This window comes from Suricata suricatta, chromosome 8 (genome assembly GCF_006229205.1).
Source record: "Suricata suricatta isolate VVHF042 chromosome 8, meerkat_22Aug2017_6uvM2_HiC, whole genome shotgun sequence".
Taxonomy (NCBI): Eukaryota; Metazoa; Chordata; class Mammalia; order Carnivora; family Herpestidae; genus Suricata; species Suricata suricatta.
This window is the reverse complement of record NC_043707.1, coordinates 86,854,401-86,926,489: the sequence shown is the minus strand read 5'-3', so window position 1 is coordinate 86,926,489 and position 72,089 is coordinate 86,854,401. Positions and strand designations below refer to the sequence as shown.

The 72,089-nt window shown below is 36.9% G+C and overlaps 2 protein-coding genes across 3 annotated transcripts in view; both read right to left on the bottom strand.

Moving 5' to 3' along the window:
* Positions 1-20,889, bottom strand: part of RPE65 (retinoid isomerohydrolase RPE65) — a 21,619-nt gene extending 730 nt beyond the window's left edge. Inside the window, exons 1-14 of the mRNA XM_029948249.1 lie at positions 20,878-20,889; positions 19,704-19,786; positions 17,948-18,098; positions 16,303-16,410; positions 16,058-16,199; positions 13,192-13,339; positions 11,917-11,998; positions 11,546-11,678; positions 11,299-11,438; positions 10,452-10,581; positions 2,748-2,862; positions 2,573-2,667; positions 2,354-2,465; positions 1-945 (exon numbers count right to left, since the gene is read on the bottom strand). The exon at positions 1-945 is cut by the window's left edge and continues 730 nt beyond it. Of these exons, the coding sequence (XP_029804109.1) occupies positions 794-945; positions 2,354-2,465; positions 2,573-2,667; positions 2,748-2,862; positions 10,452-10,581; positions 11,299-11,438; positions 11,546-11,678; positions 11,917-11,998; positions 13,192-13,339; positions 16,058-16,199; positions 16,303-16,410; positions 17,948-18,098; positions 19,704-19,786; positions 20,878-20,888 (1,602 nt within the window). The 5' untranslated portion in view covers position 20,889 and the 3' untranslated portion in view covers positions 1-793. The remainder of the gene's footprint in view (positions 946-2,353; positions 2,466-2,572; positions 2,668-2,747; positions 2,863-10,451; positions 10,582-11,298; positions 11,439-11,545; positions 11,679-11,916; positions 11,999-13,191; positions 13,340-16,057; positions 16,200-16,302; positions 16,411-17,947; positions 18,099-19,703; positions 19,787-20,877) is intronic.
* Positions 20,890-48,017: 27,128 nt separating this feature from the next.
* On the bottom strand, positions 48,018-66,765 carry DEPDC1 (DEP domain containing 1). Of its 2 annotated transcripts, XM_029948791.1 has the most exons (12): positions 66,677-66,765; positions 64,410-64,675; positions 60,462-60,618; positions 59,892-60,010; positions 59,326-59,456; positions 57,969-58,016; positions 55,776-55,913; positions 53,631-54,482; positions 52,995-53,167; positions 50,428-50,604; positions 48,887-49,072; positions 48,018-48,203 (listed from the first exon to the last, which is right to left on the bottom strand). In XM_029948791.1, exons 1-12 carry the CDS (start codon positions 66,722-66,724, stop codon positions 48,063-48,065), a joined length of 2,436 nt encoding a protein of 811 aa, XP_029804651.1. In that variant the 5' UTR covers positions 66,725-66,765; the 3' UTR covers positions 48,018-48,062. The 2 variants fall into 2 exon arrangements, with proteins under 2 accessions (XP_029804651.1, XP_029804652.1); XM_029948792.1 differs by lacking the exon at positions 53,631-54,482.
* Positions 66,766-72,089: the final 5,324 nt, after the last annotated feature.

Genomic DNA, 72,089 nt, shown 5'->3' with positions numbered 1-72,089 from the left:
CAACATAATATAACCCCTTGACATTATCCTAATCTCTTATTTTAAGTAGAAATTATTTTTGTAAGTATTTAAAAAAATTATAGTAACTGTTATATATAATTGCTTTGGTGTTATATAAGTTTTTAATAGGTAACTTCTGTGTGGTGTTATTTGGTTAGAGCCCTCAGTATATTGGAGAGAGGCTTTCTCATTTTAAAATCAGAAATAATCAGTAATTGCCTATATGAAATGCCTTTCATAAATCTTGAGAATCTTGGAGCAGTAATATATACATGTACATGTGCATGTGTATGTATACACAATTACTAGGGTTACTCTTAGATGCTAGTTCCTAGTTGGTGAAAAAGTTTGGTCTGAGATTTAGGAATTAAGCCTTTTTGCATGATCCTGCTTTGCCTCAGCAAAACCACATATAAATCTGGTATAAAGAACTTTGGCTTTTAAATGTTAAAAAATAATTGGAGCAGATGGGTACCTAAAATACACTTTTATAATAGGAACAAAAAAGTTTAATAAATCCACATTCATTTTCTATTTGATTACTAAATATATAGAGTTTTTAGTTATGGCCTGTCTGTCTCAGAGAAAGCATGGTTGTCTAAGTATGTGTATGTGTGTGTGTATATTTATATATATGAATTGCTCAACTTTGTTCTTTCTGTAAAATACTGCAAGATTGTGTGCATCTGCAAGTTAAAACCATATAATACAGCAGGCTAAATTTGAACAGAATTTGATTGCAGACCTGTTTTTCTTAGTTCTGTCAATAGAAATATAATTTGCTAGAATGCGCTCAGGATTTTTTGAACAGCCCATGAAAGGTAACAGGGATGTTAATCTCCACTTCAGCCCTGGCAACTTCACTCAAGTCCTTGGCATTCAGAATCAGAAGATAAGCGGGCTTTTGTCCTGCCCCAGGGCTTACCACCACACTCAGAACTACACCTGTTAATCAAAAGTAAGGAAGGCAATGTTAAATTAAAAGAAGAAGAAGAAAAAAAAGCCAAGGACCATAGATTAAATGTCACTGAAATCATGTAGGAGGTATTACATTGACAAATGAAGAAAACAATATTACTTGATATTTTGTTCTGGCTCTTCCACCATCTGCTGTATGACCACCCTAAAGAGATCTTTCAAACTCTTTATATTCCCTAGACTATAAGCTTTAGGAAGGGAGTGACCATATCTGTCTTGTCTCTGGGATTGTAATTGGGATACTTGCTGTATCCCAGTAGCATACTACAATTACTAAGACATAGTAGCTATTCATTAAAATCTTATTGACTGCATGGATCTGTGCTCTTATTAGTAACATAAGATTTAACATAACTTACTGCAAAAAAAAAGTGTTGCGACAATCAGATGAAAAATATATATTAAAAGACTTTGGGGGCGCCTGGGTGGCTCAGTCGGTTGGGTGTCTGGCTTCAACTCAGGTCATGATCTCACAGTTCGTGGGTTCGAGCCCCACCTCAGGCTCTGGGCTGACAGCTAGCTCAGAGCCTGGAGCCTGCTTCGGATTCTGTGTCTCCCTGTCTCTCTGACCCTCCCCTACTCGCGCTATCTCCCTCTGTCTCTCAAAAATAAATTAAAAAATATTTTAAAAATTTAAAAAAAAAGACTTTGAAAACAGTAAGGGATATTATTTCTATAGTCTCCAAGACCTAGATAGAAGCTTACTTTCTTCAAACAAAGTGGGAGCAAATGTTTTGCAGTTTTGTCTTTTGGGTTCTATATGTAAAATCGTTCAGCATTAAATGGCTCTATAATTCTTTATTTTATTCATTTATCTGTGATTTTCCATATTTTAATCCTAGAGAGTATAACCTACCTTCCTGTCTCAGCTAATCAATAGTTAATAAAGATGGATGCTTTGTAATTGAGTTGCTGTGTTATAAGCTGTAGCTCTGGCTTTACTAAAAGAACAAACCCAAAGCAGAAGCACAAAGCCTCATTCTCATTCTCTTTGATCTGTTAGAATACTCAACTTCTCTCCTTAGAACTCTACCCTTTTTCCAGAAATTTATCTAAATCAGAAAAGGCAAGCACTTAGAATTCATGCTGTTCTCTCTTCATCTTCCCTCCAGCTAGAGTAGACATCGATGTTCCATGATGACACAGATGGTGCTTTAACATTTTTTCATGAGTAATCAATGAGATTGGCCACAGGTGAAACTTAGTTTCAAATAAGTTTAAATTCTTTAGTGCTTCCTATTCAGTAGTATTAAGGATAAAGTCAGATGTTAATCTGAATATTAGGGAGTAATCACTGTGGCTCCTCTCCTAATGCACTAACATATAGAATTTCAACAAAAAGAAAGTGTTCAGCCACATCCATTGCTTTCATTACCATCATCTTCCTCCAAGGCCTCTGGGTGAGAAACAAAGATGGGTTCTGATGGGTATGAATCAGGCTCTTGCCATACCCAAGTTTCTTTAGTTTTAACATTCAGCTTACAGAGCTGCTTGTAAGAAAGAAAAATCAGTCAATTAATCAGTCAATGTGCTTTACTTGACTAGTATAGGACATAAACTACTTTTCTAGCATTAGGTGAGAGGGATTAATTACCCTGTCTGGAACAAAGTGATTCAGGCCAAGTCCATATGCATATGTGTAAGGTTTCCCACCATACTTCTGGTAATTGATTTGAGGAAACTCAAATGCTACAAAATAGAGGACATGCTTAGGAAATCTCAGTTAATTTCTGAATGGAATAGTTTGTTCCCTTGCTAGATCATCTCACCTTGGCGAGGCCCTGAAAAGAGAACCTCAGGTTCCAGCCAGATAGTCTCGTCACTGCACAGAATTGCAGTGGCAGTTGTGTTGGGGAGTGTGACTAAATTCTTGCCTGTGTCAGCCTAAGGAAAGAGGATAACAGAAACCTCAGTGAGAAGGAAGGAAAAATCAAGCAGCCATAAATGTAGTCTTTCTGAATTTTGTCTCCTGAGTTCTTTGTCTCTTAAGTGGCCGCGTAGGGAGGAGCAGTGCAGACAACCACAGGCAGGTAAGCCCAAGCACGCCACTGGGAAAGCTGTCTCTCCCCGGGTCAGTCTCTTTCCTTGGGAAAGTGGTCGAACCTCTGGGCCCTTGATCGTCACCTCTGTACAACGCAGTTCTCCTCAAGGAAAATTTAGGGCTGTAAGGGAGAGCCTCTAAGGGGAAAAAAAGTTTTTCTGTAGAACTACAAAAGACTTCAAACACTAGGGATTCATTTACAGTGTTTATGTCCTTTATAGTTAGAGATAGATTTTGATTTTGCTTGAAAAAAATCATATAGTTACATTGTCAAAAGGAAAAAGAATATGTAGAAAAACTCCTGGACCAGATGTTGTCTAAGGAATTCTGTCACCCCTTTACACCACTCTGTGATTTTCAGATTCTTTTATGGAAGGATACCATGAGCTATTTCTAAGAACATATTTATTTATTATCCATGTATCAAATGCCAGAGTGCATGTTTGTGCTAGATTCTGTTTCAGACATTTGGGATATTTCAGAGAATGGAACCCCTCTTCTCATGAAGCTTGCATTCTAGTTGGGGAACATAAACAATACATATACTTAAAAAGTATATAGTGTTTTGTGAATATAGGGAGGAAAAGATACAGCAGAGTTAGGAAGATCAAAAGAGTGAACGGTAGGTGAGTTACAATTTTAATTGGTGGTGAGGGTGGGCCTCATCGAAAAGGTGACATTTGGGACAAAACCCTCAGGGAGTGAAGAAGTCAATAGCGCAGGAAGAACATTTAAACAAAGAGAATAAACAGTGCAAAGGCCTAAGGTAGGAGGATGCTAAGTATGCCTGAAGAACATTAAAGAGACCAGTGTGGCTGCAACTAATTGAGCCTGGGGAAGAAGAGCACGAGAGGAGGGTAGAGCTCTCTTGTGTACAGGTTTATAGGTCATTGTGAGGACTTGGTCTTTTACTCTGAGTGAGTGATGAGAAGCCATGGAATGATTTTGGGCAGATGATTGACATGCTATGAAATTTAAAAGAATCACTCTGGCTGCTCTGTCAAGCCTACCCTTGGGAGTAGGGGGCATGCAAGGGTGCAAACTAGTCTGTCATGTAGTGGTCTAGTAAAAAGAAACAGTAGGTCAGGCTAGGCTGGAACACTGGAGTCCGTGAGAGCGGAAGGTAGAGTCATGAGGTCTCCCTGATAGACAGGCTATGGGGGTGGGGAAGAGGCAAGAAATTAAGAGAGGAGTCAAGGATGACTCCAATGTGTTTGGCCTGAACAGTTGGGGTTGGAGCTGTCACAACACAGATGGAGACTACTACAGGTAGGATACATGTTTTGGTAGAGGAAGAGGAGAAATTTAGATTTTGTCTTACTAAACTTGAGCCGTCTATTGGACATCCAAAAGGGGACATGGAGTTGGTAGTAGCATATATGAAACCTGAATTGAAAGGAAGTTGAAAATGTAAAAATAGGCTGCTTTCAAGTATGAGTCTTTACAAAAGGAGTGAATGTACAATAAGAAGATGAAAAGAAGGGCTGAGTTCTAATGTTCTCCAACATTAAGAGGTAGATCTAAGAAGAGGAATGAGGATAGCTGATGGGGCCAAGAAGAGTCAAGAGGAGGATTTTGTAAGAGAGCAAGATAATAGCAGGATATGAGTGATCCAATGAGAAAGGAGAGTGATGGTACAGGAAAGGGGGAGAACTGCTTGGGTGATGTCCTTGAGTGGGTAAGGAAGAGAAAATGGGAAGGACTAGTTCTGGGTGGGATGACAGATAATTCAATACAAGTACAGATGCTGGTGGGTGGGTAGATGTGGTGGCAGGAGTATAACGTTCTTTTTTGATTTCTTTCATTTGTTTCAATAAAATAGGAAGCAGAGCCATCAGCTGAGTATGAGTGTGGAGGTGGGAGGTGTTAGAAGTTTGAGGAGAGGAGGGTGTGAAATACTTAACTAGCCAAGTGGGAGAGTAAATGAAGTTGAGAAATGTAGCAGTGAGGGTTGTGGTCATGTATTTAAAAATGAACCAATTAACATGATTGTGTGTTTCAGCACCTACTTTCAGCTTTGGAGGTAAAAGTGTAGAGTAGGTGGAGAGTTGGATTTAAATAGGATTATGGTTTTGACAAATGAGTTCAGTAAAGTAGGAAAGGTAATAGAAATGAAGACCTATATAAGATCATAATTGTTGACAATGGAATTTTAGTTAAGTAATGAGGAAAGGTAAGTTCTCAGTGGGGTGAGGTATAGTAAGAAGGTAGGTAGTAGGTTCAGTAAATTGGAGATTCCTGGCAAGAATCACAGTAGGACAAGTGATCTTAAAAGATAGGAGGTGATAGTCAGGGTATGTCATGCACAAAACTAAGATTTTGGAAAGAGCACAGTCAGAGGTAAGTGCTATGAGGTCAAGTCTGTGACTGTGAGGAGTGAGTGACTGAGATAGAATGGAAACCATGATCAGTGGAAGAGGTCAAGGAACTCAGAGGCCAAGTTGTTGGAAGAATCACCTATGATGTGTATATGGAAATGACCGAGAGTCAGGAGTAGATCTGGGGAGTGTGACCTTGAGCCAGAGGGGGAAGTGAATGGGTGGTAGTTCATAGATGACAACAATAATGAAGGAATGAGAGTTGTATATACTGACTATATAATTAGCTGAAGTGAGATTAAAAATTAGAGTATTTAAAGAGTAGATGAAAGGAACAGTGAATCTCGATGCAGAAAAATGGGACAAAGACAACCCCTACCCTTACCTCAGGCCAAGTGGTATAAAGGCTATAGAAGACTGGAGATTGCTGCTGGAGAGATCAGTGTCCTCAGAAGAGAGACAGGTTTTGATTAAAAAAAAAAGTAAGAGGAACATTCTGAGAGGAGGAAGAGGGGATTTTTTCTGGTGGTGTATTATGCATTAAAAGGAAATAGGAGAAGATTCTTAGCATAAGGAAGGATGGGCGATAAGGAGCAAATAGAGAAATGGAGAGAGTTTTATAAGAGTTTATGAAATGGAGGTTTAAGGCATTTGGTGGTGTTTTGGGGTAGAAGAGATCAAATGCTTATGTCAGACATTATTTATGAACTCGTAAGTTTAAATTGATTATCTTACTTTATTCTATCTTATTTTTTCTATTGGTATATAAAGTTTTTTAATGTTAGAAGTCTGTAACGTTACTTTTGCTTTCCCCAACAAACTAGCTTCTCATTTTCAACACCCCCACCCTGCTACTTTTTTAAATAGATACAATTATTCTTTAACCCTGAAATCTTACTTCTGAGGATCTATCCTGTTCATACATCTGTGCATGTATGAAATAACACATATACAAAGTTATTCCTTATAACATTATCTGTAACAGCCAAAGATTGGAAACAATTCTGTTGCTCAGCAGTGTGGGACTTGTGTGTGTTCACAAACAGGATACTGTGAAGTTGAAAACAGCAAGACTTTCTGCATAGATTGTTAAATGAAAAAAAGCAGGGCACAAAACAGTGGATACAGAAAGTTACTTTTTGTGTATGAGAATGGGAAATAATAATTATTTGTGTATATCTATCTATCTATCATCTGTCTTATATCTGCATAAACAAACCAAAGAAAAGGAAAGACATGAAAAGCTACACATAGAAAGTGAGTGGGGATGGTATGGACTGGATGCAGATAGAAGTTGGAGTGAGATTTCCCAGGGTGTACTTTTCATATCATTTTGATTTTTGACCATTTAAATATACTGCCTATTCAAAAAAATAAAGATATATTTTAAAGTTTAATCAGTAAAGTGGAAACTTCACTCATCTTGTACTCTTTCCTCTCCTTAGCCCTTCCCTCAGTATCTTTCTTATCTCTCCTTCTTCTAATTTATGACTGATATTTTACTTTATTGCCAGTCTTTTCAATGTGGACTATAGTAAGGGCTCCCACATCCTACCAGTTGCTCATCTTCAATGCCTTGAATCCTGATTTCTGCTTCTCCCTCCCTCCTCCCTAGGAGCTCACCAAATCTAGTGTGTGGTTTTAAGTCTTCATCTTGCCCATAGCAGTGGGCACTGATGAAATCCTCTTGCCCTATTCAGAGAGGCCTTGCCCTCTCTTAGCTCTAGCTAGGGCTCTTTAAATACTTTCTCTCCCCCTCCCTTGCTGGCTTCCCCCCCCCCCTTTGTTTTTATACCACCTTCTTGTATATGACACTGTCCCAAACTTCCATGCCTGGCCATCTTTTCTTCTCTCAGCATTTTCTGGACTATCAAATTCTTCATTTTTAAAATAAGCAAATGGGTAAGTTGAAGTGAGATTTATTTTTTCCTGCTAGCAGTCTCATCTATGTGTTCTCATATATTTGATCATCATTTCAGTATCAGTAACTATCAACCCTAATTGATCTCCCAAGTCCCTGCAATGACATATTAAAGTCCATGAAGCATCTTTCATGAAGATGTTTTGATACTGATTTTGTTGATGATGATGATGATAATGAATATTTATTTACATTTGCTTTGTGTCAAGGGTTCTGTTTAATAACTGACATATATCAACTCATTTATCAGACACAACAACCCAGTAAGATGGTTATAAATAAAGAAAAGGAAATTTAAGAAGGTTAAATGTTTCCCTTTACAGACAGAGAGAAAGAAATTTAAGGTTAAATCACCCAGCTAGTAAATGGCAGAGTGGAAACTCAAGCCTGGCTCAGTTTGACGTGAAATCAACCTCCTTACTCATTATCCTCTCCCTTTCTCATAGTTTTGCAATTCATATTTGTCCCCACACCTGCTCTGCCTGTTATACTCCCTATTTCCAAAGGTATCACTATTCCAGACACGTAGGCTTACGGGATCTCTATGATATTTTGCATATCAAAGATTTAATTCATTTCTCCATCCAATCAAATGCAAGACTTTTTTAATTCCACCTATAGGAGCTCTTATTTTTGTCTGTGTTTGCCTGTTCCTAGTACTACTACATTTTCCGTCGCCTGAGTGATTTTAACTGTCTCCTTTCCCAGGTTTCTATCTCTGTCCTTTTACACTTCTAGTATTACTTATTCACAAATTTATTTTAGAAAGTCAAGTTATTAAAGCTGGAAATGACCCTAGTTATTATTTAGTCCACTTTAGTTAGATTTCAGAGCAGGCAACTGTACTTAAATTGATTGAGTGACTTGCTTAGGGGAGGCAGACATTTAGTAGTAAAGATAACCATGAAAATAAGTACAGTTGGTACCCAGTCCACCAGCTCTGCATATGGTTTCTTTCTGCTCGGAAGCTTTCACTGTCTCCCATCACCTGCCAAATAAAGTACCACCTCTTAGCCTGGCCTTAAAGCTTTCAAAAAGGGGCGCTAGCGTGGCTCAGTCTGTGGATGCTCTGACTCTTGGTTTCAGCTCAGATCATGATCTCACAGTTCCTGAGATCAAGTTCCACATAGGGCTCTGTGCTGTCAGCTTAGGATTCTCTTTCTCCCTTTCTCTCTGCCCCTCCCCTGCTTGTGCTCTCTCTCTCTCTCTCTCTCTCTCTCTCTCTCTCTCTCTCAAATAAGTAAACTTAAAAAGATGCTTTCAAAGATTAGCAGCCTGCTTTATTTTTAAGTTTATTTATTTATTTTAAGAGAGAGAGAGAGAGTGAGTGTGAGTGGGGAAGGGAGAGGAGAGAGGGAGAAAAGAATCCCAAGCAGGCTCTGCATTCACAGGGCAGGGCTCAAAATGGGGCTCCGTTCCACAAACCATGAGATCATGACCTGAGCCAAAATCAAGAGCCAGATATTAACCAACTGAGCCACCCAGGTGCCCTGGCCTGCTTTTTAAGCTTTTTTTTTTTTTTTTTTTTTTTTACTGCCCTCCCCTCCATGTGTTCTACTACTTATGCATATGTTCTAACTAGTTGGGTTGCAGTTAGTTCATTTGCTTTTCTGCCCCTCCCCACTTCTCTGCTTTTTCCTCAAACTATTATTCCTGTCTTAAGTTGATCTTCAATTTCATCCTTTCTGCCAGAATATTGCAAATGACTGTGTTCCATGAATCTCTCCAAACAAGTGTGACTGCTCCATCCTCTGAATAGCCAAAGCAATTTATGCCTCCCTCACACTACTGGCCTCATGCTGACATGTGTTATCGTTACTGAATCACCTTCCTCCTCCTTACCACACTAGGTGATGAGTTCCAGGAGAACAGGAGCATATCCTATTGATGTACTCACTGAAATAATTAGTACAATGCTCTGCTACAGTGGGTAATTAATAACTATTGGAAGAAAGTGAAGGCAGGGTCTCAGGTGACATTAGCCATTTTTCATCGTCACTGAATTTCCCTATTTTACAATTGGGTGGTCTTTCTTCAGACAGTGATGACTATACATTTAGGAAAATCTTTCCTTTTTCCTCTTTTTGAATGTGAAGACACTGAGATAAGGAATATTTAAGTTAAACTATCTTATTTTATTTCTTTAATTTAAAGATAATGGTGATTTTTACCATTATTAGTAAAATAAGAGATTACTAAAAGCAATGGACTTCTTCATTTGGTATTTTATGGGCACTCAGCTACATATACCAGAGATGTGCTTCCTAAGGGCAAAGTTAGAAGTGCTTTAAGTCCCATACAGTGTAATACCAATCTATCTTTCCAGGCCCTCTGCCCCATGCCCATCCCCCCGTGCTCCTAATGTATCAACTCCACCAACTTCTTTATATTTCTATATCAAGTTTTGCATTTTTTAACCCCTCCCTGCCTTTGTAGAAGCTCATTTACCCCACCCTAACCTCCTTTTCCTTTCTCATTCTTCATTGAGTTTACAAGCTTGCTTAAGAGCAATAGTGTGGGTTTACTTTCCAGTACATCTGATCTAAGCTTTGAGGACAGTGTCTTACATTCCATGTAGTTGCCTTACCCATTTTTATGTATATATTTTATATATACATAAATTACAGTGTATGTTCTTATATCTATTGTAAAGATTATATTTTTCTTCATTTTCATTGATAGGTATTCTAGCACACTAAAATTCCTTGATGTTAATCTAATATCTAAAAAGAGAGCCACTGAATGCAAGGAAGAAAAAGCAGAGATGAAAAGATGACTGCCGAAGGCTATTACTGGTGTTTATCTTATAGTGATATATTCAAGTGGTTTGCAGAAAACCAAAATAATGGGCTGAACTCCCTACAGGGGTACTTTTTAATGCTTCATTTCTTTAGAATTTCAAATTATTTGAATTAAATTATTTATACTATTGACAAAGGATCCTAGGCATCAGTGGTCTGCACTATTCACTATTCATGGCTCTGCTGCTTTTGGCTTTTGCTAAGTCAGGTCACTCTTCAGAGCTTCCATTTCCTCATTTGTTAAATGAGGGGAGTTGAATTAGTATATTTTTAAAGTTCCTTCCAGCTCTGAAATTTCAAGAGTTTATGTATAAACATAAGGCAGGAAAACAAATCCTGAGAGAGATGGAACATTCTGGTTGTATCTGAATTTCTGTGTAGATGGTGGTTACCTTGTCAATATTCAGGGGAAGTACATATCTCCTAACTTCAGGCTGGGGAGCCTTTCTGGCATTTTTTTTCACTTCTTCCCAGTTCTCACGTAAATTGGCTAAATATAAGTAATTATAAACAAATTCAAATCTGCAAAAGTAAGAAGTCAGACATGAGCACAGACAATTGCCAATGATTTCAGAGAGATGATCCATCTTTTAAATGAACAAGCACTTGCCTGTCCTTTGTTATCTAACTCAGAAACTGCTAATGACCCGGGTATATTAGAGCTATATCCTCTTGCCCGTGCTCATGCTGCATGAAAGGTAAGCAAGCAAACCAACCAACCAACCTGCCTAACGGATATGTGTAAATAACAGCAGCCTTATATGATACTTTCTTTCTGTTCTACTTCTCCATCATCATCTGCCTGTGTCTTTAGAGGCTACTGTCTTTTTAGTGACTTGGTATTCTGAAGAAAGCAGGCCTTTTTCTTTCAAATCCAGAGTGAGTGGAGTTCAAGCTCCACCCCCCCTTCCCTGCCCAAAGGGATCTTGTCAAGATGCTGTGACATTAAGTGTTAAGTTTAAATTTACTTATGAGGTCATAACATTTTTTAATTTCGTGATATGTTCATAGACCTGATCAGTTTTCAATCATTAATTATGGTTTTGATGTTCAGTTTGTGAGTGCTTCTGATTATCTAGACTTCCTACTGCTTTTTCAATTATATTCTATGACTAAAGCATACTTCTTTTTTTGTTGTTGTTGTAATTAGGATTATATATTGAGAGCAGCATCTCTGAAAAAGGTCCCTAATTTCTAGGAGTGGCTGGAAATATAACATTATCCAATGTCCTTCCTTACCCTTTCCAGCAACAGAGATCCACAATCAGAAACTCACTGTCTTCATAAGTATTGATGTGATGGAAGAGATTAAAGGAAGAAGTCCTGTATTTATTATTGAGATACTTTCTTCTTTTCTTGTCAGCAATATGAAGCCAAACCTTGAAAAGTGAGGAAAATGTTTTGATGGGTTTAAAAAGGAAAACAGTATACATGATGAAACACCTTTTTCAGAATCATAAATCTGGCAAATAAATGGAAGGCTTACCCCCATGGTTTCATTGGACTCAAAACAATCCATGTAGTTGGCTCCCCAAAGACTCCATGAAGAAAGGAACTTGAACAGGTTAATTTTGACTGGTGTCTCCACAAAAACAATATAGTTGGGAGTCAAACCAAAACTGTTTAGAAACACAAATAAACTTGTGAATGGGAAGGGCCGATTTTCAAACCACAAAGAAATACGTGCACATGAGGTATGCTCAGTTACATGAATCAACAGTGCCTACGTGAAATTAATTACATTTAAATTTAGGTTTCTGCAAGAAAATGTCATGATCAGGATTGGTATCAAAGGTAGGCAAAGCAGATCTTTAAACTTGAGTTTTCCTGAAGATTCATAGCAGGCCTTCAAGTTACCTATGGACGTAAGATGGCTTGAATCGGTCACTGCAGGGGAATTGTACAACGACCTCTGACTTGCTTATTGGATCTTCCTTGTCTGAAATAAAGCGGTTTTAAAAGGCTTTGGAAAAAGCCTCTCTTTTCTCTTAATACAAAGCATTTAGAACAGCTCATGCAAGTACAGAAATACATTTTCAGGTCTTGATTTTTTTAGAGCTTATTTTCATTTTCTCAGTCATTGGCGTTTCTTAGGGAAATTTCATGTGAAGCTGCAGTCACCCAGGAAAATCCAAATAGCAGCAGATTTGGAAAAAGTGCACTCATAAAGTGTTGTGGCAGGCAGAGTACAGTGGAGTCACATCTTACGACTGGAGGTGGTAGGTGCTAAGTCAGGGAGTAAGGGAAAACTTCCGTATGGTCAAAATGCCTTTTATAATCTCCTGTTTCCTACAAAGTATAGTATATATATGTGTAGTATATGGTATTAGCTCTGTACAGTAATTCTTAAGCACATTAAAGTTTGTTTACTTCTAGTCAGTGGTCTTTAAACCTTAGTGTGCATCAGAATGACATAAAGAACTTCTTAAAATACTAACTGTGGGCCCACACCCAGAATTCCTCGTTTAGTCAACTCTAGGTGGGGCTCTGATTTCTAGTAGTTTCCCAAATAATGCTGATGAGTCAGGGACTACACCTTGAGAACCATGCTATGCAATAGTAACAAAAATCCATTTTTATTCAAATAGTCTGTCACCAAGGTGGTTATCAAATTTCTGGCAATGATTGGAGGATGAATGGATAACTCTAGGCTACTCTCTTTCCTGCTTCAATATTCTTTCTGTATAATATTGATAGGAATTAATATATTTGTTTGGAGTTTTGGGAATTAAACACACAAAATACTTAGTACTCTCATATATGTGTACATGCAATGATGTATACACATACGTTTAAATTTTAATTTTTCCTGGCACATGAATAAGTGCTTAATAAATGTTTTCTGATTTTGAATTTAACTCTTATATGTTCAAGTACACATATACACAATATTTTTGAAACACTGTAGAATACAACTTGGCCACTCACTATCCATATTTTCAAGTTGTCATTTTCTGCTATGGTGCCCTTGGCCATAGGTCCCTGGTAGATAGGGGCAAGGGCAATCTGAGAATAATTTAACCATGCATGTATAGTGCTATCCTGGTATTCTGATCTTGTATTTTGTATTTTAGGTTAACTTTCTCATAATATAGATACTTGTTTTAGGAAGAATCAAATTGGTAAACTGACCTGCTTGTAGTGGAGGGATCTTTACAATATTGTAGGCAATCGAAAAATTTTTCCCAAAGCAATTACCAATGTTGTAAACAGTTCCGTCACTTTCAATATGGGGGTGAGCAGTGGCTCCGTTGACAGAGACATAGTTGCAGAGATCAACCTATGGAAGGAGAGCAGAAGTCATCCATGTAAAAAGAAAGATTGTATTACCCCTTCGATCCTTAGGTCTGTCCTCACTGCTACCACTTGCCCCTTCATCCTAAGTGCATTTTCTCTTTCTTTGCATCTTTCTGGGATCTACCATCTTTCAAGTCTACCTGCATTCCTGTTTTCAGTGCAGAGCTCTCCTCTGACTCCCATGCTGACTCCCGCACACCTCTGAAATCTTGGAGAGGTCCCTGGCTGTGCTCTTCAGTGTATACCAGACACTGCTGTAGTTAGTTACTTTCCTTTTGCCCATACAAGTTGTCCTCAAAGTGGTAGTTTGAATCTTGGGATTTCTTTGTATCCCCCTTATTGTATTAGTGAATTTGTGTGAAATTGCTTATATGCAATAATTTTATTTTACAAAAATGGCAATTTTGTGTAGTATAACCTAAATACCAAACCCATTGTCTTGCAGAGAGTATAAATTTGGAACTGAAAGAAACCACAGGGTTCTATTTAGTATAGAGTCATAACCTAAATAGACTTCAGGAGAACCATGAATCTCCTGGAATTAAATGCAAATGTTTTCGGAGAGAAGATTTAGCTCTTTAATTCAATTTGGAGTCTTATAAGAAATTCAGAATCACAAATCTAGCATAAACCCCTCTGTTTATAGAAAGAGTAATTGAGGTCCCAGACAGGTCAAGTGACTTTTTCAAGGATACAGAGCCACATCCTGACAAAATCAGCACTAGAATTTCTACCTGGAACTAGCTCAGTACAGATTTATTGAATGAATAATTGATGAGGTATATATTTCTTTAACCACAATTCTTTCTATTTGATTAGGGGAATGTGGTTTAAAGGTAGTTTTTTGCATTCTTATTTAAATAATAGGCAATAATTCATTCATTCATCAAGTACTCATTGAGCCAATATTACTGTGCCAGGGTCTAGGAAAACAGAGATGGTTTTTGCTTTCAAGAACTTCAGTCTAGACTTGTGCTGTCCAATATGGTAGTCACATGTGGTAATTAAAATGCAGATTAATTATGACTAGATAAAACTTTAAATTCAGTTCCTCAGTCATATTTGCCACATTTCAAATGCTCAATAGCACTTGGACAATGGTATATAGAATACTGCCATCATTGTAGAAAGTTCTATTTGATAGCACTGTGTATAAAATATAGTGCATTGCTGGTAAATGCAAAATGGCATCGGTAGAGAAGTGCATTCAACACAGACTGAGAGATTAGGTAGGGTTTTTTATGGGCAATGACTCCAACTAATGCTTGAAAGACAAGTAAAAGTTAATCAAGTGGAGAAGGATGACAGTGTTCTGGGGAGTGGGAACAATAACGTATAGGCATTGAGTTGTGAAATAGCAGGTGCTGTTTGGGGATTACTGGTCATTGAACATAGCTGCTGTGAAAGACACGCATGCAGGAGGAGAAATAAGAATCAAGTGGTCACAAAGCCCTGTCTGGACTTTATTTTAGAAACTGTGGGTGCCTCAGATACAGCACCACATTTATACTGCATTTTAGAAAAATTGCTTCTACTGAATTAAAGAAGTTGTATTTAAGTGAATCAGGCTAGAGACAAAGGCACTGGTTAGGAAGCTATTTTAGCCATAGTAATTAGAAGTTTCAAGTTTTTAAAACTATATTTTTATATAAAGTGAGGTTACAGTGCTGTTGACAGTGGAACCTGACTCCTAATAAAGGCTACTTTAAAACCATACATGAACATTATATTTGCAGTTATATTACCATAGCAATTTGAGTACAGGTTCACTTATCAGAGTTAAATGAATGGTTCAGACCTCAGCTCCGTGGTGCCTGGTGGTTTAGTCAGTTAAGCAGCTGACTCTTGATTTTGGCCCAGGTCTTGATCTCACGGCTTGCAAGCTGGAGCCCTCTGACCCACTACGGGCTCTGAGCTGACAGCAGGGAGTTTGCCTGGGATTCTCAATCTCTCTCTCTGCCCCTCCCCTGTTTGCATTCATGTGCTTTCTCTCCTAAATAAATAAACTTTACAAAAAACAAACAAAAGAACTCAACTTCAGTTCTCCTCTAAATGATCTTATATGATTACAAACGTACATGAAAACCAAGATGAGCTATTGAGAGTATATGTTAAGCCTTAGTAAACCAATCAGCTAGTGATACAGAGACTTAGTATTGAGACTATTCTTCCTTTCTATTTATACTATACTGAATTTCTAGTTTTGGTCTTAAATTCCCCCTAACTGGCCTCCTAACCATCCCTTATCTCTTCTTTCTTCCCACACAGCTTCTAGATTAAATATCCTAAAGCACAGCTTTGCTTACACCACTTTTCTGGGCAAAAATTTTCAGTAGCTTTCCATGAGCTCAACAATTTATTCCAAATTTTTGTCTTATCCATGTTATCTTACCTATTGATGTATCCTTTGCATCTAGTATAAATTTTGGTACATAGAAGGGACTCAATAAATATTCATGTCACAAATGAATGAATATATTAGGCATTTTAAGGTTTTTCTCCAACCCACTTTATAAGTGTTTACAATTTCATAGATGAAGAAACGAAGTTTGCCCTATGTCACATAGCTAGTAGTTGATGACAAAGCAAGGAGGTGAAACAATCTATCTGACTCTCATGTTCTTTCCCCCAAACTGCACAATTAATGCTAGGGTGCAAATTCTAAATTCTTGAGCAATGTTGCCTGAGCACTGTGTCCTACCTGCTTAATTGTCTCCAAGGTCTCAGGATTAATCTTTGTAATGAAGTTGGTCTCTGTGCAGGCATAGTAATCTTCCCCTACTGGGTAGATGTTAACAAGGGCATTGTCAGTGACCTCCACGCCTCGAAAGTAAGAAAAAAACCTGAAGAAACAAATGGACTTTTCAGCCCAGTTAACGTTCAAGCCACGAGAGAAAAGGGATAATGTAAAACATCTTTAATAACATGCAGTTCAGTTTCAGTAACCTGGAAAATATATTCTTGCATGGATCTGGGAAAGCACACGTGCCAAATTCCGTTATGACGATCCTTTTCTCAGTCATTGCCCGTACGTAAGCATCAGTGCGGATGAACCTGAAGGACACAGAGACATGGCAAAGCTATGGGTCATAGGCAGGCGGGTCAGTGTGTCTATGTGGAACCAAGAATGATCATTCTGTGTGTTCTTATCAAGTTGGAATCGTAAATCCACAGCATGAAAAAGAAAGAGCATTGTCGGGTCACTTTCTCAGGGTGACTAAGAAAGAAAGAGACAATCCTATGAGCTTGAATTTATGTCTTATAAACCTCCCAGTGACAGATGAGGAAATTGAGGCTCATGGCTTTAACTTGCTGTGTCCAAGCAGGGAAATTAAGCAGTTGGCATATGTAATGGAGCTAGGTTAGAACTCAAGTCGACCCGAGCCCGGAAACATGCATTTCTCCATATCACACTGCACAGTGAGTAGTTAACATAGGACCTCTGACTTCCTATAGCCTATAAACCATGAACCTACACTGAGTGTAGAAATATAGAACATGGTGTGCTGAATTATAATCTTTTCAATCTCTCTTATGTCACTCTTGTTTTTCTCTTCAATTTTAAAATTTATTTTGCTAGTTTTAAAAGTAGGGCATTCTTGAATCCAATATCTTGCACAGGCAGAACTCCCAAAACATATCCCATACATTGCCTAGGATTTCTCACGTGGAAAATCAATTAAAATCTGATTTTGTACTTCCTTCAATCTGTATAATAAGTGTTTTAGATTTCATCGATGAAGAAACAGTCATGGAGAGGAAAAAGTACCAAGGTCTTTAGGGAGCATATGAAAGCTTTCTCTGACTTCTTAGCTAAATTTTTGCTTGACCTGATCTATTTCTCTTCTATTACTGTCTGAATTATCCTGACTACTTCAAGCCTCCATTTGCTCTTCAGATTTCCTGATACCTGTGGTGATCAACAAAGCGTCTAACAGGTCTGAATATTAAAGCACAAGACTAACTATTTATTATGGTGTTAATAGGTACTTCCTGGAGAGATGGCTTAAGCCTTCAAGCCTTTTAGCAACAATCCCCTGTTTTTAGAAAACTTCTCTTTTTTGTTTCATTATGACATAATTTGGTCCTTTCTTCTTTGTGCTACTACCCCCTCCTTCCCAGGGGCCTTTCTGATTATTAAAAAAGAAAAGGAGGCAGGAAAGCCAATGGTCTAATAACTGTAACAGTAACTATAATAATAACAATGACTTATTATTATTGAATGGTTGCCAGATGCTTCATTTAATCCTTGTAATGAATCCCGAAGTAGACTCTATTATTTCTCATTTTAAAGATGACAAAACCAAGAATTTGAGATTAACATCTTGCCGAACATTGCCCACCTAGACAAGTAGTGTCTGGTAGATATAGAATTTGAAGCAGGGCATGGTGGACCCCAAAGCCCTAGTTCTTAAGTTCTTCTTTATCATAGCACAGGTCCCAGCTGCTGATGCAAATGCACTGGCCCAGTGGATTCTGAGAGTAAGCAAAGATATAGGCACCCTCTTGGGTTCAAGAGGTTCAGAGCACATAGGAGGAGGAGCTGAGCTAGGTCTCACCCCTAGGAGGAGTAGGACCTAGCATTCTTTACCTTCTATGATATGTGACGTGTCCTTCTTTAAAGTCAAACTTGTGCAGGAGGGCTTGTCCATCAAACAGGTGGTAAAATGGTTCAGATCCAACTTCAAAGAGTCCTGGCCCACATCGAAGGAGACTGCCAGTGAGCCAGAGGGGGATCCTGCCTACGATGAAGGCGAGACACAGAACATTCCTTCTTACTCCTGCCGTTTGCTAGGCTCATCCCTGGCAAGGTGCAGTGTTTATATTAGCAGCTCAATTGGGCAGCCTCTTTGTAAGGCTGGCAGTGATTTTCATTCCCAGCTCTCATGGTGGGCAGCCCTGACAAAATGCCTGCTGACTTGACTCTCCTTTCACTCGGAGACCAAGTGATGGGAAATGTCGCAATGCCTGAGTTTGGATAAAGGGTTGGAAGGAGACAAGGAAAAGGACCTTGAGGAAAATGGATTTTCCACCTAACAGATTCCCCCAGATACCAACACATTTTTCTTTTAAGAAAAAAATTTAAATTTCTTGATATATTTTAATGGAGGGAGGAATAGGAGGGGTAGATTAGGAGACGGAGTCAAAACACTATAAAAAGGTATTTCTATAGAAGAGGACATTTAAATAAAGCAACAAGAATACCAGCTTTTTGAAATCTAGAGCAGTATTCCATTGAGGGTACGGGCTACTATCCAGATTAAGGTTAACCTGCTGCAGCAGAAAGTGCACAGGGCTGGGTGTCAGGGACCTGAATTCTAGTTCAGGATTTGCCATGCGATATCTTGGGGGCACAGTGTTCTCATCTGCAAAATTAAGGGTATGCAACAAAGGCCTAAGGCTTTTAGTTTAAGCAGTAAGCTTTGTGCCCTTTTATCCATTGAAAAGTGCAATGTTTACTTAATCCTTACCAACTTTTTTAAAACAAATGGATTATTCCCTACAGTTATACTTGAGCAGCCTGCTTCATAAGAATTTATATCTCTGATACAAACTTTAAGAAAGCATGACTTAACTAAAGGCATAACATTAATTTCATTGTTAGAGCCTAAATTGTTAGCATGAGATTCTAGCTGAGAAAGAGCATTTGGCTCATCTCTTCTATTTTATAGAAGAGGAAATGGGGGGAAAGAGACTTGCCATATCCAAGCAAGGATGCTGTATGGATCATATGATGTCTTTGAATGATGCTAATATTAGTAATAATAACCACTTATTGATTGCTTTGTGTTGGATATAAGGTGAACCTTCCAATTAGCCTTATTCAATCTTCACAACTTCCTTAAAAGAGGATTTTTCATAGCTAAGGGAATTGAGCTTAGAAAGCTTAAGTAACTTGTGAGATTCACAGCTAGTAAAATAATGGAGATGCAGTTAGCACCTACATCTGTCTCCAGAAGCAATATACCAGGCATGAAGCCTAGCACCCTTTATTGTAGTATATCCATATGCCTGTCACCAGGTCTTCATTCATCCAGACACTGATGGAACAGACATGTATAGGAAATTTTCTATGTGCCAGGCACTGAGTGGGGGACAGTTTGAAGATGACAGAGGTGTAGTCTCAGTCCTCAAGGAATTCCAGTCAGGCAACATTTTTCTATATCAGGGAAATAAAAGGTCAATGAGAGGAAATGGGTTTCCTATATAAAAAGGTCATACCTCCAGATTTCCCTCTCTGTAGCCCACAGTGTGAGCCACTACTGAGAGATGCAATGAATAAAAAGCAGGAGAAGAGGGATTTCAACCACAAAGAGAAGATGGTTTTCAAGACTGGTGAGACCAACCTGTAACATGAGCCGTGAGCGGTGAGGACAGTTCCTCCACAGTTTCGAACAGTTTCTTGTAACCACCAGCAGGATGTTCAACTCTGAAAAGGTGGAATAATGGGGAAGAAGCCCATGTTGATACTCAAAGAAGTCCACTGAAACAGAGGCACAGCTTCAGGAGAGAAGGCAGTCTCTGGATCAATGACAGTGCACCACTGCCAGGCTAGCCTTTGCTGGGAGCACATGGTATTTGGGGCATTGAAAAAATCCTCAGGTTTGCAAAGTGGGGCCCCTGGGTAGGTCCTCCACGTTTGATGTGAGAAGAAATGACCTCCTGTTTAATGTCACAGTGGACTTAATTCTGCCTTCTGCAGTTTCCCCATATTTCTGAAGACAAATCAATTCATCCTTTTGCTATCACTTCTCTTCCTGACAGAGTCCTTCCCACAGAATTACCTTGTCCAGTTGCTATTCTCAGCACACTGCGTTGTTGATTCTCTTGCCTCATAAAGAATCTCCAAGAGGTGGGAGATGACAGTTTTTTGGCTTAGTAACTCGTTCTTTGTTATTCACCTATATTATACCATCATCTGTTCCTATTATCCCATTTCTTCACCAGTCTTCAAGAGCTACAGTACTCTTTAAAAATAGTTTGAGTAGGAGATTCAGGTCATATCTTTGCTTATTTTCTGCCTCCTCACTTTGGCTCCATTTTAGAACTTCTTAGAGTGGGAACTCTGATCAGACACCCTAATTCTGATAACTATCTTTTATTAAGCACTTACTATGTGCCACACACCATAAAAAATAACTTTGTATGCTATTAGCTCATTTAAATGTCACAACACCACAATGGGGTAAATACTTTTCTTATGCTCATTCTATATATGGGATAGCATACACTATAAAAAGTTAAGTAATCACACTGCTAGGAAATGGCTGGAACCTAGACCTGCCTCATTACAATCTTCATGCTCACAACTGCTTTCAAGGCCCATTCACAAAAATCCCCCAGTAATTTAGACCAAATGCTACATATTTGCTTCAATATATAAATAGGGGAAGAAATTCCCCCTGTCAAGGCTGGGGGCCTCCCATAAACAGGCCATCAATCCTCTTCAGGACCTCTTAAAATAGCCCATTTATTATCGACCCACTAAGGCATTTAAAAACATCTCCCAGAGATACTTACTGGATAGACATTTTCTCTCAGTGGAGGATTGAGAGTTCTGGCACGAAGTGCAGAATGAGGAAGCAAGTCCTCAACCAGGGGCCTTTATATGCCTTCTAAGTCTCTCTAAAAGGAGTTAGGGCTTTCCAAACCCTTTCCCACCCCCTCAGCTGAGAGAAGGGGAACAGAAGTGGCTTTCAGCACTTAGATCCTCCTGATGCTTGAGCATTATTTGGGCTTGCCGTTCCCATAACAGTTTTTTGGCTGTTTTCCAGAGACCTCAATCCTTCCCAAGGAGAATGACAAGTGGATTGGAAAGAAAGAAGCTGTGTGGGAGTGGCTAGCATCAGGCCTGAGCTGATCCAGGTCACCCCACTGGAAACTGGCACCATTCTCTGGCACTCACCTCCCTCTACCACCTCTGTGCCCTCATCTTCACCCTCATTTATTCATTCCCTTACATATTTCTTGAAACATCTATTACATATCATCTATGGGCCAGAAAGGGGTGGGGCATCGTCCCCATCAACACAGATGTAATTCTGCAAGGAAAGCACAAAACTAACAAGCTAGTGAACAAAATGCTTTAAGTGCTATGATTTGAAGAAGTATGGAGTGTTATGGAAGCATATTGTAGTACCCCCAATCCTCTCTGGTTGCTTTATTGGCCCCATTCAGCACCCTAGTTACAATGAGGCTGAGGACTTTATGTCCTTCTGATTTGCTAAGGATGAGCCTTTTTCATGTCCTTGCCTGTCGCTAATGCTCGCTTGCTCTCCACCTCACCTTCCGGTTCATTGGTACGTGGGTTGCCCTCAGAGAGTAGATGGTATTATTTCCTTCATATTTCCATAAGCCTCAGTTTGCCAGAACAGACATGGTACTGCCTACTGTAAATTGACAAAATGTACACTATACCAGCTGATGTCTTTAACATTTTTTGAGAAACTCATCATCCATTTTGAAGTTAAGAAGTGGTTATAGCTATTCACCCTAGAGCTCTTCAACTAAATAATTAACCTGAGCATTCCCAAGACAGAAGATAAGAGCTTACTTTTCCAGCCTGCTTTACAGTGAGGGTACAGACTTGTGATGGACTCCACCAATCAGAGGAAAGGGCAGAGGTGCTCATGGTAGTGCCAAGTGCCCAGCACCAGCTGTGTCTCTGCCCATTCAGGGCAGTCATAGTGCCTCTACGGAGCCATTCTGCATTGGGGCCTGGAGTATTATCACTGGCCTACTATTATCCAAGCCCCATCCATCAGCCATCTCAGGGATTCTATTAGGTACCTAATATTTAGAATATTTGTGTGCTGTTTGAGTAACTGAAGTTGGTTTCAGTGTTTAGAACTAAGAGCTCTGTATCTGTAAAATGATGATAATGTAGGATACTGTAGTATCACATAGGATGAACATCTGTATCCTATCCCAGAGGATTTTTGAGGAAGTCTCTAAGCTGAGATAAGAAGAATATGTACAAGTTAGCCAGTCAAAGGGCAGGGAGAAGAGTGTTCAGGCATAGCTGGTAGCATTTACAAAAGTCTAGGAGTGTGATTTGGGGAAATGGTGAAAGAAAAAGCTAGATTAGAGATCACCATAGGCCAGATTTTGGAGAGCTTTGTAAATTATTTAAAGAAATTGAGACCCATATCTTGAGAACAGAGGGACTCACCAAAATGTGTTGTTCAGTAGGGTGACACAATCTGATGTGCATTTTATTGAGACATCTTTAGTTACATTGTATTTGTAGAATGGGAGACTTGGGTAAGATAAATTAGAGACCAAAGAAGTGAAGGTAACTTATGTCAGGGGATGCACTGGGGTTGGATATGAATGATTAGATTCAAGAGATATTTAAGAGATGGACTGATCAAATTTTGTGATTGGTAAATCCATTGGGGAAATAAAAGGTAGAAAAATGATGACCACTAGATTTCTGGATTGAAATATGGCACAAGTACTTGAGGAAGTACATAGTGTGTGTGTGTGTGTGTGTGTGTGCGCACGCGTGTGCGTGCGTGTCAGTGAGAGAGAGAGATGTTTTAGTAATGCAGAAAGAATAAATTCTGATTTTTTATATATTTATTAAAGAAATATCACTGGGGAGTGTAATAGTTTGAAGGCTTCATAGGGAAGTAGAGTGAGTTGGAATCTAAATGACAGGCAAGGTGTGGACACAGAGAAGATGGAAAGAATATCTGGTAAAGGGAGCAGAGTGAGAGAAGGCAGAGTAGGCAGTTTAGGAAGCAATGTTAAAAGGAATTTCTATCTCTTGCACCTTTTCTGTTGTTTTTTATTTTCTCGGAAGTGTCTCTTTTTGAACAGAACAATGGGCCATGTTGTGATACCTGTCCACTGTCAGTCCACTGAAGAGAAATTCCGGGAATACCATAACCCAGCTACTTTTCTTCATTTTACCTCCCAGTGCAAGGGGCCAAAGCAGAAGGCTTTGTGACAGCTAGGTGCTAGACAACCTGTACCAGCTAAAGGATGAAGCACTGACAAACTGCATTTTCTATTGAAGAGCATTTTCCGGGAGATAAAAACCAATCTGACGAGGGCCCAGGACTGTACCAAATGCTTTTCATAGGTATCCCTGTGTTGCGGTTGGGATTCTGGGGCCATAGCCACCTTGTTTAAGAACGGAATTGATTTGGTGAATTTTGAGTTTAGTTTTGCATCTTTGGTAGCCTTTATTTCTCAACTTGTTTCAATCCTAGAAATCAGTGACTCGAGGGCCATTTTAAAAATATAAATCAAAGCAGTTTATTCCTGGAAGAATTATAGACTCATGAATCATGTGAGTAATCAAGTTAGCATGCTTGATTAAGGTCAGAATGAAAACTAATTACTGTGCACTGAACCTCATGGAACCTGGAGTTCTTCACGTATAAAATAAGGGAAGTATGCAAAAGCATTTTGTAGCTCAAGGTACTCTATACAAATATGAAGCAATATTCACTGATACTCATTCTTAGGGAGTTTGAGTTCATGTCTAATCTTCCAGTTAATACTAAGCCTCAGGGAGAACCCATTTCTCCATATTCTCTCTTGGTGTGAAGTCAGAGAATAGCTAGGTTCTGTCCTTTCCAAAGCATTGTTTTGACCTCTTGGCTTCTAAATCCCCAAATGTGGATCTCTTTTTCATCTAACCATATCCTTCTGTTGTTTCAGTGTTAAACACTGGATCACCAATGTGTTGTTACTTTTTCTTTCTTCCTCTCCTTTTATTCTCCACCTTAATTTTTTAATGTTTTAAAAAATCAAATCTTCAGTTTCTGTGTCTGCCAAAGAAACTGTTTCATTTTGATGTATTTTGGTACATTTACCAAAATAATATTCTTTTCTTCATCCAGAGATTTCTTAATAGGAACTGAAGAAACCATTTTTGAGAGAATAATCCCAGCCATGTGGCCGAGCATGCAGGGCTTAGAGGTCATGGTGAGGAACGTGGATTAGATTGTATTCTGAAGCAATGAGAAGAAATTAACGCATTTTGAACAGTGGAATCTGTTCTGATCTGATTTATTTCACTCTCCTGGTTATTTGAAGAACAGATTGCAAGCATCTGGAGTGGAAGCAGAGAAAGCAATAGTAGTAGTTCAGATGAGATGGTAACGGTTTTTAGTCTATAGTGGAGCAATGCAGATGGATTTGAGATGTTTTGTAGATAGAAGTTTAGGACTTTGTGTAATGTAATTGATATGCCTGGGATATAAGAAAATGGGGTGATGGATCTATCATCTCTCTATTGTTGCATAAAAATTAATCAACAAACCTGAATGTCCTACAGCAGTAGGTGCCCAGGGTGGTTGGCTAGGTAGATCTGCTGATATTGGTGGGACTTGCTATCATAATTGGATTTGCCTGGCTGTTGGTTAGTCTCTAGGTCAGATGGGATGAGTGGGGTAAATTGGCTTTACCATACATGTTTGTCCAGCAGGGTAACGTGGGCATATTCTGCCTATGGCAGAAATGAAAGTGAGCAAGTAGAAATACAAAAAGCCACTTAAGGTCTAGGCTCAGAACTGATAACACTGTCACCTCCACTACTTTCTGTTAACCAAAACAAGACATGGGATCAGCCCATACCTCAAGGGGTATGAAAATAGCCTCTGCCTTTAGTGAGAACTACAGTGTCACATTGCAAGGTCACAGATACAGGGAGAGATGAAAACTTAGGGCCATTTTGTAGTCAGATGCATGGAGAACTAAATAAGATTTTTAGCAACTGAATGCCATACTGTTCTTTAAGACTAGAGGAGGAATAGTTGAGTGGAAATGGATGTATCAAGAGTTTCTGATGAATTTGAGATTCTGTAAGATTTTCATCTTCTCTGTAAGACTTACTTGTCCATTCTTCCCTCCTGTAGCACCTTGGATCCTCCTTAGCCTGAAAGAACTTGCTCAGTGGAAGTGGGATTCAAACCAAATCAGTCTGATCCCAGACTGATTCCAGTCTGTGTTTTTGTAAGTATCATTTCCAAACCCACACTTAAGTTCTTGTAAATATTATCTTCTCAATTTTATTACATGCTTAATACTATTTTAGTAATCCTTGTAGATAGATGCTCCTGGAAGTTTCCCAGTTAATTTGCCTCTAATCTGTGTCTTCAACCATTCCCCAATGATAGTGTCAGAGTGATTCTTCTTAAAGGAAAATTAGACCATGTCCTTTCTATTCTTAGAGGCTTTTAAGAGGTCTGCATTACTTACTGGATAAAGTCTAAGCACTTTCGCGTGACTATAAGACCCCCACACCCTGATTCCTGCCTATGTCTGTGTCTTTGTGTCCTCATCTGCCATTCTCTTTCATTTGTGCTCCAGTAGACCAAGCTGCTCAGTGCTGCTCATTGCTTCTCATCAATTCTGTACCATTTCATGCTTCCTTTTGTTCATAGAGTCTAGCTAACTTTTCTTGGGAAAAATTTTCTTTTCTTCCTTCCCTTGTCTATCCGTTAAATACCTAGTTTCTATCACCACTGTGATAGAGCATCACCTTCCTGTGATGCCTCAGATAGAATGCTCTCTTTTATACTTTTTTTTGGGAACTTTTATGTAACTTCATTTTTATATGTATCACATTACATTGTTTTATTGTTAGCATGTCTGTCTTCCACTTTAGTTTGTGAGCTTCTTGATGATAGCTGAGTGGTAGAATGAAATCACCCAGCACAATGACATTTGGCTAAACCATTCAACACCTGTTAGGATGGAAGCTGGCAGCCACCCCAGCGGCTCCCCCAGGGTGAAAACCAATGGACTAGCAAAAGCTCTGCACTCACTTCTGCTACACCTCCATAAATCACATGCGAGCAAACTGTTCTGTCTCTCTTGTCTCCCCACCACTGCTCTGTCAAAATTAGTCTACCCTGGCATCAGTGAAAAGTGTCATGGGGAAGGAGATATATATATATATAGTCCCCTGATCATGTGCACTCTATCTTCTCTCCGCTCTACTAGATACCAGAGTGCTCTCTTATTGTTGGGTCCTGCCCTTCACTCAGGGAATCCCCCTCGCTTTGCACATGCCTATGTGAGTAATAGTTTAAGTTATTTATGGTCAATGGCTTGATTGTGGTATGTTTTGACAGATCTTTAAGAAGGTAGACCCTATGCATCATTATGCTCAGGGGACCAATATAAGAACTCAGTAAAATTTGTTTGTTCAACCAAGTTAGTATAGGTCACTAAAATAACTGTCTTAGTGAATTGAGCACAAGAATAATCTTAAAATTGTGTTTATGAATGAGTGCTTGAGGAATTTGGTTTCTCTGAAGAATTTAAAGTATTTTACTTAAAATTTTGATTATAGTCTTATTTTAATTAATTAGGTCTTGCTTCACACAGACACACAAAGCACAAAAGAGGATTCTGGGCCAGCCCTAGTGGATTAATGGTGCCTCAGCTATTTAAGGCCTTAGTACACTTTTAAGTTCTCTGGTTCTGCTCGTTGGTACAAATGCAAAGAAGAATGGGCAGCTGAAATCTTTCAGAACAGACTTTTTTTCACCCTCTCTGGGCCAGAGAACTGATTAGACAAAAGAACCTCAAATGTGGATTAGGAATGACTTATCCTCTTAACTTTAGGCACATGAACATCAGAAAAAGAGCTATTCTAATAGCATTAGGAATCCTGGTTGTGCTAATCCAGTTTATGAAATTTTAGATCACTTATGGGTCATTCTCAGACAATGGGAAAATAGGTTTACTAATAGAAGAAAGTTGTTAATAACAATTGACCGAATGTCCACATATATCTTTATTTCTTTACTTATCAGAATATATTATCTGTTTTTGTTCTTGTTTCCCAACTTAGAGAGTTTCTTGAGATAGTGTCCTTGTTTATTCGTCACTGTATAATGGACCCCAGCACTTAGTAAGTAGTTATTAAATATTTTATGCTATTGTAAATGGTTGTTTTTTAAAAGTTGAATTTCTGCTTATTAGATGCTAGCTTATGGAAATAAATTTAATTTTTGTAAATTGATGTTGTATCCTGCAGTCTTCCTAAACTCATTTATTCTACCAGGTTTTTAAGTAGATTCCATCATTTTTTTCTAATGGAAAATCATGTAACTGTAAATAAAGACAGTTTTACTCTATCTATTCCAATCTAAATGCTTTTTATTTCTTTTCTCACATTATTTCCTTGACTAGAACCTCCAGGACAGTGTTAAATAGAAATGGTGAAAGAAGACATTTTGTCTAGTTCCTGATCTTAAGTAGAAAATATTGAGCCTATCATCATAAAGTGTGATGTTAGCTATAACTTTTTTCATAGATGTCCTTTATCAGGTTGAGGAAATTTTCTACCTACTGAGGGTTTTGAATCAGGAATGGATGTTTATGTCAAATATTTTTTTTGTATTCATTAAGATTATCATATAAATATTATTTATTAGCTTGTTAATATGGTGAATTATATATATTTTTTAGAATATTAAACCAACTTTGCATTTCTGGGGTAAATCAGAAACATATATTATCATTTTAATCAACTTTTAGATTCTATTTAGGAGTTTTACATCTATGTTCATGTAGGATATTAGTCTATACAGTATTGTTTCTTATAATGTCTTTGTCTAGTTTATGATGCCTTTGAAGAATGAGTTGGGAATTGTTATCAACTCTTAAATGTTCTGGAAGACTTTGTATGGATTACTATTATCTCTCCCTTCAGTGTTTGGTGGAGTTCATCAGTGAAGCCATTTAAGCCTGGAGCTTTTGTTTTTTTAACAGGGTTTTAATGACAAATTCTATTTCTTTAATAGAGATAAGACTCTAAGTTACCTGTTTCATTTAAGATATCTATTTCATAAGATTTGATAGTTTGTGTCTTTCAAAGAATTTACATACTTCATCTAAGCTAGTGAATATATTGGTATAATGTTGTATATAATAATTCCATATTATTTTTTTAATATTTGTAGAATCTGTAGTTATATTACATTTCTCATTCCTGATATTGGTAATTATACCTTTTTCCTCTTTTTTCACTGATAAGTCTGGCTAGAGTTTAATCATTTTTATTGTTTTCAAAGAACCATCTTTTTAAATTTAATTTTTTTATTAATGTTTTTCATATTTATTTATTTATTTTGAGAGAGAGAGTGTGCAGGCAGGGTATGGGCAGAGAGACAGAGAGAGACAGAGACAGAGCAAGAGAGACAGAGAGAGAGAGAGAATCCCAAACAGCCTCTGTGCTGTCATTTTAGAGCCCAAAACGGGGCTTGAGATCATGTGAGATCATGACTTGAGCTGAAAGCAAGAGTCAGACTCTAAACTTATGGAGTCAATCAGGCACCCCAAAGACTCATCTCTTTAAACCTATATATATACATATGTGTGTGTGTGTGTGTGTGTGTGTGTGTGTGTGTGTGTTTAAAACTGAATTTCTTGTTGGCTGAATATAGTTTGGTATTTTTTATCCAATCGGACAATATGTGTCTTCTAGTTGGGATATGCAGACCATTGATATTTAATGTGACTATTGATGTGGTTAAATTTGAGCTTACCATATTATTGTTTTCTGATTATTTCTTCTGTTCTTTGCCCCTCCTTTTTTTCCTGCCCTCTTTTGGATTAATCAGTTCTGTGGTTGTTAATACCCTCTAGTGTATTTTCATATCAGACATTGTAGTTTTCATCTCTAGAATTTCTATTTAGGTCTTTTTAAAAATATCTCCCATATCTCTACTTACATTTTGAATGTTTTATTATACCTGTCTAGTAACTAACATATGTGTCATTATCAATGGACTGATTTTTATCTTAATTATGGGTTATATTTTTCTGCTTCTTTGCATGCCTGGTAATTTTTTATTGGATACCAGGCATTTAAATTTTTACCTCATTGGTTGCTAGATTTATTTATATTTCTTTAAATGTTTTTGTGCTTTGTTCTGGGACTCAGTGTTTTTGGAAACAGGTTCTTTTGAGTTTTGTTATTAAGATTTCTTAAGTGGGATTGAAGCAGTGCTCAGTGTAAGGCCAGTTTTTCAATACTGTCCAAATACTGAGGCAGAATTTTTCTGTGTGTTCTCCATGACTCATGAGATTTTCTAGTCTGGATGGTGGGATTAGATAGGTCCTACTCTCAACTCTATGTGGGTGACTATAATTTCTTCTAATCCAGTCAGATTCCTTTTGGCCTTGGGTAATTTCCTCACATAAAAGCACTGATAAATATTTCAGCAGAATACTCACGGGGGACATGATGCAGAGCTTCAGAATTCTCTCTATAGGTTTCCCCCTTTGTCGGACTCTTTTTTGTGAACTTAAGTCAGTGCATTCTCCCCAGATTCTCAGCTTCATCTCCTCAACTAGGATCTTTTAGGTTCTATATAGGTTCACTTTCTGGGCATCATGGAGAAACCTTTCATAGCACTAAGCTGGTGCAATTGGATGACTTGTCTTGTTTAGGGATCATTATTTTTTATTGTATGGTGTTGAATATCTTAGACACTGTTGTTTTAGTTTTTATTATTTCAAACAAGAGGATAAATCTAGTCTTTAAGAGCTTAATTTTGGTTGGGAGCCAAGGTTCACCAATTGATAAAAATTTTTTTTGACATAAATGTCAGAGACCTGCTTAAACTTCATATAGAATAACTTAGTAGAGGAGCTGTGTTAAATATGTTTGGAAGTGGGAAAGTGAGATTATAGCATTTTATGACTGAAGGCATTAGGTGTAATATGATGCTAATGCAGGCTGTATAATTCAGGAGGCAAGACATTTTGAAAAAAACTTAAAATTTATATAAATAGTGTGTACACGATGTATATGGTGGTGAATCAAAAGACAAACTCCCTTTTAAAAAGTGTTTTGTTTAACTAATCTACACCCGATGTGCTGCTTTAACTCATGAGCTCCAAGATCAAGAATTACACAGTTCTGACTGAGCCAACCAGGTGCCCCTAAGTCCCTTTCTTCATAAGACTTCATTACAGTTTGCATGAGCACAAGTGTTTGATTGCCTAATTTATTATTTTTAGCATTCACTGAGATATTTTATTTAATTAGGATAGACAGTATAACCCCAAAAATATACAACATATGCTATGCATTACCTCACAGCATTGCATTTCCCCATTATAACACCGGTAATGCATTAAAATTGGCAATTTATTTGCTTCTCCAACCGATCTGTCACCTTCTTTACACCAAAAGATTAGGATGTTTTATTTAGAGCAGAGCACATAGCTGGTAAAAGTGAGTGAACAAATGAATGGATGATTAGATAAATGAATGGTATAAATTTTTTGTATTAGGATTGACTGTCAAGGAAGTTATTTTGGATAAATGGATCTTTTGATTACTTTTAGGTCACTGTTCTGACACCTACCAGTCAAAATAGCCAACACATTTATTCTCAAGCCCAAATGAGGTTGGTGTGTAATAATAAGGGTTATGTGCTCAGTCTATGGTTGTTTTTGTTGTTGCTGTTGTATGTTTGTTTTGTTTTGTTTTGGGTAAGTAAGCTTCACACCCAGTGTGGAGCCCAGTGTGGGGCTTGAACTCATGTCACTGAGATCAAAACCTGACCTGAGATCGAGTCAGATGCTTAATGGACTGAGCCATCTAGGTGCCCCTCAGTATACCATGTTTAAAATTTTAATATTAATCTCTGTGAAAACTTCAAGCTTTTTTTTTTTGCCTTCAAATTTAAATAAACAGTAGTACTTCCTAAATTCAAACAAGTGAGAACCTAATTATATATCCATTTGAGCAATATCCAGTACTTACTTCATGATATGGCAAAGGCAGCTCTATGATCTTCCAATGTGAACCAATAGATAGATAGATAGATAGATAGATAGATAGATAGATAGATAAAATTTTTATAAAAGGCAGCAGTTAATTGTGGACTATGACCTTGGCATCAGGATCCACGTATGGGCCTCTAGGACCAAGAACAATGCCAAAAATGAATGAATGAAGAGGTGAATGAACAGCACTTCATCCTTTTCAAGGCCAATTCATCTCTCAAAATGACTCTGGGAGAATAACTGAAAAAAAAGGAAAAGGTAAGCCCATTTAGCAAGGTAATATCTATATCTGATGAGGATGCTATTATTATGGTTTATGAAGAGAAGACCCATTTTTTAAAAAAAAAGCTGTTCAATAAAGCATATATTTTATAAACAAATGACCTTGGCCCACTGTAGAAATGGAATTTTTTAAAGGATATTTGTGAAATATAATGCTTTAGTTCAGCCCAAACAATTCAAGCCATGAGTCAATACCCTGAATTCCAATCAAGTTTGCAAAATGAGGTGTCATATTGAAAATCTCTGCCAGAATTGTTTCTCAGAAGGACAGAATAGTACAAGGGCACACAGGAGAAGAGGAGAGAAGCCATGCATAAAAGAAAACATGGTAAAGTTGTGCAGAAGTTATGGGGCTTTACTGATATTTTATAATTCAACATTTGGTCAAATACATCAAATATAATTATGAAGTAAATATCAGAAAAGAATCCATTAAAGATGCTCAAATCAGACTTGTCAAATTATTTCCAAACTCTCCTTATGTTACACACACACACACACACACACACACACACACACATATAAAGGCTGTGGAGGAAAAAAAATCAAATTAGATTCTAATAGCTTACCATGCAAGCTTTGTTTATTTTTGGTTTTGGTTTTGGTTTTTCTGTTTTGTTTTGTTTTTACCATGCAAGCTTTGAGGATTAGTTTGCAACTGCTGGTAATGGCACAAAAATGTGCATTAGAGCTGTGAGATATTTCGTGAAACTGCTATGATGCCTTTTTTTTTTGGCATCAATAATAAATGCAGAAATTCACATTCTATCGGATATGCTTGCTTTTTTCCCCCGCTATAAACCTCCCATGATCTTTCTCCCTGGTCATATGCAGTTGTGGCAATTATTCAAAGAAGCTAGATCTTAAAAATCACTTTGATTTTACTTCTGAATGGACACTAGATTTTTTTTGTTTGAATCATCTACTGTTAAGTTACTTTTTTATATGTTTTTGTATGAGGACACATTTCTGAGTGTATAATGTATTATTATTTATATTCATTAATTAGGGATTTCTTTTAACAAATGATTTAGAAAGGCTCCAATTGAACTGAAATTACATGTTAACTGTTACATTCAAAAGATCTATTTTAGATTATTATGGCTGTGAAACTCCTAACTAGTAGAACATAGATTTGAAAGAATCAGTATAAAGTTTACATTTGAAATAGGGTAGAAGAAACAGTGGTGCCATCTCTTCTCTGAGGGGCATTAAATGAATTTCTTTACTATGGAATGGAGGAAAACTATTTCATCAGTTGTTGGACCACTGGACTCTTTCAGAGCTTCTGGGAAGGTAAGAGGTGAAGAGAAAAGGAAGTGATAAAGAGTTCCTTCTTCCTCCCTGCCCAATATCCAAACTTGGATTAAGTTGGAAACATTAGCTAAGTTTACAGAAATAATTGGATCTGTTGGTCTTTATTGAATTAACAGATTAATATAGTAAAACTATAATCAATTCAATAAATATTTCAATCACACCAATGGCTGGTCATATTTCCTTTGGCTAGATCAACTCAGAATCCAGGATTAGTATAAAGGAACTTAGAGGTTATCTAGTACAAACCTCCCATTTTACATGTTAGGATATTAAAGTTCAAAAAGTTTATCTAACTTATTAGTAAAAGTCAGAGGTCTCACTGATTTTACTCTTAGAATTGAAATGGCCTTGATATGGAATATAGCAACTAGATTTGGAGTATCTCAAAGCATATTTTCATATTTATCAATTTTAACCTTTTCTCCCCACCAGAGAACATTTATTTCTGACAGCCATGTGTGGCCCATATGGATACCAGAGAGTACTTTTCTATGTCACTTTTGATTATCGGGGGTAGGGCTCTAGGTCTTGTCTCTCAATTGGGCTATCCCAGTATGAATGCCCAGACTGAATTCCCAGGCAAATTTTACTTCTCACCATGGAAACGAATTTTCATGAAGCCAACTTGTAAGAGTCTGTCAAGCCAATCAGAATTAAGCTATAATCATGCTCTATAGATTCAAATAGTTATGCTAGTAAAATCATGCTACATGAAAGATACATGCTACATATAGATTTACCAAATTTACATCATCATAAGAATCACCTGGGAATCTTGTTAGACATAAAGATTCTCTCTCTGAAGATTCAGACTCATTAGATTTGAGCTGATAGATAGGCAAGGTTGAGAAACACTATATAATAGGGCACGTGGGCTAGCTAAAGCAAGGCAGGCACAATAGAATTTAGTTGCCTGTTATCAGGGGAGGAAAAGCTTAAAAGGCAAGATCAGAGGTAGATCACACAAGAGGCTGGGGACCTTGGTCTTACTGGTTAGAGCTTCAAAGTTGAGGTCATTCAGGGTCATTACTGGCTCTGAGGAAAGACTCAGTTCTCTAGAATTACCTCATTGCTGCTTCTTCTAGTATTGTCTCATTATTTCCAGTTTACTTTGCTATGTCTAATTGTAAGTTCCTGTAGTTCTTGATGTTTCCAATGTCTGGCATCATTGTCAATTGATTCATATTGCTAGAATTAAAACAAAATGGATTCCCTAGAGATGGTGAAGAAAACTTATACAGAGCAATTCTTCCTGTTAAAGATGATTTAAAAATTTGCCTTTTAAAAATCATTGGCTGAGATTGTAAATGTACAACTATCTCTTTAACAATGGTGGGACAGCTTCATTCTCTTGAGTGCTTTAGCGTCTGAACCTTGTAGAAAAGGAATGCCTTTTGTTGTGACAGGAGGCTATGGAAAAGTGTTTTTGCTTTCAGATGATCTGGAGAGCTGTTCAATTCTGGCTTAATTCTCAGCAGCATCACATGGCTCCTCTGAGAGCTTTTTTTTTTTTCCCCCTTGGTGGAAAGGATCTCTTAAATTATTTTATCTCCTTGTGCCTTTGTTTCTTCTTTTAATATGCCAATAATAATTATACCTACCTCAAAGAGTTCTTCTGAGAATAAAATAAATTATTAATGTAAAGTACGTAGAATGCTGCCTAGCAACAAGTGCTCAATAAATGTCAGCTATTATTATTACTGCCACTTGAGGAGAGTAGTTATGATGCTGGGGTAAGATAGAAAAGAACCATTGGATCATGTGGAAGTTTGATGACAAAAGGTGGCCCATATTCATTACCTCTGCAATCTGTCTTTATAACTCTTCCTATCAAGAGATGGAGTCTGTTTTTCCACTCCTCAAAACTGGGCTGGTCTGTGACTTCCTGAGACTGGTGGAATGTGGTAGAAGAGATGCTGTGCCTGTTCTGGGCCTGATCCTCCAGAGGTATCATCCAAGTCCACTCTGTGTCTTGGGACTTTTGATTCTGCCATGAAAGAAAAGCCTAGGCTAGCCTGCTTAGAAGGTGAGAGACCACATGAAATGAAGATGATTAATCTCACCTGAGACCATTCCAGGTCAGGTAAGATCTGTCCTTCTGAGCCCAGCTGAAATTGCTTAACTGCAGAATTGTGAACTAAATAGTCATTTTAAGCTTTTACGTTTTGGGAGTGGTTATTAAAAGGGTAGAGGGCTTTCGAGGAGAAAGGTAAGTTGTGAGAAGGTGGCCAGAAAATGGATAGTAAGCAACAGTTTAATAAGGTTTAATAAAGTTTGCTAACAAGATTTGTCAGTGCCTTCTCCATTGGTGAGTTGTTGAGTTCACCTTTTCCTGGGATAGGAGAGGGGGGCACCTTTACAAATGGAAGTTTCCTCCATAAATGTGAATTTCTTTTACAAAAGGAAACGTGTGCCCTGATTTAGATCTTTTTCTGGGTGTTCTGGTTCTCGGTAGCCTTTAGCTCAAAATAACCTACATGCCAAAGAGGCATATTTTGGGGTGGTGTATTCTGGTACTGTTTAAGATACAGAGGGAAACCCCCCCAAATTTCTGGTCTTAAGGAGTTTTATTAATTTCCTATTATTACCACACACTTAGTGACTAAAACAACACATATTTATTATCTTATGGTTATAGAGGTCAGAAGTCTAGGCCACTTTCCTTCTGGAGCCTCTAGGCAAGAATCTGTTTCCTTGACTTTTCCTGCTTCTAGAGGCTGCCTCTATTCTTAGACTTGTGGCCTCTTCCTATTTTGAAGCCAGCCGCACAGAATCTTCTTTGGTTTTTGCTTCCATCTCTGTATATCTCTTTGTTTCTGATATTCTTCCTGTCTTTCTTTCATAAGGACCCTTGTGATTATATTGAGTCTGCCCAGATAATCTGGGATAATTGCTCTATTTCAGGATCTTTATTTTCATCACATTTGCTGGTTTTTTTTTGTTGTTGTTGTTGTTGTTATTGTGTTTTTAAGTTTTATAAGGTATATAATCAGGGGTTTTTAGCATGAGGACATGAACTTGTTTAGGGGCCTGTTATTCAACCAGATACAGGAAGATTCATTGTAGTAAAGCTCATCTTTATAGAATAAAGTCCAAATTTTTGAATATGAGTCAGATAAATTTTTATGATGTTCTTTCTTCCCATCTATTACCCGTACCTTCCTGCCTCAAATACATATAGTGCAGCAATCCTACTTCTACTCTTCTCTAACAGAGCAGATCTATATCTCATGCCTGTCATTTGCCCTTTTCCTGCATGCCCCTTCTCAACATTCCAGCACCTACTGCCTGGAAAAATACTCAGCTAGGGGCATTGCCTTATCTGAGAAACAGTGTCCCTCTTATTTACTCCCAAAGGACCCTTTGCCTGCCTCCACCACTGCCTTTACTACACTCTACTAGACTGTTTATGTGTTGGCTGTCTTGCTCCATTACTCAAAAGCTCCTTGAGAGTAGGGAGTGTGTCATTCATTTTTCTAGCCTCATCACTTAGCATAGTATCTGGCACAAAATAAGGCTTAAGAAATGTCAAAAGAATGAGTATTGCCAAAATTCTTTATCTATTACTAAGTATAAAAGGAAGAAAGGTGGGAAAAGTTGAAGGAGGTTTCATCTTGACTTGCTAAGGAAGTTTGTGGTAAAGAACAGATTTCTTGCAGAGCTTGGAGAGGGAACAGCAGACAGGGGAAAGATGAGATGAGATCTACATGACTCACAGGCAGTGATAACTAGAGCCAGAGGCGCTGAGGCTCCAGAGCTGCTCCTCTTAGCTGGGGTGTGTTTGATGTGTGCCTGCTTTGATCCCTGCTGTGTAGCTCCGGCCCAGGATGTTCTGGAATGAAAAAAACTACTTACTGTTTCCTGTTCCCAAGATTCAGGGTGTGTTACAGAAGAAACACACGGTGAGGGGGTTGGTGGCAAAAGAATATCATTTCCCAAAGGTAAATATTCTCTCCAGCATGGCCTCAGAGCTGAAGCAAAAGAAAAGAGGATGCACAGAGACGCCATTGCAGTGTGCAAGAGAAAAGCAGAATGCACCATAAAAGCAGAGACAAGAGGAAAACACAGAGGGTGAGGTCAGCAAAGCCGTATGATGGGTAATGGCAGCAGTGACACACTGAGCCATGTGTGGAGGGATTTTGTCAGCCTCTTGGACAACACAGATAGTGACATCTCAAGTGCTCTTAAACTAAGGAACAGGACAACACAGTTGACAGATCATGATGGGGGGAAAAGACACACAGAACCACACTGCTACCCCTCTCTGTATGGGAGGCCAAGTGGAACTACCACTGTGAGTTTATTTTTAGAAACATAAATTCTTGGGGCGCCTGGGTGGCTCAGTCGGTTAAGCCTCCGGCTTTGGCTCAGGTCAGATCTCACGTTCGTGGGTTCAAGCCCCGCGTCAGGCTCTGTCCTGACAGCTAGCTCAGAGCCTGGAGCCTGCTTCCAATTCTGTGTCTCCCTCTCTCTCTGCCCCTTCCCCTTTCATGCTCTGTCTCTCTCTGTATCAAAAATAAATAAAACATTAAAAAAAATTTAGAAACATAAATTCTGTCATGAATTATGTCCAAGTTAAATCATTCTTAAATTTATCTGAGATGTGGATTGTTATTCTCAAAAATTCCTTTTTGAAATAGAGCTTCCACTTTAGAAGTATGCTAAATTTGTACAATACTCAGATCCTATTGACCATCTCAGACTAGACTCTTATAAATGTACTGGTACTTTAATCTTCCCAGCTTGGTAGAGAGAGAGGAGAATATGAATTTTTAAAAGGAAGGAGTATGTGGAACAGGCTTTGGGGAGTTATTGTGGGAAAATCAAGCACTATCATGCCACACATATTAAACAATTTAAGAGGCAAACAGCTGGGGCTGTACCAAAGCAAATATCTGATGGGACTTGATTAAAAGAAAAGAAGGTCTTTCCCAAATATGCTATTTTTTTTATAGTTAATTGTGCCAGATCCCATATCCTGGTTTTTGATAGGGTATGTAAGCTGAGGTCAAAGTCACTGTAGTTCCGCAAAGACCTAATCACATGATTTATGACACCAGAAAACAGAGATCTTGTCTAATTTATTCACCACTGGAAGAGTTCCTGAACATTGTGGACACTCAGAAAATAAGTTGACAGAATGAACACAAGTGGAGGGAAGCTGAGGCACTGAATCTATAAAACTTGTCCTTGTGAATGGGGTTAACAATGAGGATGAAGCATGATTGCCCGAAGTCCTGTGAGCCTCTGAGGCTTGCTTGGGCCCCTGTTATTTGGTCCCAGGATAAAGCTAATAATACTAATAGCTGTATTTTAGTTGAGAGTGCATTGTGTGCTACATTGTGTACTACGTTGTGAGCTTGTTTCCAACCCTCAAAAGAACTCCCTAAGGTACATAGTATCATCCCTGTTTTACACATGGGGAAATAGGCTTGAAAATTTAAATAACTTTTCCAAAGTTACATGGCTAGTGAATGTCGGAACAGTAACTCAAACCCAGATCTGACTGCTAAATCAGTGTTTTGTACTCATACCACACTATCTCCAACAATAATTCCAAAAAATATTATTTCTTGTAATAAAATTAGTACATGTTTATAATCAATACAGGAAATAATAGAAACGTATAGGGGGAAATCAGTAATGAAATCTCCACTGCTTTGTAAACATATGGCAATGCAAGTAACAGATTCTCATTATTTACAATAATGTTCTATAAAGTCACCATGAATACTGAATTAGCAAATACTGAAAACTTGTTTCTAGGATAATTACAAGTTTAGGTCCCTGTGAGATTCTGGTCACATTTTCATCAATTCATTAACTCATAACTTTGTTTTATATGTGTTTGTTTAAAAACATATTATTTAATATATGGTGTTGATTCATTAACTTTAACTCACATCCAACAGTGCTAAAACTCATGCCTGAATGAAACTTATCTAACACATGCATTTTCTCTGTAAGACACACTCCAGTTTTGGTGTAATTAGGGACATTCGACAACACTTCAGCTCTATACTTGAGGTTAATTTTAAACAGTGAAACCACAGACAAAAAGCACAACAATGCAAAAAAGCATAGCACCATATAGACTGCAAAAAAAAGGACAATTATTTGTAGTATGACAGCTGAAACAGGAAGGCAGAGCATCACCTTGTTCAACCTTAGTTGGAAACATGCATGTTGGTGATTCAAATATTATGCCACTCCAATGTCCGGGGATGACTGTGAAGGTGCTGCAGGTATTACTTTGAGGGTTAGAGCAGACAAGTTCACAAATATGGAGTTATGAGTAATGAAAATCAAAATACCGATTGGTTCTGTGAAAATCATAGACATTGTACAAGAGAGATTTTCAGAAACATTTATTCTCAATGAACAAGAACTGGCCTCTAGGAGCTCATGGTTTGATGGAAGGAGACAGACATATAAGCAAATTATTTTAAACAAATTGTGGTATGCTCAATATGGGACATAGGCATGGGGTCTTTTAGGAGCACACAGATGAGAGCCTGCTTCATAGAGGAAGGGGTGCCTCAGCCAAATACTAAGGACACAGTCTGATTCAGTCAGGTGAAGTGGGAGGCAGTGGTGACTGTTACTATAAATAACACACAATAACATAGTAGATGTTAACAAAGACCGATTAATTTGATTCAGAACTCTTTATAAACCATAAGTAAAATGATTAATTACTAATTATTCTGGCCTGTGTCTTCAGATAGCACAGCTTTTACCATATTTCTTCTGGCTCAATCTGGACTTTATGGATCATCATAGCATAATTCAGGCTTACAACATGTCTTAAATGGTGGATAAGTAAAGGATCTTGTTTTGGTGTTGTATTTATCAAGGTAACTGTATTTATGTCAGCTTTCTACACAGATGATAAAAATCCCCCACAGCAAAGATTTTTCTGAGTTCTTTGTAGAAAAGTCTGCAAAGAGAAATAATTGTCTACTATGTAATATGGGTTCCCTTGAGAGTATATATTAAGAATTTAGAAAGTTTATCCCAAATTTGAATTGTTCAATTAAGCCTTCTCCTTTTCTGTCTTGTTTCATTTAGAAGCAAAGACTTGGGGGGTGGGGAGAGGGAATTATCATTTTTTAAAATGTTTATTTATTTTTGAGAGTGAGCGAGCAAGTGAGCGCCCAAGTGAGGGAGGGCAGTGAGAGAGGGAGACACAGCATCCAAGCAGACTCCAGGCCCTGAGCTCTCAGCACAAACCCAGTGTGGGGCTCAAACTAAGGAACTATGAGCTCATGACCTGAGCCAAAGTCAGATGCTTAACCAACTGAGCCACCCATCCAAGTGCCCCTCATTTATTTTTTATATAAGTATAATCTCATATATTTTCCTTTTCCAGAAATTTGTATTTATTTGTATTTACTTGAAAAGATGATAGAATTTAGAACAGTTACAAGGATATACACATTAAAAAATAAGCCTTCATATCCCTCAAATCAGCATGTACTGTTTATCAATTTCTTGTAATTATTTTGAAGAAATATTCTTTACAGTTACCTCTATTTATATATATTTAAAATGTAAAAGGCATAAAAATGAAAACAGAGGGCATGGTGGATAGTAAGTATCCTAAGAAGACAGTTTCCTTCAAACTCCATTTTCCCTCAAAAGGTAATGGTATATTTTGCAACTCTTAAACAGACTGGGTACACAGGCAATAAATAGTCTTTAGATTTTCTTACTTGTTTTGGTTTTAAGGGAAAGGGAATTTCCTTTGGAAACATTGCATGCATATTCTGTGCTAGGTACTTTATACATGCTATCTCATTTGTGCTCTCAAAGATGTCAAGAAGGAAGTCTTATTCTCATTTTACAAATATGGAAACTGTGCATGTCAGAGAGATTAAAAATGTTAATGTAATGGAGCCACAATTAGAACCCAGTCCCTGCATGATTCCAATATTTATGCTTATTCCATATATATTCCAGGTCCTATATATTATGTTTATTATTTTGGCTATAAATATACATATGACAATATTAGCTCAGTGGTTTAAAAAAACCCTAACAGGAATTTTTTACTGTACATTTATGCTTCTTAAATTTGTGCTTCATATCACTTTGTATTTGACATTATGAATATTCAGTAAAGTCAAATCCCTTTTAGAAAGACAACCCGGGACTAATAAGGGCTGCATCAGAGGAGACCTGCAGATGGCGCTGCTGCCCAGGAGTCACCAAAATCAAACTTCCTTAATAGTTTAAATAAACAAGACAAAAGGTAGTCATTTTAGGAATTAGCCAACAGTGATTACAAAAGTTAAATTCAACCAATTTTTGGGGGATTTATAGATTGTGTGATTCCTTCCGATTTATTGATGTGGAAATTTAATTTTCAGTTTAATGAACAATGAGTATAATGCCTGACAATTTGTAGCCCAGCAGTAGGTGTAGTAAGTCTTAGTGGAGGAGACATAAGAGTGTCAACTAAGCTGGGGAGGAGAAAGAAATCTGACTCTTTGCTTGAGCATAAGGTGCTGCCTGACAAATCAGATCATGAGACTCAGGAGACGGAATGCCGTCTTCAGAACTTTCAAGTAACCTGAAAGCTGATGAAAACCCACAAATGCAAAAATCTGAAACATTGTACCTAGTGAACAAGAATGGGAGGTCTTTATCATTGTATTTTTAGCTTCAGGATGAAGTTTTGGGAAATTAATTACCAATCTTAAATCCTAACCAACCATAGAGGTTTTAGAAGACAAAAAGAACTGCTTTCTCTTGAGTCATAAGAGACATAAAGTCCTGGAGAAAGAACTTCTAGATTTTCATAGGGTTATATCTTGTTGGTGAGATTACAGGTGATTTAAACTTTCATTTCCAAATCATCTACAATAAACAAATTACTTTTTTTTGGTAATATTTTATTTATTTTTAATACAGAGAGAGACAGAGCATGAGAGGGGGAGGGGCAGAGAGAAGGAGACACAGAACCGGAAGCAGGCTCCAGGCTCTGAGCTAGCTGTTAGCACAGAGCCTGACGCGGGGCTCGAACCCAGGAACGTGAGATCTGACCTGAGCCTAAGCCGAAGCTTAACCGACTGAGCCATCCAGGCGCCCCAACAAATTACTTTTTAACAAAAGAAATTAAAATTAGTAAATGGAAAAGTAAAAAGTAAATGAAAACTGATTCTCACAACCTCTTCTCCCTCTGTCCCTCTTTCTCTTTTGTCTCATATTAACAGAAATCCTCCCCACCATGCTCTCACTTTTTGTTCATTTTAATGCTAGGGATCCTCTGTGGTGAGGTGTTCCATGCAGCCCTCCATTCAGAGCCATGTCTGGAATTCTCCCGGCTTCCAGGAATATTGCTGCAGCAGAAGGGAGTTGTCTGACCCAAGGTTACACCTCCTCTTCAGAATCAACCCATATTCAGTGACTGGTTTACATAAAGGGACAAAGGCCTAGCACTTACTCTCAGTTTGGGACAATTCTGAAGAGCCATCCCAGCTTCAGAGCCCCTCATGGGATCAGCTGAGGCCTCTCTTGCAATTGCACCGTAGTTCAACTTTTTCTTTGGCCCCATTCCAACTCCATCACTTTCTTACAAGTGTTTCCCAGCATACCTTCAGTGACATCCTATGCAAATATTTGTCTCAAAATATGGGGAACATGACCTATAGTAGAACTAAGATTATTTCCAGGAAGCTGACTAAATTTGAGTTTTGCAGTCAGATCAGCCAAAGGCTGACTCATAATGAGGGGACTGTCACTGGTGGATGGTTAAGTACTAATAGTCCCGGCCCAAACTTTTATTGGTGGTGAGCTGCCAACAACTCCCAGACTGAATAGCAAATCTAAAACAGTATCATTAGTTGTTTTCTGGAATTGCTTTTTTTTTTTTTTACAAGTCCACAGTTATTTAATTTTCCTGTATAAATGTTTTTCTCTGGATTTAAAAAAAATGTTTGTTTATTTTGATAGAAAGTGCATGTGCACGAAGGGGAGGGTCAGAGAGAGGAGAGAGGGAGATGTCAGTCAGTGTGAAGTCCTACACAGAGCTCTCATGACTTAACCTGAAATCAAGAGTCAGACGCTTAAATGACTGAGCCACCCAGGTGTCCTTCTCTGGATACTTTTAAGATCAATAGTTTTCAGTAACCTGATTGTATGTGTCTTGGTGTCGTTTTCTTTCATTTGCTGGGGTTTACCTGAGCTTCTGTGGGTTTCTGGACTTCATCATATTTAGAAGGAATGCCGTTATTTTTGGCCAATAATTTTTATGTCCTCCTTTTTTCTTCTCTCATTCCTAGGCTCCTATTGTACACATTACTCAGTTTTATACTTTCACACAGTTCACTGAGTCTCTGTACTTTTTTCTCATTTTGTTTTCTCTTTATCTTGGGTAGTGCCTATTGCTGTTTTCAAGTACACAGATCTTTTCTTCTGTTGTGTCTAATTTGCTCTTAATTATACATATTTTTCATTTTGAATATTGTATTTTTAATATTTAGAATTTCTATTTGTACCTTTTTTTAAATAGCCTCTAATCTATCACTATAATTCTGTTTCCTTCATATCCTACATATGTGTCATTCCTGGGTAAGTTTCTATTGACTGATTTTCCCCCTTGCTTATGGGTTATATATTTTGTTCTGTTCCTTTGCATGTCTGGTAATTTTTATTTTCATTACTATTATTTTTCTATTGAAGTATATTGGCATACAACATAATAGTTTTGGATGTACAACAAAATGATACAATATTGTATATATTATGAAATGATCACACAGAAAGTCGTGTCTCCTAATTTTTGATTAGATGCTGGACATTGTGATTTTTACACTGTTGAAGGCTGGGTTTTATTTTTAAAAGTATGGAACTTTGTCCTGGCACACAGGAAGTTATTGAGCAATTTGGACATTTTGAGGCTTGTTTTTAAAGATTTGTTAGGGTGAATCCATAGCAGTTTTTATTTTAGCATAATTCTTCTGAAGATGCTACCCAATGCCCCATGTATTAGAAGTTCTCTTATGGCTGGTAACATGAACTGTTCCCAGCTCAGGGAGGTCCAGGGATTGTTTGATTTACTGCTTTCAAGTTATTCTTTTGTTGGTCTTGTTGAATAGCATTCAACTGACTTCATTCACCCAGCCCCATGCCAATTACTCAGAAAAAAGCCTTTAGACTGCTCTCTAAAGATCTCTGCAGATCTCTAGAGCTTGTTGTTGTTTTGCAGCTCTTCGGTCATCCTGATCTCTGGTCTCTAGCTATTAAATGTAGTGAGACACTGGCTTTGTTTTGGTTCTCTCTCCATGCACTGTGGCTTGGCAATTGCCTCCAGGTAGTAATCCAGGGGCAATCACAAGGCTCACCACCTTTGTTTTCCCTTTTCTCAGTTATCATAGTCCCATATTACCTACAGCCCAATTTCTAAAAACAGTTGTTTCATATAATTTGGTTTCCTAGTTGCTTATGGAAGAAAGAACAATCATCTAATCAACTAATGTATATGAATCTATGCTTTGATACAAAATTGTTTTTATGACTACCTTCACTTGTTACACTCTTCCATGCACATTCTGAAGTTTTCAGGAGATAACAGCTAATCTGTACACTGCTCCCCCCCCAGTTCTTAGAAAATAAGAAATAAGATTCTGAGTCCATAAAAGAGCTATATTTGAGTAATAAAAGATTCTTAGTAGCTGTACTTTATTGTATTCATAACTGTTAAGTTTATTCTAGTGAAATTGACTTTATTTCTTTCAACTAAGAGTTTAATATTAAAACTAGCATTCCTTCATTTTCTCTCCTAGAAAGGCTTCAATGCCACACACACACACACACACACACACACACACACACACACACACACATGCTCTTTACCTTCAAAATCAAAGGGTAGTATATTTGTTGGTAAAATACACAGGTTGCCAGGATATAAAATTTTAGAATTATCTCTAATTCCACCAAATATGAGGTCAAATTATTACCAAAGATAGAATAGAAACATACTGTGAAATATGAAGATAGAAATTTGGTAGAAAAGGAGTTTTAATTAGCAGAGATCTTGTTAAGCTCAATATAAGGAAAGAGAAATGAGAAATTGAACATGGGCTTGGATCTGTTCAAAATTTAAATATATTGCCTCTTTTCATTACCAAACCAACTTGGTTAGAAGTATATATTATTCATATAGATGAAAAAACTCACAGTTTAAGTGTTCCAAAGACAGAATGTAGTCAGTAAGAAATGTCACATACCTTCCACTACTGAATGTTACATGACAGTCTGGACAATATGTGGGGAGAGTGGATTATTACATGACAACCATCAGCAGAAGCTGGTGGCAAGAACTATAATTTATAAACTAACCAGACATCATTTGATTTGGTATAACCTGTGCATTCCTATAAGTCTGTTAGACTATTTCACACCTCCTTTCTCTTCTTATGTGCAATATCCTCCCCACCTGCTTTACTCTCAGCAGTTGACTTTGATTCTTCCATCCTGATAAACCAAAAGACACTGAGAATTTCTTTAAGCCATCAACATCAAACCAACTTACCAACACATCTATATTTGAACTTAAACACTTTGCCTTTTTTCCTGATAGAATGGAATCTGTCCATGATTCAGCTTCAGCTGAGGCTTTCTACTTCAGCTTAAGTAGAAAGGCTTAACTTTTCTACTGTGTACTTCATCCCATGTTTTCACATACTCAAAAATATTGGTTCTGAAGGTATTGCACTTTCCTTATCAAATGTTCCCTTTATATTAGGTTAAATTTCTTAGCCAGGGTATACAATCAGAATCCTAACTTCATAACTAAACAACAGTTTTTAATAAGGCTCACCAATTGTTCACAACTTTGCTTGGTTCATGTCTGCCCAAAGCAACTGAAAGGATAGAGGACTATGTTTTTGCTAAGATCTCTTCTAAGTGCTATAATCCTAGGTAATTTTTTTTAATGTTTTATTTATTTTTCAAACACACAGAGAGAGAGAGAGACAGTGTGAACGGGGGTGGGGGTGGGGGGGTGTCAGAAAGAGAGAGGGAGACACAGAATCTGAAGACAGCCTCCAGGTTCTGAGCTAGCTGTCAGAACAGAGCCTGTCACAGGGCTCAAACCCACCAACCATGAGATCATGACCTGAGCTGAAATTGGACGCTCAACTGACTGAGCCACCCAGGGGACCTAGATAATTCTAATAATACTTGTTAATATTTATGGAGTGCTTCTACTAGGCTAGACATTGCTAAGCACTTCATATGCATTATTCTATTTAATTCTCCTAACAATCCTAAAAGAGAGATACTATTATAATTTTTATCTTGTAGATAAGGAAAGTAGAACTCAAAGCAGTTATTTTTCTGAGTTTACATAGTAAATAGCATGGTAAAATTCAAACCTGACTTCAAAATTTATGTCATTGAACGTGTTTTTACAGTTTATTTATTTATTTAGAGAGCAAGCAAGAGCGAGCAAGAACATGAACAGGGTATGGGTACAGAAAGAGGGAGAGGGAGTGAAGAGAGAATTCCAAGCAGGGTCTGCACTGTCAGCGCAGAGCCAGATGCAGGGCTTGAACTCAGTACAGTGAGAACATAACCTGAGTCAAAATCAAGAGTGAGATGCTTAATTGAATGAGCCACCCAGGCACCCCATGTTATTAAATTGTTACACCAATTCTGTAATTTCAATTGCATGCACACTAGCTCAGATGAAAAATTACTATGTCTTTATAATATTTATATATTTAATATCAATAAATACAAAACCAAAATTAAATTGTTACAAAATCCATAATAATTTTTATCTCAATATGCAACAGAATTCTCATTATTAAACATCTTTAAACAGGAAGTTTTAGCATACAAACATCTTAGAAGAAGATCTAACTTGGTCCTATAATTTTATAGTTAAGGTTTCTGAGCAAAAGATATAGTTGGCATTTTCTATTCCAGCTTTCAATAAAAAATGTTAATCTCAAATCAAACATTGTCATTTTATAGTATAACATTACATTGAGAAATCAAGTCACTGAGCAGTAAGTGTCTATGACATTCCAGATACTATGTACATTTTTACACTTAAGGAATGGATATTAAATAATCTTAGAGTAAAATACGGAAGAAAAACTGCCTCAGGTTTGTATTGTCAGTAAAGCAGAAATATGGATAACCCTGTATTAAGATGAAAGCCATTTATAATCTGCATTTTCTTCCAATGAAATAATAAAGCCATTGTGCTACCAGGTTGGTATATACCTGTTTATAAAAAGTGTTAGGGACTGATTCTCAAAGTTGGGTAAATATTGGAATCACCTAGAGAGTTTGAAAATACTGATGCCTATATACCATCCCTTAAAATTTGAATTTAACTGATATAAGGTAAAGCCAGAACATGTATTATTTTAAAACTTCCCAGGTGATTCTAATATGTAACAGTTTGAAAATCACTCGCTTGGGAGAACTGTTACATAACTAAAGAGGTCAGGGCTCAGCTGAGGACTCCCTCAGAGTGTGCATTGTTATCTTCAGTATCTGATAGGAATATCTCCCTTGATTAGAAAATAAATACTTTGAAGAGATTTTCTGTTTTATTCATCATAGTTTCTCTATATCTGGAATAATAAAAGGCACATAATAGTTGCTAAATAAATAACTTGAATGAATACACGATTGCCTTATACTTCTTTTACACCACTATCTTCTAGTAGATACATGAGCATAAGAATGCAAAAGATGTTATTGAAAAATTGAATGAGTGAAGCACTTGGGATAAATGTATAAAGCAAACGGAAGACTTACGTGTACATATTTTAAAAACACACATATATAAATAGATCAAAAGTAGAAAAAGAATATACAAAAGAGTGCAGCATTTAGCAGTAGAGAATTCACTGAGTTTTCCAATATTCTTCACATTCTTATTCTTAGATATGAGTATCCCTAAACAACTTGTACTTTAGCTAACATTCATAAGCACATGTGCAGATAAGTTAATTTCTTTTAAAAACCGAATTATAGCTTAATTTTGATAAACATCAGTTTTCAAAATTCAAGTATATAAAATTTTAGCACATACCATAATAGCTTTATCAGATGTTGTATCAAAAAAAAAAGATTATTTCTGATTAAAGTATCTGATATTGCTTTTGTTATTTGCTCACAGTTGAGACCCACTAATTTCTTAGCAGTCTTACACTGATAGAAAACTACTTTGGTACCTCCATACATAATGTGTTTTGCTTAGAAAAACCTTATTAATAAGTAGACTTCCTTTTTAGTAGCAGATTCTTAGATATGGCTTCATTTACCAAAGTTCCACAAGTATTACATAATTTTTAATTCAGTTAGTATCTTAGGCTACGAAATTTTGTTTTTTTTAAAATTAGCATTGGTTGTTTGATTGTAGGTTTGTCACCAAAAAGTACTGCTTCGCTCTCCGTGGTTGGAAATCTTTTCTGATATATCAAGGGATATTCCTTCTGAAACTTAAAAACAAGGTAAGGAATTAGAGGGTATTTAACATTATTATCCTAGCTGAAGCCAGTGTTCAACATTTTATAAGAATTCAGTGCCTTTCTCAAAGATGTATTTCAGAAATGAGTATCCTTTCCATTTATCTTTGCCTCTCTGTTTTCTCATATATGAAAGGCATAAGGTAAGATTTTTTTAGATCCCAGTTAACATTAACATTCTAGGATTCTCTTCTGATGTATTTTCCTCCTAAATTCGAGATCTTCTTCCTTTCCATTGGTAAAGCCAAGGAAGGCCAAAAGGATCTAGCCCATATTTGAGTATCTCAGACCTAGAATTAAACCTGCGAGAATCATGTTACTACTAGATTTTGGTGGAGATAAAAATTGTAAATGGTAATAATGAGTCACTAAAACTATGTACTATAATCAAAATTTTATAATTGTTTTCCTATGGCAATCTAAGTTATAACCATAGGAAGTAAAGGAAGAATTATCTGCTATTATTACTGTTATTATTTAAATTTCAGGGTAAAGTGTAAAACCAGGCATTTAGGCTACATTTACATACATAGCCTATATATATAAAAAATCTAAAATAATAAAATGAGAAAGTAGATTCTAAAGTTACTAAATAACAAACAGCAACAGCATATTGAAAAAGATTTATGTGATTGAGAACTTGTGCATTCTCTTACCTGTTTTAGTTTTTTCCTTTTCTCCTTTAGAGGCAAACTCTTGTTTTTAATAATATTCTCTAAAAGTTCTGCAATTGCAGCTTGTGAGGTAGACACTTTTTGTTCATCAAATTCCTGAGCACTAATCTGCTTACAGTATGAATATGTTGGCAAAGGAACAATCAGTCCATCTCCAGGATTTTTAATCTGTTGTGAACAAAATGATATAGTCCAAGTCTATTAATTCTGTTCATGTTCCTATTTGCTAAGAGTTTGATAGGATTTAGTATGTATTAATTTGCCACCAAACATTCAACACTTAAAAAGCTGTATTATGCAACAGAGCAGTGATAAATCCCAGACCCACAACCTACTAGCTTGGTAACCTTCAGCAAGTTATTTAACTTCTGTTGGTCTGTTTCCTCACCTGTAAAATGGGGATTACATGAGATAATATATAAAGGGCTCAGAACAGAATAAGTATTAAATAAGGCAGTCATCCATCATCATCATTGCTATTAACCATGTATTTTATTCTTTTAACTACAAAACAATAAAAATCAAAGTAATTTTTAAAAAAGCTTTATTTATTTCTTTTATGAGAAAGGGAGGGAAAGAGAGAGTGTGTGTATATTAGTGGGGGAGGTACAGAGAGAAAAAGAGAGAGAGAGAGATTCTCAAGTAAGCTCTGCACTGTCAGCACAGAGCCTGACATGGGGCTCGAAATCACCAACCCCATGATCATGACCTGAGCTGAAATCAATAGTAGGACACTGAACTGACTGAGCCACCCAGGTGCCCCAAAGTGATGTTTTAAGTCACTTTAAAACATTAACGTTTTCACATAGTAAGAGTATTCATATATTGTGTTTGAGGTGTAGGAGCATGGGCAGATACTATAACATCTGCCGACAAAAGAAGGAAATTGTAAGGATAATTTTGTTAAGCCAGGGCAATATTAGAATGCTATATATGAAAAGAAACATGAATATATGTCCTGGGAAGCCAAAGATGGAAAATAATAGACATCTATTGTTTTGGTTACTCAATATTCCTTCTCTTTCTTTTAATAGTTCCTCCCATTCCCCCTCCACTATCCTTTTTCAAAGAAAGATACTCCTCTAATCTATGTAGAGCCAATCAGAGCATGGCCCTGTCTCTAACGCACTCACCCTCAACCACCTAAAAGATGTGTATTTAGCCTGGATTAGGCCAATCAGAGTCCATGTGAAGAACTTTTCAAACTGGTAGGTGAAGGGATAGTTCTTTTTTCCTTTGGATTGAAAATGTTAAGTCTGTGATTTAAGAGCTTTAATCAGACTTATGCCCCCCATCATGTGAAGGAGATTTTTGTCAAATACAGGACCAAAATGGAAATAAGAGATGAAGGAATGGAAACAGTGTTATTGCTATTTGAGTCTCCAGATTCTATCTACATTCCTGACTTCTAGAGGTTATTTATGTGAGCTGATAAAGTCTTCCTTTTTCATTAGGCTAGTTTGAGATGAATTTGCCACTTGGAACTGACTAATGCAGAGAAGTTTATGATTTACAATACGTACATAGCCTTTTTTTAAGTAGTCAAGATGTTTATCCACTGCAGTCTGTAAGTAAGAGGGTACTTGAAGAATTTCCTGGTGATGATCCATTAAGAAAGAAACTAATCTTGCAGCAAGAAGCTCATCAAGATCCACTTCTTCAGCACAGCACAGCACGCACCGAGAAAAAGTGTGTATCATCTAGAAACATATTAAAAGATGTGATTTAAAAATTTTAAGGTATTATATAAATAAGAGTATCAATAGTTTCTGGGTATCATGCTAAAGTACTGAGATAAAATGATAAGCAGACTTCAGCTTAAAAATGAGGACAATTAATTACATTAGAAAAGTAAGAACTTAAAGTACTTGTTAAGTATTTCCTTAATATAATTCCAAAGGGTTATAAAAGGCTTAGTTTTTTTCTTTAATTCTGTCACAATTTTATAAGTAAATATCATGGGTTCTATTAGTATATAGATAGGTTACCTAAAGAATGTTAAAGCACAATGACTTATTACATTAAATTAACCTCACAAAACACAAGCCAGGAGAATAAATAATGTATAAACTTAATAGTTTTAAGGTTGGTACCATTTAGCTTTTGAAATTCTGGAAGATGGTTTTTAATTATTATTTTGTCAGACTTTAAAGACAATATATATATTTTTCAATTCCATCTAAGGGGTCTTCAAATTCTGGTATAAATTTTGTGTTTCATAACTCATTTACTCATTCATATCCATATTACCCACCAAGTATGAGATACACATAAACAGCTACCTCATTCTAAAATAATTATAGTTATCAGAATTCTATTTTAAGAATTTTGTACATAACAGACAAGAAGATATTTATTGAATTGAAATATTTTTGGTTTTATTCCTACATGTCAGACATGTTTTCCTTTCTGCTTCCAACACTCAGTCCTCAGTTTTTCATTCTCCTTTTTCAGCTTTGTAGAGTTCATTTGCCATCAAAGCTTCAATTGCCACTTCCCTCTAAACAATCTGCCCTCTGCCCTCATCTTCACCAGGCTCATTATTTCTAACAGTCTGTTGGATAAATTTCACTTGGATGTCCTATAAACTCAAACTTAAGAAGTATAAACCTGAAATTACCTCTTTTCTACTCATGTCTCTCAAAATATATTCCTCTACAAACTTCTCTATGCTTTTGAATGTTATCACAGTTACTCAAGAATAATTCTTCTTCTGTAGTTTGGGTCTATCATTGTTAAAGAAAATATTTAATACTTAATAAGTAGAAGAATAGAGCTCAGCTCCAGATTCTTAGCTATAAGAAAATCATTTGAACTTGCCCTGAGGAAGTGGCAGCTCTTGAAGAGAGACAGAGAGAGAGAAGATACTATTTTAAGAGTTCATTTCCAATCAATATAAAATGTATAAATGTATACAATGCCTCCATCCTCATCCTCTTATGGAGTCTGAGACTACTTCACAGTAGTTTGACCAATTTCTTGCCCACAATGACGTGCTATCCTAATTCACATAATTCATCAAATACAACTTTCTCAGTACCACAATATTCCTATTAGTTCTCTAGAGTTATAGTGCTCTTAGGCTTTTAACTGTGCCCATATCTCTTCTTCCTTCCCCACCAAACAGAATTGGCATAAGGCAATGGAATGTGGTCTGATAGTTTGGGTCAATCACTACGAAGTGATACGAGTGAAGAGGTAAAGTGCTCAGACAAGATAAAGGTCACAATATGAAAGTACAACATACTGGGCACAAAGGATTAATGCACCACCATTCTGTGTACTAGGAAAGATATATATTTAAATAGTTTATTACCAAGTTGGTTTCCATATAACACCCAATGCTCTTCCTCACAAGTGCCCCTCTTCATGACCATTACCCCCCTCCTCTACCCCCTCCCTCTTCAGCCCTCAGTTTGTTCTCAGCATTCAAAAGTCTCTCATGATTTGCCTCACTCCCTCTCCCCAACTCTTTTCCCCTCTTTCCCTGTCCCATGGTCCCCTATTAGGTTTCTCCTGTTAGACCTGTGAGTGCAAACATATGGTTTCTGTCCTTCTCTGCCCAACTTATTTCGCTTAGCATGACTCCCTCCAGGTCCAACCATTTTGCTACAAATGGCCAGATTTCATTCTTTCTCATTGCCATGTAGTATTCCATTGTATATATATATACCACATCTTCTTGATCCATTCATCAGTTGATGGACATTTAGGCTGGAAAGATATTTTAAAGAGCCTTTTTTTCTTTTCAAAAAATTTTTTTAATGTTTTATTTATTTTTGAGAGAGAGACAGCATGAGCAGGGGAGGGTTAGAGACAGGGAGACACAGAATCCAAAGACAGGCTCCAGGCTCTGAGCTAGCTGTCAGCACAGAGCCTGATGTGGGGTTTGAACCCACAAACCATGAGATCATGACCTGAGCCAAAGTTGGATGCTTAACCTACTGAGCGTCCCTTTTAAGAGCCTTTCTACCCCAAGAATCTTGGATTTTGAGACCACAGCATCATTCAAGTAGTACTTTTAGATGATTGCTTTTCTTTTTATAGTTCATGAACCAGGGCTTATTCTTTCCTTAAGAAATCAACTTACCAGTGATCTTGTACCCATTGCATCATGAAGTTGGGGCATATCAACGTTTTGACTCATTCGTGAAATCATGCGCATTAAAAGTTGAAGCTTTCTACGATTTGATGGGGGAAGTAACAAACAACATAACTGTAGTGCATCGATGGCAACCCTCTCTAAATGAGGTTGCAGCAAACCTGGAAGGCAAAATTATACCCCACCCCCGAAAAAAATCATCAATGACACTAGTTGCTTTCATACTTAGAGCATATACAGTTACATAAAGAATACAGTAATATAAATCAAAAATAACATTCTAGTGTCTATTTTCTTGTAACTGTCCCTAGAAATTTCCACATTCCTCAAAAGCATGGTAAGATTCTCATTATTTTCTTAATAACCTATTTGAATACTAATATCCTTCACTTACTACAAATAAAGTGACTCAGAATAAGTTAAAAAAAAGTAAAAGAAACTAAGAAGTGCTTTATATAAGTAGAATAAATTTTGGTTATGCCATGACAAGAGTCTTTTAGGATAAAAAGTTTTCCTTTTGGAGGAAAAATATAAAGCGGTTTCAGAGAGGAAAAGACAGGAAAGCAAAACACAGTTAGTAAGCACTAAAAGTTAATATTACATGCATTGAAGCATCAACCTTACTTTGTGTGCCAGTCAATACAGAAGAAGCTGGAGGTAAAGAGTTTTCTGAAAGTTCTATTGTACTTTTGCAGAGTCTTTTATTGATTGTGGTACTAGACTCTCCGAGTTCATTTTCCATAGTTGTTTGTACACTTGTGCTGAGTTGTCCAAGATTTGGTTTCATGATAATTTCAGCCACTGGCATATTGATATAACTATTACTTCTTGTACTACTTCTTAAAAGTAAACTCTGAGATCTACAAGGCTGTTTCGACTTGCATTTCCCAGTACATAACTCCTCTTGGTCTTGAACAGTCAAAGTAGAGGTTCTCTTAAAACCAACACAGAGTGGCTTTTGATTACTTTCCTCTGAATGAAGATTCATTAGGGATTCCTGGTTGGTCTTAGACTCTAAAAACTGCTTATTATTTTGTCCTTCTCTATTCAGAACAGATTGATGGAAGACATTGAAGACCTCTTTACTTGAACTCCCTGGTAAGTCTACAATTCCTTCTAAAGAATAACATCTTGATTTGACATTAGAGGATAGAACATGCATACTATTTAAGCCTACTAAATTATGACAACTTCCTCCCATTATATCATTAGCACTGGCTCTTCTATTTTTAAAATTAACTAGCTGCATTTTCTTAGCACATTTTTCTTGAAATCCTTGATCACTTATCTGCAGTCTCTTAGTAGTATCTGATTCTTCTTTGTTTTTGTCTTTATGAAGCAGACTAAGAAGAAGACACTCAGTTGATTTGAAGGAATTCAAATTGTTTAAGCGAAGGATTTTTGAAGACTGTGGATCATCTTGGATTTTATGTATCCCACTGGATCTATCTGAAACTGTGACGTAGCCACAAACAACTACCAGGAAATGAAACAAAAATTAAGATGCAACTGTGTGACAGTGGACAAAAATAAAACAAAAACAATAGTAAAGTTAAAAAAATAAAGCATCACTATAGTATATATTGTTAGTATAGTACAAACAGCAGTTGCTTTAAGCCACTTAAATAGGACACATGCAACATTCAGTTACAAAGTGCAAGACTGAGTAGAAGTTTTCCAACTTGTGATATAAATCACTTAAAATTTTTTTTAACAATCTAAAGGAATTGAGTCAAACACATTAAAAAAATCACTGATTTCATCTATAAATATTAGCAAGCTCTTAATTATATTAGCAAGCTCTTAATTATAAGATAAGTAACTGTACTATAATAACACTTACAATTTTGGTCTTTGTCTCTAGTAACTGGTATAATGCTCCTAAAATGTTTGGAATTTCCAGAGACAGGTGTTTTTCGTTATTCATAAAGCACCTATTGGAGAACATCTGAGTTTATGGTAATGAGGTGATTTAGGGATGAACTTGCTTAGAAGGTTGGAACTTTCAAACTATCTCAGACCTCTCTGAAGGAGAGGGGTATGTGGATTGAAGACTGAGAAAAATCACCAATGATTGATGAGTTAATCAATCATGCCTATGTAACCAAGCTCAGTTAAAACCGCGAAGTAACAAGGCTGAGGGAGCTTACAGGTTGGTGAACACATTCACATGGTTGGGATGGTGGAATTCCTGGAGAGGGCATGAAAGCTCTGTACAATTACTTTCCATACCTTGCCTTATACACGTCTTCCACATAGCTGTTCCTGTCTTGTACCTTTACAAAAATGGCTACTCTTTAAATAAAGCAGTTTCCAGATTTCTGTGAGTTGTAGTCAATTTTTAAACCAAAGGAAGGTTGTGGGAACACCCAAACTGGTAGTTAGGGCAGAGGTGCAAGTAAGTCTGAGGACCTTGTGTGCAGGTGATTCCTGAAGTGAGGGCAGTCTTGTGGAACTGAACCCTTAATCTGCGGAGTTTGCATTAACTCTGGGTGGTTAGTATCAGAATTTAAGGATTTCGTCCTTAACTTTTGGGGTCTGGTCTAAGTCTGGGTAGTCAGTGTCCAATTGATGTGGATAACTGGTGTTGGAATAATATATTTGAACTATTGGCAAACAACATAATAGGAACTGTAGTATTCCCCAATTTTAAAATAATTTATAGCTTGCCATCTTCATATTTACCTACACTTTTAGATGTTTTAAATTCAGGAGACTTAAAAATGTTAATAAAATAAGTTTAAATAATAAGTAAAAACCCATACATACCCAAAATGCTTACAAATAATTCATAATATTCAAAGGTAAGCAGAGGTTCACGGAGATCTAGAAAATAATCTGCTATTGTTTTGAATACATCTCGTTCAAATCCAACATAAGTTGGATTATTCATATTACTTCTTGGCCCTAAAAGATAGAAGGCAAAAAAAAATTGGTAGAACATATTTTATTTTAAATAAAAATTTAGATATACTTATATAAAATGTCAAACCTGTATTTTATGTTGGAGCTAAGTTTACCAAATTCTGCCACAGTTCAAAAATTTAAAAGAATTGTGCACATTACATCTCATTCTTTCTCATTATGTTTTCATTACAAATCACTGCTAATAGGGGCACCTGGGTGGCTCAGTCGGTTGAGCATCTATCGGAGTCTGGATTTCGGTTTAGAGATTAAGCCCCTGTGTGTGGCTCTGTGTTGACAGGGTAGAGCCTGCTTGGGATTCTCTCTCTGCCCCTCCCCTGTGCCTACATGCTCTCTCTCTCTCTCAAAATAAATAAATAAACTCTTAAGAAAAAAATCATTGCAAGTAGCTAGCAGCATATTGTTTTAATATTTACCTAAAAATTGTATATAAGGCAACATTTGAAATATATTTTAAAGCAGTAAGGTTATTTAATGAGATTTTATGGCAATGCATTTTACAAAACAAAGAATATGTAGATAATGAAAAGAATTCTTCCAAATAATCTTTCATAAATTTATATTTTTATGAATAAATTTTGCCTGACATGAAGCATACCCTTAATGAGTTTAAATAATATCTTTACATTGCCATTTCATTAGCAATGTTTTTATTTATAATTTTAATTTTTTATTTTTTCTAGAGCAAACGGGAGAGTAGGAGAGGAGAAGAGAGAGAATCTCAAGCAGACTCCATACTCAGTACAGAGCCCAACGCAGAGCTGATCCCAGGACCCGGGGATCATGACCCTGGGATCCTGACATGAGCCCAAATCAAGAGTTGGACACTAAACTGAGTGAGCCATTGGGGATAGTATATTAATATTTATTCCTATATGTTATAAGATTTCTTTAGGGGATTAAATAATAACTAAAAGTCTAAATGCTACCTCTAGCTAGATATATTGTTAAACTGGAATCCATAAAGTATATCTTAGCTATCATGTAGGTATAACATGGACTGGTAAGAAAGGGAAAAAAAACCCTCTAAACATGGGATATCTGAGAAATCCCTGAAAGTATAAGCATTTGGATTGCTAACCATGAGCCAAGGTATAAGACAGAAGAGCAGTTAGGTGAGGGATGGTAGAAAGAGAAACTTACAAATCGACCTTATGATTAAGATCTTTACATCTCAATTTGATAAATAAAATTTTTCTATAACTTACATTATTTGCTTTATTGCTATTTATTCTGTTATTTTGTCATATTGACACCCAGTGGACAACAAGGGAATATGTATCTATCTTGAACATTATTAATAAAATACTTATTTCATAAGAACTAAAACAATCCTTTAATAACAAGATTATTAAAACATAATTTAACTTTTGATGATGTAGATGCATATTTCTGCATATTTTTAAAATTGATTTTTAAAGCAATTAGGGTTTTGTACTTGAGCTAGCATCTTAAATTATAAAAATTAATTATCGCTGCTCACTATGGAAAAAGCTTTTTTTCCATCTGCTGATTAGTGACAGATCATTTTTTTTCATAAACACAAAAGTTCCATTAATATATCTTATGGAGTACAAGCATGTCATGAAGCACCTCAGTGTTGAAGTCTCGTACAATGACAAGGGGACTGAAGTAGATTTTACGTGACTTCATTTCTGATTAAAGCTTTCCACCTTATAAGAGCTATGTTACTTAAAAGTTGCTATTTGAACTCAATAGGCCTCACTAAGGCAACTCATGTAGGTTATACCTAAATATCCTTTGATATCCACTAGCCTATGATTTTATGATTTATGAAAACTGAGCTATAAATGAGCCTGAATTATAAAATCACCATAAGTTATGGACACAATAACACATTCCACATGCAAGGAAATGTAATCAGTTCTACTAAACTGTCATTCAGACATCAAAAGAAATGGCATACTCTAAGTTTAGCAGGATTTCTTTAAATTGTTTTCAAAATTTCCTTAGTTCATATTAAATAGTATGAATATAGACTAACACACACTCAAACATTTTGTTTGTTTAACTTACAATTTGCCAGGCACTTCATGGCAGATAATACCCAGTGAGGAAGGTCATCTATACAAAAAAAATTTACATTGTTTAGTAATAACACATAATTTTCATGAAATTATATTTAAACTCTACACATATTATATATAATTACATACACACATGTATATATGTATGTATGTGTATTACCAGGATTAAAAATTATTATGTTTAATAAGATATAAGGCTATTAAAATATTTTTAAATACAAGTTTAAAAGTTATAGAGATCTTGAGTTTGATTCTTTCCATAATAGATAAAACAATTATCCCAAAATTGAGGATACTTTGGTGCGGGGGTTTGTAAATAAATTAGTGTCATACTTGTCCACTGCCAACATGTCTTATCTTAATTTCCATTCTGATTATAGGTATGCCATTTGAAAATTACTGATTTGAGTGAGACCTATGATTGAAATAAGCTATATTTTTCAATGAGTCTTGCTTAAAATGTTTCATTTGCTTTTAACTGAAGTATGCTGCATAAAATCAAACACCAACACAAAAACCACACATACACCTGACTTGAAGAGTTTATGGCTATAAAGAATAGAAAGTTTGAATAAGAGAATATATTGTTAAGTATATGATTTTAGATAATGGAAGATGGAACCGGTCCAAAGCCATATACATATGTGACATAACTCCTTAAGGTTTTGCTTTTTGTTCCTACAATTCAGACCTTAAAGTTCTTGCCAACACAAAGAAACTCAAGTAAAACATGCAAGTTAACTCTACAGGCAGCAGCTGATTATAAAAAAATGAGTAAACATTATGAGATTTATTGAACATTTCTTAAAATGTTAAGTTTTGTAATACAGCTGGCTTGAATTATATTTCTGATTTTCCCATATCTAAAATGAACACATTATATAAATATATATAGTAAGACAGTGATTTAAAATATTGGTCTTGAGAGTTTGGTCTTGAGCATTTTGCACATCTTCACTTGTATAAATTTATATATAACTGCTCGTGTAAGCTCTAAGAAGCCATGGACCATTTTTCTCTTGATCATCACTAAATCTTTACTATAGTGGCTGGTACATTGTAGGCCCTCAATAAAATGTAGTTAATCAATAGATTTAATTATATTTTCATACCTTTTGGATATTTAACCCTGCCACTTAAAAAAGATCATGCATAAATACCACTCAGAGGCTAAAATAATAGTATGAATAGTATTCACGTAAAATGATTACTAAAGCACCTGATATTAATGTCCCCTTGATACTCTTTCAGCTAAAGTATTCTATGTAGTCTCTCTATACCCCCACTATAGCTCTAACCTATGTTACCAAGTTTAAAAGATTCCAACTTCTTTTATTGATACCAACCTGATTTGTCTTGTAGTATAACTATTCCATGTTTACTTGTATTGGTCATGTTGTACATTATGTATTGAGGAACTACTTGATTTGGATTTATGACTTCTTCTAGGGATGGCACGCCTAAAATGGTTTGCAGGCTAAACAGAAGAAAGAATACAAACTTCTTTTTCTACATAAAATAAGTGGAATAGGATATAAATTTTAAAGAGTATGAATGGCAAACAAAGCCATCAGAATATTTTTCTTAAGCCACACTGACAAGGTTTATATTTATTTCTAATTATATTATTTCAAATATACTTATCTTAGTAAGGATTCCAATACAGACCCCAAAGTATAGCTATGTATAACTTTGATTCAAAGAAAAAACAAATCATACTTAAAACATTCTATTTCATCTGTACTAGAAGTTCAATAGCATTTATTAAGAAATACATATACTGGTTAAATTCTAAGCTTTGAGAACTAATCTTTTTTTTTTTTTTTTTTTTGCATTTTTAGATCTTGATAAAAATGTCAAATTAACATTCTAGACACCTCTGGAACTTGGTTAGAGCTTAGTTTTAGCTTACTAGATCAGAATAATACATCTCCAAACTTCTTCAATATCTTCTGGGCTTATTTCTCTATTATCAACTGAGTTTTCTTGATCTTCATGGATTAATGCATGGTTCATTTTCTCTATATTTTCCTGGGAAAAAAATTACTTTGGTTTAATATATTATGCTCAAAGTAAGGAAATATTGAATGGATACAATGCCTAATATATAGTAATTCTATTAATAAACAGTCCACTATGAAGCTGTAAGGTTAAGTGTCACCTGAAAGAATAAGGTTAACATATGGCAATGGAATTTTTTGGTTTTGTAGATGCCCCTACCACTCTCAAATCAATTTAAAACAAAACAGGCTTAAGCTATGCAAATACTGTTTCAAGTATGTCTTACTACCACTTTTATTATTTTTCCTACGGGTTCTATTGTTCTATGGTAAAACAACTACACATATTTTTGGAATATAATGTAGGTTAAGAGACTTTAGTATTAGCTTCAAATATTAAAGAACGATCTACTTTTAATGTTTTATAATTAAGCACATGATAATTGCATTTAAACTAGTGATTAGTAAAAGAGATGTTTTACCTGAGAGAAATGTAATCCAGATTTTTTAGGAGTCCTACGAGATAAATTTCGTAATTTAAAAATGCTATCTTTATCTTTGGAAAAGTTCTCTATGCTGCTTTTTCTCAGTTCTGGATGCCTTCGTGGAAGACTTTTAAGTGGAGAATTTGTAGGAAATCTGGTTTAAGAATAACATACAATTAAATAATGTAAGATCAGAAACAAAGTTTTAGTGCCTGTTTATCTTTTAAAAATCAAAACTGATTTATTTATATTATTTATATAAACAAGGAATGAAGATCCTACATAAATCAGTTTTCCCATTAAACCTTTAAAAACTTTCTGGGGCACCCGGGTGGCTCAGTCAGCTAAACGTCTGGCTTCAGCTCAGGTCATGATCTCATGGTCTGGGGGTTCGGGCCCTGCTACAGGCTCAGACTGTGTCTCCTCTCTCTGCTTCTCCCCCACTTGTGCTCTCTCTCAGAAATAAAGAAACATCAAAAAATTGTTTAAAAACATTTTAATAGTTTCATATTTCTTAGTATATTGTATGTATTTTAACTTTGTATTTGGATAAATTAAGAGGTATTTTTGGGATCAATTCTGTTGAAGAAAAAATTAGTTCCATTTTCTAAATTTCTTTGACAAGCTATCTAATTTATACATATTTTCTGACCTTTGTCTGACTCTTCTTGTTCTAATTTCCAGATCTTGGTCTCTGTTATTCCTTTTGATTATAATGCTTTCCCCTGCCTCCAGTGTAATAAAGAATATTTCAAAGATACAAAAAGTACAGAAAATAATATAAACAACATCCATGTACGTAATCATCACCAATACAATTGTTTACATTTTACTAAAGACTTCATTATAATCTTTTTGTTAAATCAAAGAAATTCTTTGCTTATTCTATTTCTTTCTCTTTCTGAGGGAAGCCATTAACTTGCAGTTAGTGTATATTTCCTTCTTATTCATGTTTTTATAGTTTTAATAAGTATACATAAACAACATATGGCTTGGTGTTTTATCACTCTATGGTATTACATATTAATGTATAAAATATAATATGGATGTATAATGTATAAAGTAAAATATACATTAAGTTTTTCGTGACCTCAGAAGTTCTTACTCCATAATCCTAACAATATTTTTTTAAAACCAAGTTCCCATCGATTCGAATGGTGCAGCTCACTTAAACACATTTTTTAAAAATATAGTACAGTATTATAAACGTGTTTTCTCTTCCTTATGATTTTGTTAATAAGATTTTCTTTTCTCTGGCTTACTTTAATGTAAGAATACAGTATATAATACATTTAACATACAAAATGTGTGTTAATTATTTATGTTATTGATAGGGCTTCCAGTCAACAGTAGGCTATTAGTAAAGTTTTTTGGCAAGTCAAAAGTTATATGTGGATTTTCGACCATGCAGGGTGTTGGTGCCCCTAAGCCCTGCATTAACCAAGGATCAACTGTATTTAATTCTTTAAATTTAAGGCCAGATATCGGGTAGGGATATTCTCCCCTCCTTGTTCTTCTAAATTGCCTTGGACTTTTTATATTACTAAATAAACTTTAGAACCTGCTTGTAAAATTCTATTAAAAAAATAGGGGTTTGAATAAAAATGTGCTGAATTTATATATCAATTTGGGGAGAAATGACTTATTTATGATACACAGTCTTCTTTCTTTAAAAACGTTTATTTTTGAGAGAGTTCACGCCCATAAGTAGGGAGGGGCAGAGAAAGAGACAGACAGAAAACCCCAAGCAGGCTCTGGACCATCTGTGCCCTCAGCACAGAACCCAAAACAACTGGAACTCATGAGCTGTGAGATCATAACCTTAGCTGAGACCAAGAATCTAACGCTTAGCCAACTGAGCCACCCAGGTGCTCTAGATACTAAGTTTAATGTTTGATTCAACAGAATATCCTTCTTCACTCATTTACCTTTAAAACAATTCTATAATTTTCTCCAATAAAGTCTTACACATTTTTGGTAGAGTTTAATTTTAAGTATACTTTATAAATTTGCTACCACTGTGAAAGACTAGAGGCAGAGAGACTAGTTGAAGAGTTACACAGAATTCTGGTTAAGAGTGAAAAATTGTTTAACAAAATGAACTATCAGAGTGGAGGGAGAAGTAGATCAGAGAACTACTGAAGTAGCATAACAGATATGGTTCGTTAATTAAATCATTTAAAGGGGAGCAAAAAGGAAAAGAATCAAAGCAACTATAGGGAAGGCAATGCCACTCAGAGTAGGGAAGATAAAATTTGGGTTAAGACATGATAGTGAGTTTTCTGTATGTTATATCTGAAGTGCCTAATGGGCATAAATAGGTCTGAAGCTCAAGAGATATATTTGGCTTGGAAGTTTGAAAGTCATTAGGAAAGTAGGTGAAGACATGGCAAGAGTGCCCAAGGAGAGAGGTGAAGTAAAGACAAGTCTAGGACCTTCAGAACCAGAAATAGCTAAAGGATGAATAATAGCAAAGGAGCTCACAAAGGTGTCTAAGAAGTAGTTAAGAGAGGCAGGGTTTGTAGAGTGCTATACAAAATGAACTATTCACATGCTTGTTACTGCAATTTACTTGTACAACATAAATCATCTTTGATACAACAAGAATCAACAACTAAGACATTTCATTTGCAAAGTACTAATTTTGTAGAGAGAAAAAACCTGGGTATTAGAATCCAAAGACCTAGTTTATTTTATTTTTATTTTATTTTTTAATGTTTTATGTATTTTTGAGAGAGAGAGAGAGAGAGAGAGAGAGAGACAGCATGAGCAGGGGAGGGTCAGTGAGAGAGGGAGACACGGAATCCAAAGACAGGCTTCAGGCTCTGAGCGGTCAGCACAAAGCCAGACACAGGGCTCAAACCCATGAACCGTGAGATCATGACCTGGGCCAAAGTCGGTGCTCCAACCTAGTTTAATGATAAACCTGTACATGAGAAAAAGCAATTGTGCTGGCCTGAGGGAGTCAGAAAGGCTCCACAGAGGAGGCTGTAATAGAATTGACAAGAGAGCAAATGTATTTGCTAATCTGACAATGTCTACAGTGTTTCAAGGCAGAAGAACATATTTCAGACAGATATAACAAGATTTACTGAGCCATGGTCTCAGCTTCCTCATCTGTAAAAAGGAGTTCATACCTAACCTTCTTTGCTAGTCCAGGGATTAAATAAGAAAATATGTAAATCATAAAGCAGGTCTTCTGACACATGGTAAATCCTTAAAAAATATTCTCTTTAACCTATATTCTCTTTAACCTATTATTTCTTCTGTTATTTATTATATAAAGTTTGCTATTATTTATTTATTTTAACACATGTTTTCTTAGATTATATGAGATTATGTTACTTGGAAGCAAGGACCTGTGAGAATTTGTCTTAAAATTCTTGAATCTATAAAATTAGAGGTTAATAATGATCTATCCTTGAAATGTTACAGCTTTCAGAAGATGCAGAAGTGATATCTCATTCTTTCCTTTCAATACTTATTTTATTATATATACTATCTAACATTTTAAAAGTTTTAATTGTACAGCAACTAACTTTAACATCTAAGTGTTTCTTTTTAACTTTCTTTTGTTATTTTTTTTCAAAAAGTTTTTATGTCTTTATTTTGAGAGACAAAGACAGAGTGTGAGCAGGGCAGGGGCAGAGAGAGGAGACACAGAATCTGAAGCAGGCTCCAGGCTCTGAGCTGTCAGCACAGAGCCCGACTACGTAGGGCTCCAACCCACAGACGGTGAGACCATGACCTGAGCCGCAGTCGGACACTCAACCAAATGAGCCACCCAGGTGCCCTACTTCTAAGTGGTTTTAATTGTACTAAGAACAGTAACAGTTTTCTAAAGAAAACATTATTTCTTCTGAAAAAGCTACAAGCTTAGTAATTATAAAAGTGCAGTTATATTGTTAAGTAATTTAGTTTTGTAGTTATTTATCTGCCCAGTACCTGAATAGCTGACTGTTGTCATCAAGATTTTCTGATCCCCATCTGCCTTTGATATCTTCAATTACATGATTCTTAAGAAATTTTCTTAACAATTGGATAGTCTGTTGCCTTGTAACTTCAGGACCAAAATTGTTATTATTTCTTAATAGGTCATAAAGCCAGTCCACTGCTTCTACTGCTGTAAAACAATTGCCATATTTTTTAAAGTGTTGCCTGTGTTTTCTTAGAGGCATTCCTGCTCGAAAAGATGTTGTAATTTCATTCCACTGTAAAAAAAAATAAGAAAAAAATTAAACATCATGTTGATTCGAAACAAATTAGACAAAGAAAATTCTTTTATTTACATCTGATTACATCATAAAATTCATGAAGAAATCATTCATCTTATTACAGAAAATCTTATATATCATACTGATTTTTCTTTATTAATTCTAGCATTGTAATAATGTCTTTGTAATAGTGTAAAAAGCACTTCATTTGCTGGTTGGCTTATTTAGGAAACCTAGAAATAATGAACTGTAATGAACTTGCCTCTTAACTTTCAACAGAGAAAGTACTTACGCTTTTTTTTTAACCTCAACTAATATTAGTAAAATGCTGGTAACATTTGTATCAGACATTGCTTTATATTTACATTCAATTACTTCACTTTCATTCTCACAATTCTATGAATAGGTACTATTATTATCCCATTTTCATGTAAGAAATATGAAGCACAGAGAGACTGGTAATTTGACCAAGGTTACACAGCTAAGTGATGAATTCAGTTATTCAAACCCAGGTTTGATTTATTCTAGAATCTGCACTCATAACTACTAAGCTGTCCAAACAAAATTCACGGCAGGCAGTAGTTTTACTGGTAAAATACCTTTAATGTTGAAATATCTTATATATTTATTATAGTATTTTTAAAAATGTTTATTCATTTATTTGAGAGAAAGCAAGCGAGCACATGCATGAGAGTGCAGGGGAGGGACAGAGAGAGAGGGAGACAGAGAATCCCAAGCAGGCCTCCAGCTGTCAGTTCAGAGCCTGAGGAGGGGCTCAAACTCACCAACTGGGAGATTAGGACCTGAGCAGAAATCAAGAGTCCGATGCTTAACCAACGGAGCCACCCAGGGGCTCCAATATTTACTATAGTATTTCTTATGTGAAGATTCCAAGTGAACACAGAGCAGATGAGGTAGGTTAAGTAAATTTTAAGTCCACTACATGTTGAATAACACTGTGATATACCTTTAAAAAGGTAGGAGCACTAAGGTGGTTGTGGTGGTATAAAATAAACACATCACTTTTTAAGTAAAAAACCCTACATTAGACGTCAAGAAATCTGATTTGTAAGCACATCTATGCCACTATCAGCTGTGTTATCAATTACCTAACGCCACAACACAAAATTTAAGAGTTGAAAACACAAGAACTGTATTTTTGTCTTCCCACCACACCTCCCCATTTCACACATTTATTTACGCTGAGCTGTCCGTAGGGTCTGTAGATCACAACACACCTTCCCACACAGTATCCTCTACGGATATCCCTTAAGGTATGCATTATCAGCCCTACTTTACCAATGTGGAAACTGAGGCTCACAGAAGTTAAGCCACTCTCCTAATGTCTCCTACCCAGTGGCACTGTATTTTCTTGGTTTGAAAATCGAAATGCACAGACTCTCTACAAATCCAGTGACTACCAACAGTGGTTCCTGATGGGCATCTTAAATACTCCGGATTTAGTTTTTACATGGGCAGCTGTCTCCTAAGTGTTATTCAGCCGGTAGATCCTGCATTAAATTCTACAGGCTCAGCAAAAAGAAGCTGTCACATTCGGGTTGTCTCCACTCTGACACTCCAGAGTAATGGAACTCTTTTTTTTTTTTTTTTTTTTTTGGTATCCCGATGAGGGTAGAAAATCAGACGTGGGGAGCGGCTAAAATCATAATATTCTATGACGTTCCAGGGCAAGCTGACAACTGCAGGCACAGGAATTGCCTAAATAAGGCTAGAGTATGATGCGCCATTCCGGAGACGTGACCCTTTGGACAAAGGGGTCACAGGGACACAGCCCGGACCTTCAAAGATGGGATGGAGGCGTGTCCCGCAAGGGTTTCTTGATACCGGTCTATTCTCCCCTCACCCCGCTCCGTTCTCAGAAAACCAAGAGGTTCTGGGACCCATCTGTCCGCCCCAAGCAAAACAGAACGTTCTCGCGTGAAGTTGGTGGCGGCCACCTCTGCGACCGGCTCGTCTAGTTGTTCCGCGCTGTCTTACCAGCTTGGTGGCCCGATAAGGTCCAGGGGGCACGCTCCGACTCTCCATTGCGCCGGCCGGGCCCGGAGGTCTGTCGGCGTCCAGCTCAGTGCATGGCGGCCCTAGGCGATTCTGGGGCTCAGTGGCCCCGACTGCGGCTGGCTGGAAACAACCGTCCGCCGCGCCGCGGGTTTGAATAGCGCAGAGGGCTGAGCTGATTGGTCGCGCCCTGGGTCACGTGGTGCGCCGCCAGCCTCCGGCTGCAGTCGGTTTGCCCAGTGGAGCCTCTCAGGGCTGTGGTGCGGGCGGTGGATGGCTGGCACGCTCTGGTCCGCGCGGGGGCCGGCCCGTGGGACGGGCTCGGGCTTCACCCGGCTGTCCTGGAGCTGCTTCTCCCTCTTGCGGCTGCAGGCGAGGCGGAGTCTTGTTTCCACACTCTAAACGGTGAGGCAGTTGGTGACGGACTGGATGGTTTGGACACCAGTCTTTGGCTTAAGGGAACTTGAAATTTGAAAAGAAAAAGGAAAACAAAAGCTCAAGCCCTTTTAGCCTGGCTCTACAGGATCTCCAGCAGTGGTTGGCATGTAAAACAAAGCATCCCTGGGGCGTAGCTTTCACCTGACAAACCTCATGGTTTTGCTAATAAAAAGCTTTCTGGGTGTAGGTTGCTGTGCTGTCGTTCTGATACGGCTTAGCAGGGGCCATGTTTCTGTTCTCAGTGCAAAAATGTAGGTTATCCACACCCCCACTTCAATTTGGAGGTAAAATGGAGCATAAGTAGATTTCCGTTAAGTACACACAATGAAGGGCTTGGGAAAGGTTATATATAAAACTTGCCAAATAGCTTCCCTGAAGAAAATCTACCATGTCTTTTTATAGGAGTCCTGGTTATGTTTAAATCACGATCATAGGCTTAAAAATTCGATGGGATTTTAGAAAATCTGTAATAAACGTTCTTTTTCTTCTTCTTCTTTACTTTTTGAAGTTTATTTATTTTGAAAGAGAGCGAGCCGGGGAGGGGCAGGGAGAGGGAGAAAGAATCCCAAGCAGGCTCTGCCCTGGCACTTGAACCCACAAGGAGTGAGCTCACGACCTGAGTGGAAATCAAGAGTGGGAGGCTTAACCAACTGAACCAGCCTGGTGCCCCCAAACATAATTTTTCAAATGAAATAAACTAAGTTCCAAACGCTGAAGAAACTTACCCAAAGTCTGAGATCTCCTTGGCAGAGGTCAGAAAATAAACACTCTATCACCAGTTTGAAACTGTTTGATGATAGGAATGCCTTGCACAGCATACTGAGAGGTGGCTTGAGTATTGGAAACTGTAGAATAATTAATTTGGAAATTAAACAGCAGTTTTAAAAGATAGGACTTAGCAGAAAGGCCAGGTAAGGGAAAGTGTTCTAAGGAAGAGTAGTATAATGGTCTGCAGTTTACTTAACTATTGAACTTAAGATAATTTAGATGGACATGCGTCTGTTTTCTGGATAGGAATTTTCAAAAACCACTTGGTGAACAGAAGCAATCAACTCGATTTTGTTTTTGTTTTAAGAAAAAGTAGAGTGATAGATGTTATAACATAGTGTTAACTATTGTTTATCTGGCTTTATAACATATTGACCTTAGTTTTCTCTTTTCTTTTGCCCTTATTTCTCTTCAGAATGAAAGGGAGATGAGAATGTGGAAGCCAAATTCATTTTGCCTTTTTGCCTGACTCCTTGGTTGAAAATTATTTCATTACATACAGTCTTTGATATGAATGGCAACAGCTAAATATGACCTAAGTTTTCAAGAGATAACCTGATAGAGGATAATATAAATGGCACAAAATTAATTTAAGTTATAAAGTATCAGGGCGCCTGGCTGGCTCAGTCGGTTGAGTATCCCACTTCGGCTCAGGTCATGATCTCACAGTTTGTGGGCTCGAGACCTGCATTGGGCTCCGAGCTGGCAACTCAGAGCCTGGAGCCTGCCTCAGATTATGTGTCTCCCTCTCTCTCTCTCTGCCCCTGCCTCACTGTGCTCTCTCTCTTTCTCAAAAATAAATAAACAAACATTAAAAAAATGATAAGGTATCATCTGACATGTTTTAAAGGGTCACAAGAAAAGTAAATCCAAACTTTTCACAAGAGAATGGTTGGAGAATCTCTACCATGGCGTGCAACAGGATGTAGGTGTCACATCTTGAGAAAGCCTCTGAGACTCTTTTTTAGGTGCTTCCATTATGTCTGTGGACTTGTTTTGCATCATTGAGCGTCACGTTGACTGTTTCTGTAGACAAGAAAATATCTAAAAGTTAGGATTTTGTGAAATGTGAGTGATTTATATTTCTTTAGTTAACTTTGCATATTTCTGCTCTTAGCAACTATTTATTGATTTCATAGTGTGATCCTTGCCAGTAATTTTATTTCTCTCATTACCAGGTTTTGGGGAGTCACTTCACTATTTTTTCCTCATACCCCGACCTCAGGATTTCTTAGGTGGGTAACAAACCACCTCATTAGGATCATCTGGGATACCTGTTATGATGCTAATTCCTTAGATTCCTCAAATAATTTTGGGAGAGAGAGCGAGTGTGCGCGCGCGCGCGCGCGCGCGCGCGCGTGTGTGTGTGTGTGTGTGTGTGTGTGTGTATGCGTGTGGTGTGGTGTGGCAGGGTAGGTACTGGATACATTCTTAGGGATGGAGGAGCCTAGGTCTCTAACGACTTCATGGAATTGACCTACTAGAATGTCTGCAGGACATCTACCTGTGGCTTTATGTATGAGAGAAATATGAACCTCTTAATTTAATCTGAGAGTTGAACCTAATCCTAATTGATAGAACAAATATCACAAAATAAAATAAATGTAGTATCACCTCTTAAATATGATGAAACAAAATACAATGAGATGCATATTTTCCCACCTAGACAGAGATTATCTATCTCAGCAAGCTTTTTCCACTTTGCCTGCAGTTTCATTTGGTCCCACTAGAATAAGGTCTATAAGCAGAAACTTTGTCTAGTTTGTTCACTGTTGTATCTCTAGGAATTTAATAAATATTTGGTGAAAGGATGAGTTTTTCTTATCACTAAAAAGAAAGCTTGTATATGGGTGATATAATCCAATTATCTTTTCTTTTTAAGAAACTTTTTATAAAATATTTTTGCATGTTTGTAAGACTTATTTCTTTTTGAGGTTTAGTCATTCCACCATGCTATGTCTAGTTATGAGTCTGATTTCATAAATCTTGACTAGTATTTGGTCTGGTCTGAGAAAATGTCCTCTTTTTCTTTGGAATCGCTCCAGTCTATTTTCCTCTTTGCTTTTGAAACTGTTATTGGCTATTTGATATCTTGGGTCTGTCTTGTTTTTCTAATATCCTTCCTTCTGTGATTTTTATTTAATTGTTTTTTTCCCCCTGTAAGTTTTGAGATAATTGAGCTCAAATTCACTGGTCCAATTTCCTTTACACCTTTATGTTTTATAGTAACTCATTATGAAATGCTCAAAAATGACCTTCTGCGAACTGCTGATTTTTTTTATTTTGGGCATTGATTTGCTTTAATTTATATATTCTTATAAGATGTATTTAAAATTTTTTATGTTTATTTATTATTGAGACATAAACAGAGTATGAGTAGGGGAGGGACAGAGAGAGAGGGAGACCCAGAATCTGAAGACAGGCTCCATGCTCTGAGCTGTCAGCACAGAGTCCGACACAGGGCTTGAACCCATGAACTGAGATCATGACTTGACCTGAAGTTGAATGCTTAACCGACTGAGCCATCCAGATGCCCCTAAGATGTATTTTTTTTAAATTTGCAATCAGTAACTGAGATGAGTCCTGGTAAAGACTGGGTAAGTCCATGAGCATATTAAAATAACTACTTTTTATTTTGCAACCATTAATTTCCAAGATCCTGCATTCTAGGATGTAGATACCTGTTATGGTTTAGGGTTAGAAGTAAAGTTAACACTTACTGTTTTGTCTGGCAATTGGCTCTCATTTTTTTTTTTTTAAATGGCATACCTCCTCCTTTGGCAAACTACTTCCACTATAACATGTGTTCTGAATGGACTCTTCCATGTTCCTTGCTCTCAGGAATGAGCACTATATTCAACTGAGTTATAGCATTCTGCTCCCCTGATTCAGTGAGGTGGTCATATTACCAAGTGGAATCAGGGTGAGTCCTTTGAGAATTCTTATTTCAATTTCAGTCCAGGGAGAAGAGCCTTCTCTTTCTTGTAACTGAATTGAGAAAATATGAGCCAGGGGCCAGTGCTAGCTATAGTTACAACTGAATGAAACTTTTAGTCTGTAAAATACACTAATGCCTAAAGAGAAATAGAAATGAAAGCTAGAGAGTACTAGTTTTAGTCTTTCTGAGACTAGCTTACATCTCTAGAATTTGATTATATGGTACAACATAGTTTTTTGTTTGTTTAGATTTTTGTAGCTTATCATTCAAAGAGCTCCAATAAAAAGTATTTTTTTTTAGAGTGCTAATGATGCTATTTCTCAGTAAGAATGTCTTTCAATTCTTTGGTAAGGTTTTATATCATTTCAGTATGTTACAGAGCTCTATAGAGAAAACAGAAAAGCCGTATAACTGCATTGGGAACATTATCAGGATTGCTTACAATTAGGTGCTGGCCTTCCTAAGGAACTTCTCATGTGTTTGACAGCTAAGCTAATTTTGGGAACGATGACTTTTTGTCTTTAGTGGAGACTTTTACCTCCTGAGACTTCTAGTTTCCTACTTAGTACACAGTGTACGCAAGTCCCTAACTTACTTCTCCAAATCTTCTAGTAAGTCCTATAGTCTCAAACGCACTATACAAATATGCGAAGGCTTGGGAAGAAGAGGATGACAGGGACCAGTAGTCGGGCTGCCATATTCCGTATTTTTCTGTGTTGTTGTTTTTGTGTAGTGGAACATTTTATAGTAAAGAAACATTTGGGGTCGAAAAGACTATGAGGAATTCAATTACGTGATTTCTTTTTCCCTATGTGAGATTGTATTAGCCAGCCTCCAATGACTGATGTTTCTTGGTGTTCATGTCCTGTGTCATCCCATCACAAACCAAGTAGGGCCAACCTGGGTAGCCAAGAGGATGCTGCAGAAATAACAGTATGAATCTTGACAGTAGGTCAAGAAAGGAATTCCTGTTATTACCTTGCTATCTCTTGGATCTTTTGCTCTGATGGAGGTCAGCTGCCATATCATGAGGCTAATTCAAGTCTTTTGGAGACGACCATGTGGAAAGACATTGAAGCTTTCTGTTAATATTCAGCACTGATTAAGTGAGCCACTTCAGAGTGAATATTTCCAGCCCCAAAGTTTTGGATGACCAACCTTGGACAATATCTTGATTGCAATCTTATGAGAGACCCTGGGCTAGAACCAGTAAGCTATACCTGGTTTACTGACCTCTCCAGAGTCTAAGAT

What these genes read in the sequence shown, in the direction of transcription:
- DEPDC1 (XM_029948791.1), bottom strand. Translation starts at nt 66,724, where the DNA reads ATGGAGAGTCGGAGCGTGCCCCCTGGACCTTATCGGGCCACCAAGCTG. An exon ending in AGATGTATTATTCTGATCTA is followed by an intron (nt 59,457 to 59,891) that starts GTAAGCTAAAAC and finishes TCTTCTGTTTAG; the next exon opens with CCTGCAAACCATTTTAGGCG. An exon ending in TATACTACAAGACAAATCAG is followed by an intron (nt 58,017 to 59,325) that starts GTTGGTATCAAT and finishes TTTTTTGTATAG; the next exon opens with ATGACCTTCCTCACTGGGTA.